General features: G+C 52.5%; 2 protein-coding genes across 5 annotated transcripts in view; both read right to left on the reverse strand.

Moving 5' to 3' along the window:
• Window positions 1-1837, reverse strand: part of LRRC32 (leucine rich repeat containing 32) — a 13715-nt gene extending 11878 nt beyond the window's left edge. The window contains exons 1-3 of one of the 4 annotated variants that reach the window (XM_004767991.3): window positions 1384-1837; window positions 909-1046; window positions 1-57 (exon numbers count right to left, since the gene is read on the reverse strand). The exon at window positions 1-57 is cut by the window's left edge and continues 147 nt beyond it. The gene's annotated coding sequence lies outside the window, so the exon portion shown is untranslated. The other 3 variants (XM_004767992.3, XM_013064371.2, XM_013064372.2) reach the window with 3 other exon arrangements.
• Window positions 1838-15456: 13619 nt separating this feature from the next.
• LOC101683029 (guanylate cyclase D-like) lies at window positions 15457-50213 on the reverse strand. Its single transcript, XM_004768213.3, has 18 exons — window positions 49511-50213; window positions 46685-46980; window positions 44298-44652; window positions 40516-40600; window positions 39744-39840; window positions 39531-39659; window positions 38066-38146; window positions 37357-37533; window positions 36967-37123; window positions 36538-36687; window positions 32989-33137; window positions 30113-30276; window positions 29496-29688; window positions 23111-23285; window positions 22021-22119; window positions 21088-21182; window positions 19672-19757; window positions 15457-15816 (listed from the first exon to the last, which is right to left on the reverse strand). The coding sequence occupies exons 1-18, from the start codon at window positions 50211-50213 to the stop codon at window positions 15708-15710; spliced, it is 3300 nt and encodes a 1099-aa protein (XP_004768270.1). The 3' UTR covers window positions 15457-15707.
• Window positions 50214-70369: the final 20156 nt, after the last annotated feature.

The raw sequence follows: 70369 nt of genomic DNA on the forward strand, positions 1-70369 counted from the left end.
CCGAGGGCTGAACGGCCCAGGTTGAGGAGGGAGGCCCCAGGCCTGCAGACTAGTAGCCTAGGCAAGAGAAGGCAAGAGACATTTTAGGACTCTCACTGGGAGGACAAACACCAGATACACACAGTGTGTGTGTGTGTGTGTGTGTGTGTGTGTGTGTGTGAGAGAGAGAGAGAGAGAGAGAGAGAGAGAGAGAAAGAGAAATAGATTGGGGGAGGGCAGTGCCTATTATATTATCTAATAAGCCTATCCCTACTATTTCAGGGCATTAGACATTGTTCTAAGCACTTGATCTGTATTATCTCATTGAAGCCACAACCCAATAAGGTGGTTACCATAATTTCCATTTTACAGATGAGAAAACTGAGGCTCATAAAGTGACTTAGCCCATAATTCATAAGCATTTGGGGAGGGTGGGGGTTAACCCAGGTCCATATAACCCAAATGCTGAGCTACCTGCTCTCTATAGAACTACTCTTACTTTCCCCAGAGGGGATTACAAGGCTCAGAGAGGTGACTTAAGACAAAGTCACACAGGCAGTAAATAGCAGATGGATTCAGAATCTGGTCTGTCTGCCTCCAAAGCAAATGTTTCCACTACACCAGGCCAAGATCTCCCCCTCTAATCACCTCCAGCGATGCCCACCCGCACCCCTATCACACACAGACAAGCTCACAGGGCTGGGGTCTGGGGTGCTCCTCTCCCTCCTCCCGGCCCCAGTCTCCAGCAGAGTAGGGTCCTGGGAGAGCTGCTGTGGATGTTCATACCAAGCAGTGAATCACTACGGGCCTGCCCCATTCTGGAGACATGTGCATCCCACGGGGGAATTAGACCTTAACCCAAAGGAATGTAGCTGTGATGGCGGAATTTCAGGCAGCTCGGGTGGGGGTGGGGGTCCCTCACATCTTACCACTTACGAAGAAGGCCAGCTTCAGAACCCTTCAGCAAGACGTGGGTGCCCTCCTCCCCGCCAATCCCCACCAGAGATGGGCAAGCTATTTGGTGCGTTTTTGATGCGATGGGATAGGAAGCGCGGATCCGTCTGAGTCTGAGGGCGGTAGGAGACTTGGATTCAAATCCTGATCTGCCCTTGACAAGCTGTGAGTTCCCGGGCAAAAGCGTGCCGGTCTTTCGGCCGCTTTTTTCCCATCTGTCAAATAAGAACGCTGGCCTCTCCCTTCTCGGGAAAGATCAGCTGAGACAGGAGCCTCGGGGCCGAAGGACGGTCAGGCTTGGCTCCGCGCGTGGAGTGGGAGCGGCGGCGGGAGGGGACTACTGGGGGGCGTGGAGGGCACCGGGACGGACCGGTCGCACCCCGCGCTCTCCAGGGGCACGGGACAGCCAGTTCCCCGAGGGGCTGGCAGCCTCGCCAGGGCGGCTCCTACCTGGCTCAGCGCGGCCGCCGCTCCTCTCCCGCGCAGCCCCGGCACATCTTGCGCAAACCTGTCCCCCCGCCCCACGGCCCCACCTCGCTCCACACCCCGGGGTCACGGCCCGCGGAGGCCCACGGCTGCTCCACTGCCCCACGGGAACCCGACCCGCGAGGGGGCGGCTCGAGCTCCAATTTAAATACCTCTCCCGCCGACCCGCCCCACCACGCCCCCCCCTCGGCCAAGCTGCGGGGTCCTAGCGCCCGGCCGGCGCGCCCCCGCGTGACTCGATTTCTCCGGAACGCGCGAGGGAGTGAAGCATCTTTCCGCTGGAACGCGGGCTGGGAAGGGGCGGGGTGGCAGGGGGCGGGATGAAAGGGCCGGGGAGGTGGGGTTGGCTAAGGAAGCACTGGGCGGGCGAGGCCGCCTGGACCGCCGCACGTGCAGCTTGTGGCCCCGCGGGGTCCGGAGAGGCGGGAGTCGTGGGGGGGCGGGGGACTCTAGGAACCGCAGGTCCGCAGAGGAAATCCGGCCTGGGCCCGTTTTCCCGTGGCCGGCGCCGCCGCACTTAGGGTGAGCAAACAGGAGAGCTGACGGCAGGGGCTGAAGGCGGAAGGAAATGACCCTTCTCTGGCCCTGGGGCAGCCACAGAGGGGGTTCCCCACAGCACGGCCATCCCCTCTGACGAGTCCAGACAGGTCACTTCCCCTCTCTCTGATTGTGCTCTCTCCTATCCGCGCTGGCTTTCCTCCATCTACGGGACCCTTAAGCAGTCCTGAGAGATGGTGCCGTCCAAGACCCCAGTCCCAAGTCCCAAATGGAGAAAGTGAGGCTAGGGATGGGACAGCGAATATAAATAAAAACCAATTGTCTGGGACTAGTAAGGTCCTCGTTTATGTTTGGGGAAACTGAGTCTCAGATTACATGAAGCATCCAAAGTCACGCAGCCTGTAAGAGCAGGAGTTTGAGGCTGATCTGAGTGCTCTTTTCCAGGCACCATCCTGCTCAGGTTGGTTTAAAGTATGAGGGAAGGGTGACTCAGTGGGTTAAGCTAAGCGTCTGCCCTGGGTTCCCATCATGATCCCAGGGTCCTGGGATTGAGCCCACACTGGGCTCCTTGCTCAGCGGGAAGCCTGTTTCTCCTTCTCCCACTCCCCCTGCTTGTGTTCCCCCTCTCGCTGTGTCACTCTCTGCCAAATAAATAAAGTCTTTAAAAAAAAAAAAAGTGCAAGGGAAAGTAGCATGGTGGTATTCTTGTCTTTTACATTACAGGTTGAGGTGCATCTTCCCCACAAAGCCACCTTCTCTCCCGGATACTTTGGCCCTCTCTAATACAGGTACTCTGCCCTGCTACGTGTTGACCCAAGCGTAGGGGTGCCTGGAAGAGAAAGGTCATGGCAGTCCTTCTGGCCCCCAGTTCCAAAGATAGAATGTTTCTCTTCCCAGCCTGGACAGTGACACAGGGTGCCCCACTTTGCAGATGGGAAAGTGACCACCCAAAGCCTCACAGTAAATCAGGGTAAAGCTGGGCTTAGAAGTCGGGATCCCTGAATCGCTAGGTGGCTGCCATCTTTGTTTCCTCCCATCTGGCTCACACTGGGGACAGGCCTGCACTGATGGAGACAGTCCAGAGAGGACAAACTGTGATAGCAGATGGCCCAGGGCCTTACCTAGCCTCAGCGGAGGAGATCGGGGAAGTCTTCCCTAAGGACGGGCCTCAACTGTGATGAAGGCATGGGTAGGAAAGGGTTTAGGAGCAGGGAAGGATGTCCAAACATCTCCTGTCCCTCGCAGCCACTGGAGGCCTTAGATTTATGCTCTTTAGCTGGTCACCCGAATCCTTTCTCTAAACTCTAGTGCTCTTCTGGTCACATGAAATCTCTGTTTCCCTGCCTCTACAGTGAAGAAGATAGTAGCTACTTCTTGGGGTTGGTGCCAGAATGAAATATAGTGAACCCAGCCAGGGGCCTGGGCCCAGCAGGTGTTAGGTAACTTCTTTTTATTGTTGATACCTCTGCTGTGCCTTGCTGGTTTCCTTGTCCAAATCGTCGTCCAAGGGGCCAGATGCCCAGAAAGTGCTTCGCGACATCCCTGCAGCATGGGCAAAGCGTGGCTGAGCCAGACTCTGGCATCTCCCAGGTTCTTTCTCACATGCAACCCGCTCCTGCCACACCCAGGCCCAGGCCAGCTATGTGCCAGCTCTTCTTTGCCTGAGTCACTGGCAAGCAGAGATCCCTGGGCTGGCACGGAGCTTTGGCTGGTGTTGGGGTAGGGCAGGGCTTGAGCTGTGACAGGCTGGGGGACAGCGGTCTGCCTCCCACACACCCCCCAAAGGCTGTGGTTGTGGTTAGTTAGTTCATGGGGTTCCACCTCACTTGGTGTCCGGATGGGGCTCCCCAAGAGTTGGAGATAGATGGGCAACCAAGTGTGCCTACCTGTGGAGGGTGCCCCATGGGACAGGGGGCTAAAAGCCAAGAACACTACGTGCTCAGCACCCCTTCTTTCGTCCCTTCGCTTCTTCAGCCGTCACATTGCTGTGGGACTTTTGGCAGGTTGCTTGAGCTCTCAGACCTCAGTTTGAGGTCTGCGAAGTGGGGCTAATAATATCATCTGACATCAGGGTCCTGGGCCGTGGTGCTTGCTCAGTAAACATGACCTCCTTTCCCTGATGGGCCCCAGAAAGCGGAGGAATAAAAGTGTCCAGGACCTACCCTTGTGGAGCTCCCAGACCAAATGGGAGGCAGATGAGAACATAGGATGATTGAGTCTAGAGGCCTTGAAGGCCGAGTCCAGGAGTCTGAGCTTGACCTGAGTGAGGGGGAGAGGTTGGAACTGAGCAGGGTCAGGGTTGCCTGGCAACCGTGTGTGTGTGTGTGTGTGTGTGTGTGTGTGTGTGTGTGTGTGTGTGTGTAGGAGGGGTGGTTTTCTTTAAAAGGTCACCAAGGCCAGCTTGCCATCCAGTATTGATTAAGTCCCAGCTTGAGCACCCCCACGAATATGGAGTTCTCCTGAACAGCCTATCGATGGGTGGCTTAGTCTGCAACATGTTGGTATTTTTGTGAAAATGCTTCCACTCCCTCATCCTCTTTGTGAAGAGAGTAAATGCGTCTTTTCCTGTGTCGTCAGACTATCACACTGAGCTAAGAGGGTTCTCTCAGTCACCAAGTTGGGCTCAAGGCTCCCTGGGAGACCTTCACCTTAAAGTCAAGATGAAATCCAAAAGTCTCAAGTAGGATCGAGTGGCCCCTGAGACCACACAGGACAGCCCAGGAGGGCGATGATGTGCATATCCTGTGTGACCTTGGGCAAGTCGCTTAAACCTCTGGGCCCTGCTGCCCCCATCTAACTGTGAAACTGAAGTGGAAAGGATCATGGCACCTTGGGCCCTCAGTTTGGTTTCCACTGCTCTTTGCTAAAGCCCCAGTGTGGGCCAGTTTTTCATCTCATGTGGCAAATCAGGATAAAAACAACCACAGAGAGCCTTACAGTGAGGTGTCTTTATTATCAGTTACTGACTAGGCAACAGGTTCAGCAAGATTAAGTAACTGGCCCAAGTCACACAGCTTTGGAGTAAGGAATTGAACCCCAGTCTTTGTACTCCCAAGCCAGATCTCATGGTAAGGATATGACTGTCCTCACTCCCTGCCCCTGCCTAGCACCTCTGTGGGCCCCTGGGAGTCAGGAAGTCCCTAAGCAGCCCCTCCTGGGGCCCTGCCTTCTGGGGCAGAAACCTGGGTTCCCCAGTTCTTTTACCACCAACCCCCCCTCTTTGCTCCCGAGGGCAACTGGGTTCAGACTGTGCTAGCTATCGACTGTCTCCTGGAGTCACAGTAGGAGAGGAAAACAAATGTTAGTGGATGTCAGCTGTAGGGAGTTTATGAGCCAAAAACCAATGTTGGGTACTGGAAAGTTAGCACTTATAAAGGGACAAGAGGTGTGTCCCTTGCTCTGAGGAAGCTGATGTATTAAATGGGAGTAAGGAGGCCTTGCAAGACCAGGCCTGGTGCTAGGTACCACACTTGAATTATCTCCTCCTTACAGCCTTCTGATGAGGTGGGGGTTACTGGTGCCGCCCCGCCTTTTACAGAAGAGACACCAAGGCTTAGAGGGATGGTGGGACTTGCCCACAGTCACACAGCAAACAGGACAGGGCCTACTACTACCATTTCCATCTGAGTCCTCAGACTCCACGGCCCTCACACATGGCCAGAAACTAGCTTGGCTGGTTTTCTATTCTCAGTGAGCACTGGCGGTGACCAATGCCAGGGAAGGCGAGGCCCCGTGTACCCCTCCACTGCCACACAAGAGGCTCCGGGCTCTGAGTCTGGTCATCGAAAACTGGTTCTGAGGAGTCTGGAGGCTCCGGGAGGCCCCAGGGGAGGGGGGGATGGTAGACAAGAAAATTCGAGACTACGTGAAGCACACAAGCAGGATCAGAAACGTCTCCAGAGCTTGACTGGGCTGGGCCGTGGACCATGAAACCACAGCTCTCTGCAGCACCCAGGCTGCTGGGAACTTCAGGGTTTGTCCCTTTGAGGCACATAACTTTCTCTTCCATTTTAACCATTTGAAGGTTAAACCCCATGTAGCTTTTTCCTGAAGATCTAGAGTTATTGGTGTCGGCTTGGGTTAGAGTCCACAATGTCGTGTCCTGGTTTCCAACAACAGTATCCCAGCCAAGCCCAGTGGGAGACAGACAGCAAGCACATGAATGCCCTGAGGACAGCATTAAGTAGAGGCCAGGCTGCCTTGGGGACAGCCCGCCACAGGCGAGCTGGACCACCTCATGCAAGTCATTCTTCCTGGTAGTCTCAGTTTCTCATCTGTGTACTGGGGACCGTCATTCTGCCACCTCAAGGGGGCATTGAGATGATACTATGGAAAGCTGAGTGAAGTAGGCGTTGTTGGGTCAGTATTGATGTTGTCTTCCTCACCTGAGAGGCTGTGACTCTGTGGTTGACTGAAGGGACCTGCTGCTGCCAGATGAAGCACCCAGCAATAGGAGACAATGACTGTGAGGGGCTGAGGTGGAGGGGCCTGAAGGCTGTAGGCTCAGGGCAGAGGTGGGCAGCAAGCCCAGCTCCCATGACAGGAGGGATGGCCCAGGGAGGACATCTCATGGTGGGCATACTCTGCATCCAGGGCCTCCTTGGAGGTCCCTTCCCAATGTCGGGTTCCCCACTATCCTGAGCTCCCAGCAGGCTCTGGGCTCCTGTCTTCCCATGGGGTGGGGGAAGCCCCAAGCTTCCAGAACCTGTCCTCAAACTGTGGAGACTATCGGAATCCTGGAGGGCTTGATAAAACTGACTGCTTTGTACCCTCAAGACTCTGGTTCTGTAGGTCTGAAGTAGGGCCCAGAAGATTCAGCTCGTGCCAAACCCCAGGGGCACTGGTGCTGCCCGTTCGCAGGCCGCCCCCTTGGAGAACCGCCACACCTGTGAGGGTGAGGGGCAGCCTTCATCCTCTGTGAGATGGAGTTGACCATAGGCCTTTCTCACTGAGTTGCCAAAAGGAAGGCACAGAGAGGGAAGCTATGGTTACCAGGATTATGAGTCTTTCTCACCATGTGTGAAATTCTGAGACCAGTGTGAGGCCTCTGTATACTTTCAAGTTGGGAAGGGGACAAGCTGGCCTAGGCAGCTTTCTGATGCAGCTTTTGTGTTGTAACCCATTCAATCCTATAACACCCAGTGAGGTAAATATTACTATTATTATTGTTATTGTCATTATTACCTCCATTTTATAAAGATGACATATGAGGAAACCCGGAGAGGTTAAGTGATTACCTCAAGCTTGCACAGCCAGCTTAGAAACATCTAGGCAGCAGGCCTCCATCCCAGACCCATTTCACACTATAATGTGTTGTCAATTGATGGAACATTAATTAGCTGAAAGAGCATGTGTTCTAAGCCTCTTTAAATACACCATGATACCCCTTGTGTGTAATGTCTTTTCTCCCCTCTTGGGTAGGAGGAGGAGTGGCCTGAGGAGGGCAAAGCCGAGGGAGACAAGCAGCCCAGATTTCAGAGGCAGACCCCCTGGCTTCCCATCCTCACTGCGCTGCCCACTGCTGTGTGGCTTTGGACTGGTGGCCTCCCCTCTCTGAACACATTCTGTCTCTGTGAAGTGGAGCAATAGTGGCCAACTAGGGCTGATTGAGGAGTGAGCTCCTTTGTGTCAGAGCCTGCCTGCCCATGGCATTCATCCAGTCGACAGCACCATTATGATTTCTGGCGGGTTATTGTTTGCTTTTTTTCCCTTGGCAGCAGTTCTATCTTCTTCATGCTGGTTTCATTCAGGGAAGGAGTGAAGTGGTCTGTGAAGCTTGCCCTGGCTCTACTTGGAAGATGTGGGGTGCCCGGGGCCTCTCTGACGAGTATCTGTGGTTGCCCCCAGGGGCGGGGAGAGCAGGCGGCGTTCCCATTCTGCAGGGGGCGTGTGGGGCTTCCAGAGCACGGCCTAGGGGGGCAGAGGGCTGGGCACACCCAGCTTTTACTGGGACCATCTTCTTTGGCACAAGCCTCTGTGACCCCTTCCTGTCCTACTCACACTGCCTTCCTCAAGACCAGTAGGCCTTCCTAGAATACACTAGCTCCCATCACACAGCCAGAACATGGCAGCAGGGAAGCTAGATATCTGTCCCTCCCAGCAGTGCTGGGCTGTCCCCCTCCCCTTGTAATAGCCCCTCACATGCACATGCTCCCCATGCCCCGACACACTGCACCTGCGAAAGCACACGCCCCACCCCCAACCCCCACACCTCTGTATATCCCCTCAAAGACCACACAGGACACACAGGGCCACAATTCATGAAAACAACAAGCACCAGGCTTACACAAACATTACAGAAAGGTACACACTGTCCACAAACATTCCACGGAGACATGCTTGAAAGTCACATAGTCACAACACACAGGTACACACACGCTCCCAAATCTGACTCCAGTGTTACACCACACAGGCAGCACATGGCACAAACAGACACCTTGAGCATACCTGATGTGCACCCTGGAGATATATATACATATCTATCCCGTGCAAACGCTGGTCACAAACGCACCACACACACTGCCCGCCAACATACTTCCTATCCCGTAATCACAGCAAAGACTTAAAATCCCCAGGCTCCCAGATCCAGGGCATGTACAAGGACCAGGGTGTGTGGGAACTACACTGTGACCTCACAGTGCTTGTGACTCTGATTTTCTCCAAAGTAGATCATACACGAGTCGAGTGGCTGATCTCCTGGGGCATGAAAGGGAAGAAGGGAAAGGACACAGCTTGACAGACTGGCGTGGCCTCCTAGCAAGCCTGTGCTCCATCCCAGCATCCTGTTGGGACACCAGGGACACCAGGAGCTTAAAGGCTGGGCTGAGGCTGCAGGACCCAGAGGATGCCTGGCCCTGTCCCCAAAGCCAGCCACTCTCACTAGGTCTGAAAGCTTGGGAATGAGTATTCAGCTTTATAAACTGCTGTTCTCTGGACTCTTCGGGGCTGTGTGACTTCTGCCCAGTTGCTCTCCCTCTCCTCTGCATGCTAGGGACAGGCCTGGGTTTGAGGCCCGATCCAGACCCCTGAAACCGTCCTCACCGCTGCTCTCCTGGTGTCCTGGGGGCCGGGCTGTGCTTCCCGCTGGCGGAGGCCACCTCTCAGGAGGACTGGGCAGCCCCTTTCCCTGCAGCCTCTCCCCTCAGCATGGACACTCCCCTATTTCCCAAACCCCATCCCAGTCCCAGCTGATCCATGGCCCCTCCAGCTACTGCTGCCTCCTTTTTTCTCCAGGTGAGACCTACCCTTGCTGTGTCCATTCCCACCCTTCTCCGACCCCCACCCGTATGCCTCCCTCCTTCCTCCAGTCATCTCCAGCCTCATGTTTCAACCAGTTCATCCCCAGCTCCCTCTGTCCCTTGGTCACTTAGCCGTCCCCTACCTCCTTCCTGAATCACCCTCTGCCCTTGGCACGCTGTGACGCCCTCTCCTGGCTCTCTTGCCACCTCTCCAGCATCCCTTCTTCCTCCTCCATCTGATCTTTAAGTGTGGAATCTCCTAGGTCACCCTCTGCCTTTGTGCCCTCCCTCCAGGAGACCTTCCTGCCCCAGGGTCTCCCTTTCCTATTCATCCATCCAGCCATTCATCCTCCACGTGGCAGCCAGATGGAGTCTTTCCTAAACAGATCTGACCAGGTCGCTCCCTGCTTAAAACCCTTTGATGGCCCTGGGGGTCCAAGCGCATGTCACATTTCCCATTTTCCTGTCTCTTTCACTACTCCCAGGGACCAGATATCACGCACCCACATACATCCTCCACCGTCTCCTTTCCTGCCATGTCCCGGCTGTGCTCAGTGATCTCTGCCACAACTCCCGCTCTACCTTCCCCCCACTCTCTCCTGCTCTTCCCCACCCCCACAGCCCCCTTCTGTCTCCGTCCCTCTCCGTGTTTAGTGTTGCCAGAGGACCACCCTTCCTAGCGCTGCCTGCCTTGAAGACAATCTGCCCAGTGCCTGGAAGGCCCCGTGAGGGCTTCTGGTTGGCCAGAGTCCACTGGCGCCCTTGTTATTTTGTTCTCCCACTGCCCCACTGACACTGCAGACACAGACCTTGACCTCTGACTGCAACACCCTCTGACGTCTGCCCATTCAGCATCTCCATCTGCCATCCGGACACCTGGCTGTTGGCCTTGGCTTCCCCCGGGGACCGGCCTCACCTGCCTGCTCCTCTGGGCCTCACCCCAGAGCTCACCCCATTTCCTTTGGCTGGTCCCACCCTGTAGCTGGCGGCTGAGGCCGTCACAATGTCTGTGTCAGCTTTTTCCATGTAGTGCATAGCTGTGGCCAACAAGGCTTTGGAGGCGAGGTCTGGCTCTGCCGCTGGCTTGCTGGGTAACCATGGACTGAGTCTCAAGAACTCCATGTTAAATGTGGGGACACTAATGTGTACTTGGCATGATCATAGTGGGGTGTAAAGCGCAGGTATGCTGTCCACATCAGTTCCTTCTTTTCAGCCTCTTGTGGGCTCCCCATAGGCAAGTGAGCCTGATTCAGCCCTTTAAAAGGTTCCCAGGCCTTTGACCAATCTTATAATTGCTCTTTGGGTAGCTACCAATGAAGCAGGACGCAGATGCTGGGTGCTGGTTGACTTGGGATGACAGGGGGATTGGAAAAAAGGGGAACAGGAGGGGAAGCTGGCCCTGCCGAAGAGGGGACTGGGGGAAGAACCGAGGGGCTGGGAGGGGTTCATGAAGCCCAGCTATATGATGCAGTGATGTGCTCTGGCTCCCAGGAGATGTCCAGCAAACTCTCTACTTCTCACGATGCACTGGGAAGTTGGGTCTGGTTTTAGGGCTAAATCAAAGGGCTGGGTGTGGGCTTCAGGTGGACGCACAGGGAGACCACAGACTGCCTCCACAGCCCATCTTTCCCCAGGCCATGTACCCGATGGCATTTGGGTCATGCGCCAAGTGGATATTGTGATGTTCCTAAGCTAGTATTTGGGACTTGGACACCACGGTCACCCAGCCTCCAGGAGACTGAGTCCAGATCTTGGGGATATGGGAAAGGGCTGGGCACCAGAGGGGACAATGGGGAGGACCCACTGGACGGAGCTCCCTGGCAAAAATGCCATCTGCAGTGGGGAACGTGCTCAGTGGGAAGGTGACCTGGCAAGGTCTGTGCTGCTGGTAGACTGGAGATGGCATGGGCCAATGGGGAGTGGCGACAAGAGAGTGGACCGGGGGTCGATGCCATCACCGAGTACCCTGATGGTGGAGCCTGAACAAAGGCAGAGGCCAGTGTAGTGGGTGGGACAGACCTGGGGATTGATTGTGGGGATATGGGTTGGGGAGAGAGTCATGGGAAGGACAGGGAAGAGAAGGTGGTCACTCCCAGTTCTGGCCAGGTGACCAGGCAGAGCACAGTCAGGGCCTAGAGCCCAAATGGAGGACTAAGTCAGTGATGGAAGAGAGCTGCCAGCAAGAACTTCATTCTCCTGTCCACGCATGGGGACCACTACACCTGCCTCCCGGGGCAAGGTATGGGGGCCTTGTGGACGTCCCCTAGGTGTTACTCAGTAGCACAAATGTCTGGAGACTGGACAAAAGTCTGACAGAGGCCAACTTGGGCCAGGCTTTTTGGATGGGGACAGGAAACTGAGATCTGTCCTCTCACTGTCCCTCACTCATCGGAGACAGTCCCCCAGCAGGACTCCTCTATGAGGCAGGGCCCCACCTGTCTCTCTATGCGCACAGTCAGTCCTCCCTTTCTGGCCTGGTAGCCCCTGAGCCTGCTGGCTGGGGAGGGACCGGGAATCCTGGGGTGGCCAGAGGGGCTCCTGCTCTTTTCTGGAACAGCTTGCCTGCCCCCTAGTGGACTTCTGAAGAGTCTCAAGGACTCCCAGAAACTGGAAAGCGACCTTGAAGATTTAGTAGACCCCTTCCCCGTCGTGATTGGGAGACTGAAGCCCCCGGCAGGAATGGCTTCTGCGAGGCCAGGGCTGGAGATGACATGGCTGGCCCTTGGGGAAGAGCCCAGGCTTTGGCATCCTGCGGACCCAGGTGAAAAACAGGGGCAGTGGGGATGACAGCACCCCGTGCCTAGGGCTACAAGGCTGGCTCCCTGACAACACACACACTACATGCTCAGTCATGTGTGGCCCTTTCCTCCTGCTCTATGTCCCTTCACCTCCCCCTGGAAGAGCATAGATTCAGCTCGAACAGTCTTTGTGCAAATCTGGATCTTCATGCAGGTGGATTTCCTCAAAGTGAAGTTCTCCTGCCACCACAGTAGCCTCCTCTAGCTCCCCTGCCCTATTATAGTTCTTCCCCCACTGGGGTCACAGAAAAGGGCCTTAGACCCTGCCCTGCCATTAGAAAGCCCCCAGTCTGCAGGGACAGGACATGACAGGGTGGCCAGGGGGTTGGGGGCCCAGAGGAGTGCCCCTCCGACAGTATGCAGGGGTGAAGGGAGGGCTTCAGGAAGGACTTCCTGGAGGCGGCGGCAGGGAAACAGAGGCATAGAGGGTGAGGAGGAGATGGCCAGAAGGGGTGGGAAGCACGGGGCTAGGGAAGGTCACTCAGGCTAGGGAGGTGACACCCTCCATAGTAGGAGACAGGTTGGTGGTGAGGAGAGACAGGGCAGCTAAGGGAAGACTTGGGCTGACACCCTACCCATATCTGGCGTACAGGGTCCTAGCTAAGCATTCAACTAGGCAGGAGAGCTCAGAAGCTGGCCATGTGAGGGGAGACTCCTTGTTGAGAGCCTTTGGGTGAGCTAGTTCTTTAGTGAGTTCATCCATTCAGTTTCCCACTGCACACTTCCCCCTGGGCATTGGTCTAAAGGAATGAACTAGATACAGATCCTGCCATCAAGGGAGGGTCAGGCAGTCCACTACTGATTACATATAGAAGGCAGATTGAGAAAGGGTTTCTGGAGGAGGTGGTTTCTAGATGGGTTATGAATGACATTTGGGAGTTCACCAAATGTGGACAAAGGGATAAAGACACGTGGGTGGAGAAAAGAACAAGATTAAGATGTGGCATCATTTGGGGTTTGGGGAAGAACAGTCTGTCATGACCAGAACATTGAGTGGAAGGGGGCAGTTGGGGTGAAGCCAGCATGAGTAGAAGAATGCCAGGCTAAAGCATTGGCTTTCCCAAGGAGTCTGTCCTGATCTGTGCCTTCCTGAAGAACCATATGCCAGACACTTCCAGACCACCAGGACTGGCATCCACCTTCTGGAACCCTGTGGTTCTGTCTGCCGTGGTGAGAACTCCACTCCTTAGATGTGCCAGGAGTGTTGCTGGAAACCGACCAAGGGATAGGATGGTGGCCCCGGGCTAATGGCAAAGGTGGGGGACTTCATGGGGACCAGCTAGCAGTGACTCACCATGAAAGTCATGACTTGGGGCCCCATCTCTGGGGTTCCACCGAAGCAGTTGCATGGAAGCCCCATGCAAATGCCAGGCCGGCTCCTCGTGAGAGGATGATGAAGTCCTCAAAGCCTCTTCAGCCTTCCCTCCTCAGAGGGAAGGTTATGTCCTCACCCACCTCATTCACAGGAAAGCCGTGTGCCCCCTGCGGATGCCCCCTCTAGAGCTTTCCAGGGACCACTGCTCTTTCTCTGGCCTTTTGTCACACTGTGTAACCATATCCAATCAGAAGGCAGAAAAAGGCTGGCATGGACGATCACTTCACCCCTCCGAGCCTCTGTTTCCTCATCTAGAAAGTGGGCCTTCGTCCTCCATGATCTTGTCTCCAGCTGATGAGGGAAGGTTGGGGAAAGGCAAGGGCCCGGTGTGGGGTCTGAGAGGGACCTCTGAGAACAGAGCTGCCTCTGCCCTTCTCAACATGGGCAGCTCAGGGGGTGGCTAGACGGACAACTCCTACTCTCCCTACACTGGAGGGTCCAAGAGCAGGAAGACCCATGGCTGGGTCCAGGCATAGTCTGACATACAACCCATATGTGTACAAGGCATGCACTTGGACACATACCACAAATGGACACAGACACGAATATATGGAGATCGGCCACTGCTCCCAGACACACACCTATGGACACATAATGTACACAGAGCCATATAGGTCTGTTCATACGCATGTGCGCCCTGAGGCCTCCCTCAGGTGACAGCATGCCTTCACAGCTGTTGCCACCTTTGACCCAACAGCAGCCCTATAAGGCAGGCAGGGCAGGGGCCTGGTTACTGCCCTATGGTGAGGAACCCGGGGCATGGAGAGACTGGGGTCTGGGATGCCATAGGAAAGCTGGCTCTTGCTTGGAATTCTGGTCTCCTGGGTCTGCCTCCCACAGGGGTCTCACAGAGACTCATGCCCAGAGGGACCTCGTAGTCACCTCGACCCCACATCCCTTCCACAGATGAGGAGAGAAGATCCACAGGCAGAATGTGGGCCATAGAGTTCAGTGGAGAAAACAGGGCCACGCTTTTGTCCCCATCACCCCCTTGGCTCTACCACGGGCACAGACATGGTCCCACCCAAAGCCATGGATATGTCCCACCGATGGGGATGTACAGGTCCTCCCTCCTCAGCACCTCCATGGCCTTGCTTGGCCTGATGTGCTGTGTCCACAGTGCTCTCTCTCAAGGGAGCAGAGGGTAAGCAGCCCCGTTCAGCATTTCCGGAAAGTCCGGAGTAAAAAGGTTAGGCCCAAAGTCATGCAAGGTCAGGAACGGCAGTGGCGTCTCGCAAAGCTAAGTCTAGCACTTTCCACCACACAGCTGTTCCTGGCTCCATACACACAACATCCATGGGCCTCTCACATTTCCTCTCTCTTGCTCCAGTGCAGGCACACATGCACACACGCACACACACGCCACCTAGCATCTGTGAGTGCACCCACCCACTGGGACATTTTTCCAATGACCCCCAGTTCCGTGTAGTGCCAGCTCTGTTTCCCAAGGGCTCTTTTGAAGAAGGACAAGTTTGTTTAGGGCTGAACCTGCCCCCTGGCCCTCTGCCCCCAGTCAGGGAAATGAATTCCACTTGCTTCTGTCTGCCCACTCTGAAATCAGCCCAGGGGCTTTGGTGAGTATGCTTTGATGTTAGAAGCCAGTTTAATGAGTGGGTTGTGGATTTGTTTGCTTTTTTTTTCCCCCCTGTAAGACAGAAGTCTCATTTTCCTAAGAACTAAGGAATTATCACTCCACTACTCTTCCTTCCCCGACATCCTGAGAGCCTGAGACCTGGACTCCCTGCACAGTGCTCACAGATACCCAGAGGGTGAGGCTGGTTAGGATGGGAGAGGCAGGGAAGGAAGCAGTGCACTTACAGGGTTTCATAAATAGGGCTTACATGGCCTCATCAACAGCCATTTTAGAGAGGACCAACAGTCTTGGAAACGTGAAGTGCCGTCAGGAGGCAGTCCCTCTCATTCGGGGGCTCTCATCTGCCTGGCTCTAACTCCATCGTGCTTTCCCCTGTGAAAGCTGTGCCCCTGGGGTACATGGCCTCCGGCCTCTGGACGCAGGCACTTCAGCCTTCCAGTGGGAACAGTGTTCTGGATGTGAGGAATAATGAGCCCTGTGATAACAAGCTCTCAGAGTCAAAACGATTAGTCAGGAACAAAGCACTGCCTGAAAGGGAGGGAATAATTCTATTTTTACTGTTTTTGTGTCAAGGGGCAAGTTTACCCACAGGATTCATACTGGAATGCATCAATTAATATCGCTCTAGGGCACTTAGTAACGAGGACCCTGATGGCTGCCCGGTTGCTCAGCGAGAGAATTCTAGATAATTCTTTGTGGAGACTAGAGCAGGGAGAGGATTGAGGGGTATCTAGACAAAGAGTTTCTGGACTGGCACAGGACCCTGCTCCACTCTGTCCTCCTACTTAGGGCCCAGCGAAGGCTTTCCCCGAGCTCCCGGGTCTGGCCATGCTCTGGCGTGCTTTGCCAAAGGCCACCCTGATTTCTTGGTTGATGAGGTCCTGCCAGGGATCTCTAGGAGAAAAGGAGAAACAAGAATAATAAGACCACCACCCAGAATAGGGGTGGACATTTTGAGCCCCCAGGTGCTCGCGAGGAGCCCCTTCTGCTTCTTGGGCTTGTTCTGCTTCTTGTGGCAGCCCCACCATGGGCATCCCCAGACCAGGCTCGGAGAGGGGCAATGTCATAGACTCATGTGCATGCACAGCTTCATGTCCAGCAGCCTCCCAGGAGGTGGGGAGCAGGCTCCACGTCCATCCCCTGCTCCAGATGGTTGCCAGGAAGTCAGAATGCTATGGGCTGAGGGGTTCTTGGAGTACGAGGCATATCTGGGATAGGGACCCTGGCCCCCCCGCCTGCACACACCTTCATTTTCTTATTTGCTTCCCTTATATGCCTGGAGGAGGGTGGGTTAGGGTTATGGCCTTTGCTTGGAGAAGAGAGCAAGGCTCTGAGTGACAGCCAGGGCCTCACATCAACCTGGCAGGGGACACTTTTGAGCCCGACTGGCAGGGGTAGAAGGAAGAGAAGGGAGCATTCCGTGGAGTGTTTCTGTGACATGAGATGGAAGGCACTTCTGCGAGCCCTGCTGTTTTGGTTGTGTCCCCTTCCCCTGATCTTCACCAGCTTCCCCAAACATCCCCAAATAAATAACGATTAATAACTTCCGCAGGTATGGTAAATACAGAAAGGGAGGATAAAAGCATCTTTAGAAAACTTGACTTAAAAGAAAATCATGTTATAGCATATACTGCAAGTAAAAACTTCAAATTTCATAACTGCCTTATAGCCACAACTCCAAGACAAGTCCCCCTAAGCTCTTCCTGTAGAGATTTTGGGTGTGCGTGTGCACACACGTGCGTGCGGGGGTGTGTGCGTATCTGCTGGTCTGTCTGTGATCTCATCTCCAGACAAGCAGAGGGGCACGTGGTGGCCTTTCCATGCATGCATGTATCTGATGCCCACGATGGAGGTAATGTGGGTGTGCACACATGTAGGCACACTTACGTTTGTGGGCCCACGTGTGTCCACGTGCTAGGACAGAGCCCGTGGGTGAGGTGGGTGTTGATTCCCCCCTGCCTGCCTGAAGGCCTGGGAGGCTCCCAAGTCAGGTAGAACTCCCTGCGACTCATCTCAGCTCTCTCTCCTCCCTGAGCCAAGAAGATGAAAACGTTTCTGGCACTTTCTAAAGTTTCCATCCGGGAGTGGAAAAGTCATCAGCTGACAAGCTCGGGATGACAAATGGTTGCCAGACCTGCTATTCCCGCTCCTCCGATGGGGTGGGCCAGGGCCTGATGGGAGCCAGCGGGAGCTTGCGAGCCCCCCTTCCCTGGGCTCCTGGCACTGAAAGACCTGTGGTGTATCCGCCAGCCAGATCTCCTGGAGCTTATGTAAGCAGGGAAAAGTTCCATAAAGAACTCAAAAAGAAGCGTCAGGAAGCAGCAAGTGCTGTGGGGATGCAATACTGGGAGATGGGAAGGAGGTGACAGCAGGGTTTCCTTTAGTGCATGGCATCAGAGCGGCCTGCCGAAAGAGCCGCATCAGAGCTGAGGCCCTGGGGACAGGACGGGAATGGGCCAGGGCGCCTGGATAGCAGGCACGGAGGCTCTGAGTCAGAAAGACGTTCAGGGTGTTTTAAGGTAACAGCAAGGAGGTCCCAAGCCGGTGGTGTGCAGTGGAAGGTGGCCAGTCCAGGGGCCGGCCCAGGCCCCAAGGAGCAGGCCTCCAGGGCACGAGGGAAGAGTTTGGGCTTGAGCCTCAGAGTAATAGGGAGACCCAGAGGGTGTTAACTGTGGGACTTTCCTATGGATCGTGTTCGTGTTGTCCTTCAGACCTCGCTGGGGCTGCCAGGTGCTGGGTGGAGAGGCACAGTGGATAGGGGAGTGGTGAGGCGCCCCTGCAGAGGGCAGGAGACAGGTGCCCAGGTGGAGCCCTCAGGGGGTAGGAGAGGAGCCGCTGGGGGACTCCTGGACGGCATCCTCCACCTTTCAGACGGAGGACGGTGAGGCCACCCACGAGGAGAGAGCGCTGGAGGAGGACCAGGCTGCCAAGTGGAGCTCCCGAAAGGATCTGTTGAGGGACAATGAGCGCTCCATAGCTCGGAGCTCTGGAGGGGAGGTCAGGCCGAGGCGCATGATAGACATCATCAGCGTCTGGGTGAGAAGGGAATCCCCGCATTTCAGGGGAGAGGCATGGGGCTGGCTGACGTGGAGCCTGAGGAGGGTGAGTTGGAGAGGAAGGAGCCCAGCTGGGAGGACTGGGGCATATTTCTGGGAAGAGGGAGGGCAAAGGGGAAATGCTGCTCCAGCTGTGGGTCGGGTTGAGAACCAAAACTGGCCCGCAGATCTAGAGACACGGATGGAGGTCATCAGTGACCTGCACGGAATCTTCTGCGTGCGTGAGGGTGAAAGTCAGACTGCGGGGGCTGGGCAGGGAGTGGTGGGTGAGGAAGTGAAGTCACCATGAGCTGACAGGCCTTCTGAGAAGTGCGGCTCCCTGTGGGGGTGGGACCTGGAAGGCTGGGAGACCGAGGCCTGCTCTTGGAGGGGCAACAGAGGCGGGCTGGAGCAGAGGACCTTGGTGGACAAGGAAGGGACACAAAGGGCCATAGCTGTTCTCCTGCAGATGGGTGAGCCAAGGTACTGTGGCTCTCAGCCCCGGGAAAGGCCCCGGGGCCACCTGTGTTCCTCACCCCACATGGCTGCCCCAGCAAAGTGTCCCCACAGACACTGTGAAGCAGGAGGACTCTGGGCTGCGTGGAGGCCTTTCTGAGAGCAGAAGCTGTTTCTGCACCCAGGAGGCTGGAGTGGCCTTATAAAAAGGGAGCCCTGTGTGTCCTACAACCTGGCCTGTACACTGGTGTGGGCCCGCCGCCCTTCACTGGCCCTGCTGGGCTGGACCCCACTCTGTGTCAGGGGGAGGCACTTGAGATGCCCTTGGAGCCCCCAGATGGCAGATGGAGAGGAAATGGCCTCTGTGAGCAGCTCCCTGCCCATAGTCCCTACCCCACCAGTCAGGCTAGTCTTTTCCCCAGAAGCCCATGTGTATCCTGCACACTTCCTGTCTTCAAGAGGGAGCAGCCTTTGGTGGGTGGTGGGGGGTGCCCTGGAAGAGTTGAGGAGAACCAGTCAGAAGTTCTGATGACAGAAAACTCTAGTGGAGCTCAGCCTCCACAACTGCAATGAGCCTGTGGACCCCAGGACCTTCTCATCTCTAGGAAACTGTCATTTTTGGCCACTGGCGACACCCGGCCACTCTGCTCTGGGCCCTCTGTGGACTGGACTGTCTGCTGCTTGAGAAGAACACATCGCAGCAGAACAGCTTTCCCTCCCTCCACCAGCCGGCCTGTATCCCTCGGGGAAGGACACAGGGTCACACAGGACAGACGACAAAGGGAAGAGCCAAACTACCAGGCAGGCACCAGCGCTCTAAAGCGTGCGTGTCCTTTGATCTATAAATTCCTCATCTGCAGAAATAGTCTGAACGGCGACAAACGCCCGGTCACTTGTTATCAGCACGTCACGGGGACCTGGCTCAGGAAGGGAAGACTGCGCATGCGCGGCCGCAAGAGCGAGGTTGCCCCAGCTCCGCAGGGCAGAATCGACGCCGTCGCGAGGGAGGTGTCTCTGTGACGTGCTCTGACCCAATGCAGAATGAAAGACCAGCCCAGGCAGAGACCTCAGCCACAACCCACGTGGCAGCAATAGGCCCTCTCTCAGCAGTGGGAACAGGGGACTCCTTCATCGCTAAAGAATTCTGTATTTTCCCAGTTTTCTACATTGGGCAGGTGATACTCTTATAATCAGAAAAAGAACAAACCCAACTTCAAACAAAAGAGGCTGAGCTTTGGGGGAAATTCCTCTTACTCACCCAGGTTTGATGTCCAGAGGTGTGGGGAGGACCCCGGGGAAGCCTGCCTTCCCCACCAGCCAGTAGGTCTCCTCTACGCCCTTCCCCTGGAGGAGAGAGGAAAGGGGATTGAGCACAGCTTCTCAGGCAAGGCCAGAGGAAAGGGCACAGCTGCGAACAGCTCCAGTGCAGAGCAGCCTCTGCCAGACTGTCTGGGTCCAAATCCTGGCTCCTTCCCCGGCTAGCTGTGTGACTTGGGCCAACTTACTTCACCTGTCTGTTCCTCAATACCTCATGAGTTGTTGTTCTGTTAGAGAAGTAACTGAATAAGAATAAATCATGAATTCTATGACCAGCAGATCTGGCATGCTAAGATCCCAAGATGCTACACTCTGTGATTTTCCCCAACTGTTGCAGGACCCCTTGACTGGGATAGGGGTATGGCTTCCTGGAACTTAGGAGTAGAGGAGGCATTAGGGACTCTGGGTCCAGGGATGGGTATTGCCCCGTGGAGCCCCCAGGCCATCTTGAAGAAGGTCTGATTGGTGGGCTGCCCTCCCCGACCCCTCTCTGCATTCCCCTCCAGCATCAGAATCCTCTGTTCCTCAGGACATCTCATGCTTACCCTGCAAACAAGCCTTATTCTAGTTCATGCTTCCAAACCTCCAGAGCAAAGGATTGCACACATGCCAGCCCTCACAGGCTGTGTGACCGTGGACAATTTGCTGCACCCTCCTGCTGTGACATTTCACAGTGGGATGAAGTCAATTCCACGGAGCACACAATTTCTGGGCTCCTGTCATGGTTCTGGGCCTTTAAATGTCTAGGCCGTCCTGGTCTTACCACCAGCCCCTGACTGTACCCAAGGAAGTAGGGTAGAAAGAAAAGTCACTCACTCGTGGGAAAACTAAAGCATTATATTTATTGAATGTTAACACTTCAAAAAAGAATGCAGAGGTGCTCGTGGGCAGGGATCCCCTGGTATCACCCCTGCAGCAGCAGAGGGCGGTCGTGGGAAGGGTGGGTGCACAGAGAAGGCAGGCTAGCCACAGCCGGGGAAAGGGAAGCTGGGTGTCCCCCGGTCGGGGCAGGCTTCCATGGGAGGTGAGATGTGCTCTAGGGTCCTGAGGGATGAGTAGGAACCTGAGGATATTATGGAGAAAGCATGGGCCTTAGAGCCATCAGCCGTGGGATGCCACCTACCTGACTGCAGACGCATCACTTCGCCAAATTTCATTTCCTCAACTATAAAATGGGAACATTGATCCTTCTTTCATGATTGCTGGGACAATGGTGATCAGCTCCATCCTCAACTACAGACAGGCATTTCCTTCTATGTCAGTCAAATGAGTAAGAATCTTGCCTGCTGCCCACAGAAACTGGAATGGTGGTGGTGGTGGTGGGGTCCATCAATTCCAGGAAAGAAAGTTCCCTTACCTTTAGCTCAGTCTGGCCTCTGATGTCAATTCTGTAGCCTTCGTCCAGGCTGAGCAGTGTCTGGACTGTGCTTCTGCTGACGTGAATTCTGTATGCTGACAAGAAAGGTCACAAGTCACCACCTGGAAGCAGCATCCCTAGTATTCGGGAATATCATCAAGACCAGTAACAGGCCCAGTTCCAGCCAGTAATGTAAAATTCTGATTTAGACGACACCCTTCACCTGACCTTTATGTCCCTCTGGTAGCCTGTTGGTCACTAAAATAGAGACCTTGAGGAAAAGCAAACTCCATAGACTGAGGGCTTAGAGGAACTTAAGATGAAGTCAGAACCCCTAGGAACATAATTTTCACTTACAGGGAAGTTTGTAAAAGCTGAGTCAGAGCAGATAAGCAGTTATTTTTATTTTAAGAGCAGGACTCCCCACTAGGGCCCACATATCTAGTCATTCAGGATGTGTACCAAATGACATTAGGGAACACGTGACTTCTACAGCCAAAGGCTGAGGTCCTAGGACTCCAACTTTTGCACCTGCTCTAACCAAGCCATCAGAGTGGCTTCTCCTGTCAACAAGGGCCTAAAATGGCATTTAAAAATTGAGAGGGATCTCCTCCTTGTAAAGACGTGGAAACCAAGACCTAGAGGAAGAGTATTTTCCTCGAGGATATCAAGCAAGGCAGTGACAGATTTGGGCTAGGACCCAGGCTTCCTGCCTCTCAAGTCATTGTCTTCTCTTATGAGATCATCACAAAATCCCCATGGAAAGTTAAAAGATCCAGTGAAATACATTATCTCCATAGAGTTGTTTCACTGACAACTAAGGTACGCTGCCACCAGGTGGTGGTTTGGTTACTAAGCTCTGTTTCAAACAGCCAGGCTGCAAAGGTTGTTCAGAGTCCTCACTCAGGCAAGACAGAAATATCCAACACTCACGCAGCCCTGTGGACTCCATCCGGGATGCAGTGTTAACAGTATCACCAAAGAGGCAGTACCGGGGCATGGTGAGACCGACGACCCCCGCCACACAGGGTCCTGAAACTCAAATGTACCCAGTGAATTCCTGGAAGTCCTAGACCCAAAAGAGGTTCCCATCACAGTCTTGCCCTTCCCCCCACCACCCCCAGCCCTACTGTCTCTACCCCACTTCCTGGGCTCCAGCTGGGGGTGAAGATGAAGCTCTATGGAATCTCCGACCATACCCAGAGAGGAGATGATATCTGTGCCAGGGGGTAGGGGAACACAGATAAGTCAGAGCCAGTTTTTGTTCCTGGGGAGCTCCCAGCCTGGTTGGGCGGGGTGGGGGGTTGTGTAAGCTGTGATCAGTATTGTCAGATGGAAGGATCAGAGCTGTGCCAGCCCAGAGAGAGTGGTCTGATCCAGCACAGAGGATCCAGCACAGGAGGTAGTGCGTGAGCTGTGTCTTGGAGGACAAGAGAATGAGTGGGCAGGGAATGGCAGATGCCAAGGCACAGAGACAGAGTCCACGTGTCTATGGGAAGCGGCAGCAGCTGGGTGTGGTTGGAGGGCCAAGTGGGAAATAATGGGAGTTGAGGTTGGACGGAATAGCAAAGGGCCTGGGAGACTATGGAGGGGGGTGTCAGGAATTTGGACTTTATCCTACAGGGGAAACCATAGAGGGAGGAAGGGGTGGGGGCCTGAGAAGTAGGTGTTAGAGACCCTGTGGTCTCTCCTAGATCCATCCGAGCGAACATTTTATTGCTTGCATAATCACAGAAGGTGTCTGTCCTGCCTCTTCCATCAGACTCTCAGCTCCTCTGGATGGCCTCAGATGACTCTGACAGAGGCTGAGACAATGTGTGTGTGTGTGTGTGTGTGTATTTATATATATGAATGAAATTGAGCATCACAGATTCTTTGACTTAAAACATCTCAGAACCTTCAAATAACAGAAGAAAAAGAGGAATGCCAAATTTTCTATCCCAGAACTTTAGAATCGCAGAATCCCAGAAGCACACCAGCCCATGCCCCCTAGCCCGTCACCCCCACGGCCCCCCATTTGTACCGGAGTGAAGGCCAGCGCGGATGTAAATGGGCACGTCGGGTGCATGCTTCATGCGGAAACCTCTCACAGAGCTGAGGATATCCAGGGACATGTTGGCAATCTCAGCCGCGTGCCGACTCCCGTTGCGCCGCGGCAGGCCTGAGGCCACCATGTAGGCATCCCCGATGGTCTCCACCTAGAAGCCACAGCCTTCACACCCCAGTGCAAGAGCCCGCCCTGCTGGACTGTCCCAGAGCCCGCACAAGACCCTTCTTGGGGAGCCCTGACCCACCCTTCAAGTCTCCAGCCCAACGGTGTTGTCTCTGTCAGGACCTCCATTCCAGGTGCCCTAGCAACAGTCAGATCTGCACACTTCATAATCACCTTGGTCTGAATTGCAGTTGATGGTGCCTCTGTGGTTCCTCCCCACCCACCCTCCTTAGCGGCAAGACCTGGGCACCCCTGTCTGCACAATGCAAGGTGACGTATCAGGACTTCATTTGGAGAGGAGCATGTGCATATTGGATGCACCCTGGAGGGCTTTGGAAAATAAGTACCCCTGGTCTGTCTTCCAAGGTGTACTAGAAAAAATGTAGGTTTGGGAATCATATAGATGTGGGTCCAATCCTGCTCTGCCATTTACCTTGGACGGACCACTTCACCTATGCAAGCCTCAGTTTCCTCTAAGGTGGAATGCACGTTAAAGATAGAGTATTGAAAGAACTAGGCTCTGGTTAGCAGAAGGGAGGTGGGGGAGGGATGGATGAGACAGGGGATGGGGAGCAAGGAGGGCACCTGTGATGAGCACCAAGTGTTGAACATAACTGTTGAATTACTAAATTCTACACCTGAAACTAATATTACACTGTATGGGACCTAAGATAATTTTTTTAAAAAGATTTTACTTATCTGAGAGAGAGAGAGCACAAGCTGTGGGGAGCTGCAAAGGAGAAGTGAGAAGCAGGTTCCCTGCTTGACAGGTGTGGGGCTCGATCCCAGACCCTGAGATCATGACCCGCACCAAAGGCAGACGCTTAATCAACTGAACCACCCAGGCACCCCGCCCCCCCAAAAAATTGTTTTAAAGGAACAAGGCTTATTAGAGCTGCTCAATGGATGGACATCTCTGTCTCTACCACCACCACCATCATCACTTCCTTGGCTGATGGTGTGGGAGATGAAAGAATCCCAGGATCCCAGAACTTGGAGGTGCTTTAAAGTCCACCCACCTTCTTCCTCGATGCCTGGCCTGGCCTACTTGTACCTCTTGATAGGAAAGTCCCTCTTCTAGAGGTGGCTGCTTCCTCCTCCAAGTAACTCTGATTTAGACACAGATGTGTACTGTGGCCTTCTGCTCTGCCCCTGGCTAGGCTGCCCCTCCACCAAGTCTTTCCCTCTCCAGCTCCTGCACTGCGTCTTCTGCAGTGAGCAAATGCTGGCACGTCGGGACCTGGGGAGCAGAGCTGTCCTTCTGGCCCCCCACATCTGCTCTCCCTCAGCACCTTGGTGGGCAATAATAATAATAATACGTCCCCTGCCCCTAGGGGGCGCTGTAATTCATTAAATCTCTCCCACATTTGCTATGGACCCTGCCCAACTACCTTTGTTTCTCCCTCACCCCAACACCAGGCAGTGGTCTGCCCTAATCATGCCACATTCTATTAGATACTTAAATTTGCTCCCAGTGGGCTGGCAGTTAGGGATTCCCATGATTTGCAGAATTTCCGGACAATTCCTAACCGTTGCTCCTGGTTGCCCATGCTTCCATCAATAGGAACCTTCCTGCGGTCTGCAGAGACCCTCAGTGCTTGCTTGATGGCCTGGCCTTTCTGCCTCAAATGTTCTCTCTCAGTCCCTGTTTGCTGAGATCCAAGCCCACCCTCAGCCCAGCTGCCACTTCGTCCAGTCCGTAAGATCTTCCAGGTCACCTGTTTCCCTGCTCGGGGCTGGGAGCTCCTCCTCCCCTCCACATCACCTGCTGACGTCCACCCAGCCCTGGTGGGCTGGCGGTGAATGTGGCAGGGGTCAAGGGCATGGCTACTCCCCTCTTCATACATTTCCAGAGACGAGAAAGACCTCCCACCTCATGCCCTGGGAGGGAAAGTTATGAGTGAGCCCTGGCTATCCCTCTGCCCACCCACTTCTTCCCACAGGAGAGAGGACCCTTGGTCTGCCTGGCAAGGTTGGAAGAAGGACTAAATGCTCGAGTCCTTGGAGAGCAGCTATGACATGCCAGATGCTATTCCAAACCCTTCAAAAATATCAATGCATTAGACCGTCCATGGCAAGAATTCTACCATTTTACAGGGGAACAGTGAGTCAGAGATTTAAGTCACTTGCCAACATCACATAGTACAGATTTGAACTTGGTCAGTCCAGCTCCAGAGCCTATATGCTGTGCTGCCTCTTGATACCCTGGGTTCGGGCCCTTTCCCTCTCTATTTCGGGGAGTGTGCCTGCTGTGTGGGGTTTTCCTCTGCTACTGCCCTGCACAGAGTCAGCATGTGCGTGTAGGTCAGACCGGCCTCCCAGAGGCAGCCCCAGAGACCTATAGCTCGTAGGCCCCACTTATAGCCACCAAACGTACAGCTGCAACTCAGGGACAGTACGCCTGCTCTGGGGACCCAGCACTGCCTCGGTTGTGTTGCCTAAGGTCCAGACTGGCGGAGAGGGGCATGGTGGTTTCTCTAAGCTGTTACACTGACCTCCAGCCTTCTGTCTGCCTTCCACCTGAGCTGGGAGAGTTTGGTGTCACTAATAATCACCCCTACAACTCCAGGGACAGAAAGGTCCCACTCTCTAGGACCTTGAACCCATGATGACGATCACTCAAAGACTCCTATGATCGTCGGCACTCAGCTGCAAGCAAGGGTATACATAGGTGCGGTCCTTTTGCAGATGGGAGGACGGAGCCAGAGGAGAAGTGAGGGCAAAGGATTCCACACTAGCAAACACGGACGTGAAATCCAACTCCACCACTGACTTGCTGTGTGACCTTAGGCTAGTTACTTACCTCTCTGAACTTGGGTTACATCTGAAGGGATAATGGCCTCTGCAGGCCATTACAAGGACTCATGAAATCCCCTGTGGTAGTCCCCAGGTTGGGCCAGTCCTCTGTAGATGTTTACCTAGCTCTGGGCCCCACCCCTGACCCTTGCCCTGTTCTGTGCTTATAGAGGGAGGCCTCAGCACCCCCTCGTGGTGGTGCTCAGCGGCATCGGCATCGAGCTGGTGAATAGAGGAACCATAGCACTTCCTCTCACATGGCTTGATGGGCAAAACCATCATAAGCCACATGCACTTCACCTCTGTTTTACAAATGGGAGTGCGAGACTCAGAGAGGTCAAGCGATTTGCCCAGGATCTCTTGGCAGCATGGCCAAGGCCAGTCTCACCCGCTGGGGCTGAGCGGCTGGAGTAAGTCCTCTCCACTCCGGCAGCCCACGTGGGCTCCACATTGGAGCCATGTCCACAAAGTGTTCATTCAGTGTGCGCTGGCAGGGAGTCTCAGACCCCCACGGAACCGGGAAATGATCGCCTGGCTGCCTCCCAACCCAGACTGGATTAAAGAGCAGTAACCAGATCCTGCTGGGGACGGAGGGGAAACCGAGGCGAATGGCGGGAGTGATGAGAGAAGCACTCGCACATCGTCAGGAACAGGCTGCCTGTTTCCCCACATCTGGAGGGGTGCGCGGGCCTTGTTTTATTTCATTTCATTCTGCCAGAAAGATGCAGACCTCTTGGCCAGAGTTCAGAGGAGACCAGAAAGCATGATTCAGAGCTGGGAGGGACACATGTGTGAGAAAAGATTAGCAGGAGAGGAAGAGACAAGCCAGGGGTGACTCAGGGCACATCAAAGCTGCGGGGCTCAGCAAGATGAGATGAGAGATGAGGAATCTTTTCCTGGGGCCCATGGGGCCAGCGCGGCTCTGGAAGCAAGAGGGAAACTCGGCCAGCATGAGAGACAAGACCTCCGAACCTGAGGCTGGGGAAGGAGTGCGGGCTCTTGAATGGGGAGCTGGAGGGACACTGCGTCCTTGGAATGTTGGTGGCTCAGTTGTCTGAGGCTCAGTGTGGACAGAGCCTGGAAGTGGTGGTAGGCATGGCAGATTCCTGGCTCTACCACCTGCCGGCTGTGTGACCTTGGGCAAGTCACTTTCCTCTCTGCGCTTCAGCGAGCTCCTCACTCAGTCCGTATCTATTTCCGAAGGATCTATGGTGTGCTGGACATTGCCAAGCACTGGAGACAGAGCAATTTAGAACCATGAAGTGTGGCTGTGCTGTCCGGGGGTAGTCATAAGAGCACCGCCCAGGAGCTCCTAACCATGTCTGGGAGGGGAAGGAGGCTAACCTGAAACGGGATGGAGGAGTAGGAGGGAGCCAGGTAAGGAGGAGGGAAAGCAGGGTCTGAGGAGGAGACAACCACATGTGCAAAGGCCTGGTGGCCCTGAGAGCAAAGCACATGTGAGGAATGCAGAGGTCTGTGTGGCATGGCCAGGGATACCATTAGGGAGGTAGGTAGGGCCAGTTCCTGGAGGGTTTTGTGGGCCACTATGAACCTGTGGCTTTTTCCTGAGGTTTTCCATGACATGAGGATGGTGAGCCCCCTGGAGGGGGTTCTTGGGATCAGAATGTCCAAGTTCAACTCTCAGCTCCACATCCCATTGGAAATTTGTAATTAGATACGTCCCTTAAACACCCATTTCCTCCTCTCTACATGAGGGCACCATTACCTACCTCACAGATTGTTAGGATAGTTAAATGGATTAGTACATAAAAAGCACTCAGACTAGAGTCCTGTAAAGAGTAAGCACTCAGTAAGTATTGGCAATTATTGCTCCTGGGATACAGTACATAGTGCTATCAGCAGACCGCTTCTGAAACTTCCTGCCCAGGCCTCTTGCCCATCCTGGTTTCTGCCCCAGGGCCTGGCCCTCCCCCTGTCCCTGCCTGTCTGGAGGGCTGTAGCTGGAAAAGGACTGGTGGGTCACAAAAGAAAACTGAAGTCTGAGTGTGGTGGTTTCTGGGGAGCTCCCTCCCCACCCTCCTCACTGTGTCTAAAGCATCTCAGAACCTCCAGCAACTGCATCAGAATAAGGGGCAGATTTGGGGTGGGGTCCCCACAGCAGGCAGGGAGGGAGAGGACGCTAGTCAATTCTACAATCTCGGTTTACACAGCACTTCCTCAAGGGGGATAGGATCCACCCATTATCTGTAACCCCCTGTAAAACAGGAGTCATCATTCCTGTTTTATAGGTGAGGACATGGAAGTCCAGAGAGGGGAAGCCATTTGCCTAAGCTACACTGATGCTGGTGGCCAACCTTGGACTCAAACCCAGGATGGAGAGATGCACAAGGACTAGATCATGTAAGGTCTTGACAGCTCTGTCCCTGCTCCTCTTTCTAGTGTCCCCCAGGCACCACCCACTCCATCACCAGCCCACTTCATGTCCAGCCATTACAACCCATTCAGCATTCCTTATACTCACTAGGCCCATCCTTTCAAGGCTCCAGCTTTGGCACATTATTCCCCCACGGCTTGCCTGGAGCCACCATACCCAGACTGCCCAACACTAGGAAAAGAGCACCTCCTCCAGGAAGCCTTTCTTGCTTTTTACTCTACACATCTATCCCTAGCTGGATTGGGGGCCCTCTCAGCCTCTGCTGCCTGCCTTGATCATCACTTTGACTGTGGGTTATCTTCATCTTTCATCTATAGCACTGAGAGGTCCCGGAGGGGAGGCATGGGAGATGACTCACCTCTTGGCCCTTGCCCAGCACAGGTGGGGTTTATCTTCCCCCTTCTTGAATCTGGGTTGGCCTCTTTTGTTAAGTAAACTCTATGTCCAATATGGCTCTCAAACTTATGACTCTGAGATCAAGAATTGTATGTTCTACTGATTGAGCCAGCCAGGTGCCCCTGGGTTGGCTTTTTGACTTGCTTTGACCAATAGGATATGTCAGAAATAGCCATGTGCCCAATCCTGGCTTAGACCTCCAGAGGCTTCTGTGCTTCTGCTTTCTCTCTCAGAACACTACCACACTATGGGAACAATACCAACGGGCCTGCTTGAGTCCGACAGACTATGTGGACCAGAGCTGTCCTATTCAAGGTTCCAGAAATGTGAGAAAGCCCAGCCAAGATCAGCAGAACTTCCTATCTCACCCACACTGCCCACAGATGTATGAGTGGTCCAGCTGAGCCCAGAGAACTTTCTAGCTGACCTATAGATCTGTGAGAAGTAACAAATGCTTATAATTTTACATCACTGGGCTTCAGTATTATTTGTTATGCAGCAATAGCTAACTGATAAAAACACACAAATAAATGACAGGAAGTAAACGCATGACACAAACACAATAGTAAAGGAAGGAGGGATGTGATACCAGCCTCCCAGTCTCCTCACCTTATACACATCGTGGCTGCCCAGAACAGCATCGAACAATGTGTAGAGGTCGTTGAGCAAGCCCACGACCTCAATGGGCTCACTCAGGGCTGAGATGATGGTGAAACCCACAATGTCACTGAAGTAGATGGTGACCTGGTCAAAGTACTCTGGCTCCACAGCTGCCCCCATTTTCAGAGCTTCTGCCACAGACCTAAAGGAATGGGAAGGACCAGAGTCACAAGGTGGGAGGACCCCCTTCCCACAGTTCAGAAGTGAGGGAGGGATTTTGGGGGGAAATTCTTCGGTTGAGCATCAGGGCATCTGGGTCAGGTCTGCTTGTGGCCTGGCTGCCCTCCACCAAAAACCTGTCCCTCTCTGGACTTTACTTCCTCTGAAGTCAGTTGGGGGACACTGCCCTCTCCTTGTTCTCAAGGGAGTGAGGTAGCAGGATTAATACTTAAATAGAGCCTGGCACATATAAGGGCTCTGTGAAAATGTGCTAGATAAATAAACAATGAACAAATTGAATGAGTTCATGGAACCCAGATTTAGTGAGCCTATGCAACTATGTTGTAGATGCCATGCTCAGAGCCACCAAAGTTAGAGATACAATTAAGTCCTAAGCGGCCACTCACGGAGGGAGCATCTGAGAGAGAAGCCTCTCTGTCTTCTGCCTCTCCAGCTCCAGTTCCTCAGTCCGCTCCTGGATCAGGTCCTCCAGGTTCTGGGAATACTTCTCCAGCATCCACAGCATAGAGTCAGCAACACTGGTCTTCTTGCCTTGATTGATGCTTTTGAACTGAAAATGGAACAAACATCCCAATTCATCCATGAAGGTCAGCGCACTTGCTCTCAGGTTGGAAACCTCAGCCACAGGAATGAAGTAGACACAGTCCCTGCCTGGAGGAGCTCCACTGGTGGGGAGCAGATGTAGAATAGTCAAGGAATGCAGCTCTGGCAAGGAAAAGCACAGACAGCTGGGAGGAAGCGTAAGTTAGTTCCCTATGAGGCAGGTAGTCAGGAAGAAGCCTATGCCCAGCATAGCATTACCTCTCACCCTCGTGCTCTGGTTCTCACAAAAATACTGTAGAAGAGAAATTCTTTGTTCTTCTCAAAGATAAATGGATGGATGGATAGACAGGTGGGTAGATATGATGGATGGAAGGATGGATGGATGGATGGATGGATGGATGGATGGATGGATGGATAGTTGGTTGGTTGGATGGATGGATGGATGGATGAATGGATGGATGGATAGTTGGTTGGTTGGATGGATGGATGGACAGATGGTTAAGTAGAAAAGATGTATGTAGATTATTTACATATATAACCATTTGTACCTATTTCTTTCCTTGTTCAAAAAAAAAAAAAACAACTTAAAAAAATGATAAATAGGTAAGGACACTGGGACCAAAGGAGAAAAATACATGCTATTTTGGTCTAGCAAAATGCATGCTAGACGTTGATCCCAATTTTGAATATTAGCTTCCTAGCAACAAAACAAAGAGGGAAACAGAGATTACAAAACCCACAGAGTCCATGAGACAGTGGAGCATTAAATTGGTTGCTCAATAGAAACACAGCTACAGCGAGTTGCTGAACAGAGGGAAATATCCCTCTTAGGTCTTCATAGGAGGACAGTCACATATGGTCATAAATCATATCTTCAATGACTATCTTGCAGGAAATATGGCAGTGTGCTCCCTAAGGAGATTTACTAGAACCTTCCCCAATCCAGTTTGCACCTTTCCAAAGTGCAGTCAGAGAAGAAGCAAATTAATGATGGTCAAAGTGAAGGAGTCCATTGCTGTCTAAGTCCAGCAGCTTACTGTGTGTGCGTGCATGTGTGTGGGTGTGCGTGTGTGGGGGTGTGCATATCCAACTCCATTAATACCACTTCTCTCAACCAAACATCTGTAAAGTGGAGAGTAGCAGCAGTCCCTAACACACACCTATTTTGTATTGCTCATTAAAAGCAGAGGTGTAAGCTTTAAAAAAAAATTTTTTTTTTAGATTTTATTTATTTATTTTCCAGAGATCACAAATAGTCAGAGAGGTATGCAGAGGTGGGGGGAAGCAGGCTCCCTGCTGAGCAGAGAGTCCAAGCGGGGCTCGATCCCAGGACCCTGAGATCATGACCTGAGCCGAAGGCAGAGGCTTAACCACTGAGCCACCCAGGTGCTCCTGTAAGCTTTAAAGGTCAGTCGGGGTGGGCTTGGCAGCTGCTGACCTTGAGACACCAAGGACACAAGGCTGACCAGAAGCTCACCTCCACAAGGAAGGCCCCCATTATACAAATGAAAAAACAAAGGGTCTGAGAGGTAAAATAACTTGCCAAGGATCTCATAATTGTGGAACTGAGATCGTTCATGTGTTCATTTTATCAGCAGCCACCCCACTGGATTATTTTAAAATTTGGGATGTGTTTTCCATTGTTTTCCCTCTGGTTGCCCAGGAACACTATCTTAGGATTTGCAAATAGCAATAATTTTCTTCTTCCTTTCTAATATTCATCTTGTTGTTTAATTGCATTAGCTGGCACTCCCAGAACAATGTTAAGCGAACATGAACCCAGGGCTTTTGACTTCGAGGTTATCGTTCTTTCTCAACACCTCACTCGCTTTCTTTCTCAGAGAACCACCACGCTCTTAACTTTGTTCTCTCACTTGATGGTCACTCAAGTATGACAAGTCGGGCCAGAGTTAGTCTTTCCAGGCAGCTTTTAGGGAGGTTGAAGCTCAATAGAGCAATCAACTTGGCCAAGGTCAAGGAGGTAAAGTGCTGTGTAGGTGTGAATGCAGGCATTCTGACCCTTAGCCCCCAAACAGCGTGGTAATCCTCACCTTCATGCTCTCTCTCACGTGCCCATCCCTGCCTTCTCTGCCCCAGAGCCCTGGGCAGCATTTGTCTTCCCAGTAACCCACTGCTGGTGACGGTGATCTCTGATCCCTGGATCAATTCCAGGCTGGTGTTAGGAATTGGCTGCTGGTCCTAGTTCTATTACCCGCCCTCACTGTGGTCCCCGAGAGCTCATTTTACTCTGAGACTCAGATTTCTCATCTGTGGAATGGGGACATTACCCCTGATGCCAGAGCTGAGGTGGGGAGAGGATGTGGGAAGTCAGGGGATGTGGAAAGGGCTCTCAGAGGACACCCGTGCATTTCTCCTGTCTGTCTTCCTGGCTCTCGCTCCCTCATCACCTGTCTGGATGCCCGTCTTGCTGGCTGAGCCTCTCCTTGGCGACATGCCACTGCGGCCAGGAAAGTGGGGGTGGAAAGGTGTGACATGAAGCTGTCACCTCAGGTTTGGTGGGTTGGCCCCATGGGAGCCATTAGCCAGCTCAGTCAGGCCCACACAGTCCACCTCTACCCTGCAAACTCGTAGGGACTTGCCTCACCCATCCTGTTGTAGTTCCCGAGGCCCCTCACAAATTCCAGCCCCACCTCTCATTCCCTGAGTCACCTTGGGGAAGCCCCTCACCTCTCAGAGCACTGGCCTGGGGAGCACTGACCTGGGTGTAGATCTGGTCTAGGCTGGGTCTGTCCTCCGGAGCCTCCTCCCAGCACTGCTCCATCAGCTGGATACACTCGGGTGGCCCATGGTCAGGAGACACCAGGGGCCGGCACAAGGGAGGGGGTGATACCACCTTCCTGATGATTTCTGCAATAAACAGCATGTGGATGATAGGTTCAAGGTCCCCAGCAAGGCTTGTGGGAAGGGGTTGGCCTGGGGTTCTGAGATGGAAGGCAGGGGAGGCCTCTGGGGGTACAGGGATCAGGCCCTAAGAGTACTCTTTGGCTCCCCTGCTCTGTACCCCAGGACATGCTGGCCACTGGACCCAGGAGAGTCCAGGATGTGATCAGGGAAAGGGTCTCACGCTAGTAGCTGGAAGGGCGGGTTTTGAATTCTGGGTCTGCTATGACCTCTCTAGAAGATGGTGGAAAAGACCAGAGATTGCTCCAAGCCTCAGTCTTCCCATCTGTGAAATTAGCTTAATAAACTGCCTTCTTGAAAGGGGTGTAGAGGGAAGAGAGCATGGATGTTAGGCGGCCAGCACCTACCAGTCTCTCCCTCACCCCCAAACCCAACTGCTGCTCCCTGCCCGTGATGACCACCCATGTGCTTGAAACCTTGATGCCGTGGTTCTTTCCACCAGCCCAGCCACCTGGAGACTTTCTGGTGCCAGTTCCCCGTGGAAGAACGAGACTGTCTGCTTTCATTATCGTCATCATTATTATTTTCCCAAGACAGCCCCTACCATGATCTTCCTATCCCCACTCCCTGTAATAAAGACCACCAGTCTAAGTCGAGGTCCAACAGATCAGTTCTAGTTCTGGCTCTGCCACTTGCCATCACTCCGTGCCTCAGTTTCCCCAGATAACAACTGCTTGAAATAGCTCTGCCTCAGAAAGCTGTTGGGAGCACTGGGGGGAGCTGAGAGATCACAAGGGCCCTGGGAAAAAGTGGGGCTAAAATCAGGAAAGGACTTCTAGATCACCCAGGCACATTCTAAGTTATGTCACCTCCCTGAGCCTCAGTTTACTCACATATAAAAAGAGCATGAAACAGTCCAGACTCCTTAGGGCTCTCAGAGGTATAGTCCCCCTGAGGAGGACTGGGATTCCCCTCTCTTGGCCCAGGAACTGGGAGCCCTTGGTGCCCATGAGGAGAAGGTTCTTTCTGGACTTCAATCCCCTCCCCCACTCCTTGTTGGCCCCCTTGCTGGGGAGAGAGCATGAGTCCCTGCCTCATTGTACAGATAGGGAAACTGAGGCTCCTGGGAGTGAAGTGGCTCCCCTACAGCTACAGGGCTAGTAAAAAGCAAACTCTTGATGTGAGCCTGACCTCTTCCGGCATGATTTTCTTTGCCCCGAGGCTTCCAGCCCGCAGTCCTCAGACTCTTGAGGGCCTCTGGGTACAGGGTCTAGAAAGCTGTACATGCTTACAAAGAAGTGTGCGCATACGGAATCAATAATACACAACACACCCATACAACTCATTTGCAGAAGTCTTTGGATGAGGCTGTGATGAATACATTTCAAAATACAAATGCCTTTCAAAGTGTTGCTGATTTCAGAGCAGATTCTGTCTTCGGGTATTGTCTCAGTCAGTGGATATTAAAAACCAAATAGCAGCATGTGAGGCTCCAAACGTTTTTGCCATTAAAATGGAGTCCTCGGACGTGAACGTGCTGAAAATTACCCCCCAGGCCAGGCCGGGTCCCATGTTCCCTTACCATTCCAGACCTGCTGTCCACACCCAAGGCCTCACCAGGATTTACCAGCCATGCCTAGCTCTGTTGGAATATGCTCCATGGGTGACTCCAGAAGATTTGAGGGCAAAAGCCCTGACCCACTGCTTTCCATTTAGAAGTTCCTTCCCTTCTCTGAGCCTCACTCAGTTTTGCCTGAAGAATGCACTTGCCCTCCCCAACTACGAGCTTGTCCAGGGGAATAATGCACATGACAGAGTTCTGGAAGCTGCTAGTGCCCCCCCCACACACACACACATACAGGATCTTGAGAAGATGTTATTTCTAAGAGCAAGGAGGATCTAAATTGGGAAGTCAGGTGAGAATGTGGGTTCTCCCTATCATCATATCCTTAAAACCATTTGGGCAAATATTTATGAAGGGCCTACAAGGTGTCAGGCCCTTTGTCTAAAGAATTTCACTGAACCCTCACAACCACTCTGAGAGGCAGGCAACATGGTCCCCCCATTTTACAGATGACAAAACTGAGGCTTAGAGCCTAAGAGCGATTTACTCAAAGTTATGAAGCAGATTGGCACAGAGCTGGGCTTAGGTCGGTTTCCTCCAGTGCCTGTGCTCTTTGCATTTTTCCTCCCTGAGCCCAGGGAAGTCACCCCCCCACCCCCCCCACACACACTGCCCCAGGAAGTAGCAGGGCCTGGGCTCGCAGCCCAATCCAGTGGTGACCGTCCAAGAGTTCCAGGCCTGGTTCCTTCCCCTAAAACCTCACAGAGTCCAGGCCCGAGGGGCCATGCCCTGGGTGCCAGGCTCACACACTCCAACTGGCTGGTCTCCCCTCTCCTGGTGGGTGAATGTGGAGGGCCGGACTGCTAGGGGTGTTGAACAAATGGCCTGACAAAGGCTCCTCTCCTTCCCACTCCTCCACCTCATAAATTTGGGGCCTGGAATGCTCATTACTCACTGAGCAGGGCTTTGGTGGAGAAAGGAAGGGAGCCAGGCCTTCCGTGAGTTAAAGATTACCCACTGGGGGTGAGAGAGGATGGCAGGGTCGGTTCCATCTCTGTCCTGCCCTGCGGCTGAGATGCCAGGCCATCTGTGGGGACAGGTCCCTGGGACTAGACACAGGCAGCAGGGGGACAGCTAGAAGAATAGCCCAGGATCTGGCTCACGCTGACAGGGAACACAGAAGTGGAAGAAATGATTCTGAAGTTGGACCCTGGCACTGGGGTCAGAGAAGAAAATGTCTAAGACCAGGGGATAATGGGGAAGGTGTGAGTGTGGGTCCTGCACACCTTGAAGGAGATGAGATGCTCTTGAAGGAGCCGCACGTGGGCAGAGAAGCAAGCCCAAATACTGAGCAGCCCAGCCCAGCCACATCTGACATGGGCCAGATGTCTGGCCCATTTTTTTTGTTTCACCCCATTTCAAAGATAAGAAAACTGAGGCTCAGAGAGGGGAGGTGATTTGTGGCAAGTCATGTAGTAAGTAAGTGAAGCAGCTAGGGAAAATTGAGGTCTGTAGAAGCACAAAGTCACCACTAAGCAAGGGGTTGGTTAGAGCATGAGCCCCCAAAGATGCAGCGATGACCCTGGAAGAGGTAGAAAGGGGTGGAGGTTTTCTCCCCAAAATCAGTGTCTTCAGCCCTGGAGCTGGTCACTGCCATTTTCGGCAGAGCTGCCAAAGGCTGCCTGCCTTAAGACAAAGAAACTCAATTCTCACTGTCAAACCAGGCAAGCATGTCTGTGTGGTTATTCCCAGGGCTGGATTTCCTGATGGCCACTGGGCTCCCCAACACCATGGGGACCCCAGCCAGGGGAAGGCCATGGAAGGAAAACAGGGATGCTGTACCTTCTGCAGAGAGGCCCGAGGAGCTGTATGGTGGGCCTCGAGTCAGCACCTCCTGCAGGACGATGCCAATGCTGAAGATGTCTGCTTTGAGGGTGCCCCGCCCAGGCGCCCCTGGCGCCCGCAGCAGCTCCGGAGCTGTCCACAGCAACTCTGCAGTCACAGGGCAGGGCCACACTGTCCTCACCCACTGACCTCCAAGCTGGGCAGGGATGGGTGGGCACTTGACACATATGGTGTCCTTGCCCAGGAGGATGTGGGTGCTTCTGTTCTCCCCATTCCCAGGCAAGGAGCCTAGGGCAACTCAAGGTCATACCAGGGGAAGTGCTGGAAGGTTGGACATTTTCCCACCCCCACACCTGCCCCATAAGCATCCGATGGAAACAGAGACCCCAGAACCTACTGGTGGCCCCTGCCTACCCGCAAGCTGACCTTCTGGGGCTGGCCGGGGCCGGGGAACCCGCTGAACATCCAGGAGCTCCGCATAACCGTGGTCAGTAACCTTGAGAACAAAGCGTCCATCCACCACACAGTTGCGGGACTTGAGGCGGCCGTGGGGAAAATGCCGATGGTGCAGATAGCGCATACCCTAGTTGGACGTAACGGTTGTCCGGTAGGCCTGTGATGAATGGAAGGGGCCCCTGGTCCTCTCCGAATCCCACAGACCCTAGAAACCCTTTCTGCCTCTTCTCACTGTTTCCCACACTGTTCAAGTTTTTCTTAGACAAAGTGGAAAGAGACCAGGTCTTGGAAATCTGAGCATCCCTTATTTCCTTGCCCTCTGCATGGCCCCCCAGCTCCAAACCCAGGGAGGGTTCTCACACGGATCAAATCCAGCAGCAGAGAGGCCTTAAATGTCCAGTCCAGCCGCAGAGCCTCATTCCGCAGCAGGTCCTCCAAGCTGCCCCGGGCACAGTGCTCTAGCACTAGAGCGCTGACCCCAGGGGCCACAAAGACGCCCAGACAAGCAGCCACATTCTCATGCCGCAGCTCCCGCATCTGTTGGGGCAAAGGGCACAGTACCAGCCCCCAAGTGCTTGTCAAAGGCTGGACCAGGTACAGTCCACATTTGGGCTTCCAGTATTTAGCACCCAGCACAGGGCAGAACACAGAGAGGCACCAGAAATGTTGGATGGATGGATAGATGGATGGATATGTGGATGGATGGATGGATGGATGGATGGATGGATGGATGATGGATGGATGATGGATGGACAAATGGATGGTTGGATGAATGGATGGTCGGATGGATGGATGGATGCATGGATGCATGATGGAAGATGGATGGATAGATGGATGATGGAGAGGTGGATGGGTGAATGATGGATGGATGGATGGATGGATGGATGGATGGATAGATGGATGGATGGATGGATAGACACATGGATGGATCAAGGAAGATGGATGGATAGATGGATGACGGATAGGTGGATGGATGATGGATGGATGGGTGGATGGATGGACAGATGATGGTTCAGTGAACAAGCAGATGAAAAGCCAAGTGGAAACATCATGGGTAAATAAGTCTTACCTTTCTTAGGAGGCTGAGGCAGCTGGGCCGCAGCTCAGGGCCAGTGCCCGTTTCAAACCTCTTCAGCCACACCCACTCTCCCTGTTTGAGGAAGAACAAGAGTTCACTGCTGCTGGTCCCCAGCTTTGTGACCTTGGGTAAATCTCTCCATGTCTATTGGCCTTGCTTCTTCCCCATAAATTTATTCTTTTCTGTGTGCTCCAAGCCAGGCAGAGTATGGCTGGTGGAAACCGAGGCTAGACTTTCACTTTGGTGGGCAAAGCCAGGGGCCAGGCTTTGGCTGACAGACCTGAGTTCAGTCCTAACCCTGCCACTGTCTAGTTCTGTGAACTTGGATGTGTGACTTTGGTTCTCTGAGCCTCATGTTACCCACTGGGGGTGGGAGAGGATGGCAGGTTCAGTTCCATCTCTGCCCTACCCTGCAGCTAAGATGCCAGGCCATCTGTGAGGACAGATGAGGGACACCTCAGAGGCTAACAATTGGTGTATATAAAGCATGTTAGTTCCCAATCTCAAGGTTAGCTTTACTCTACAGACCTCAGGTACCCACAACACCCCAAAGCTTGCAAAGTGAGTAGGGTGGGAGGTGCTTGACCCAGGGTCTGTAGGAGAGGGGAGGATGGAAGAGAAGGAAGCTTTGGCCCAGGGCTCTGTCCTCGCCTTGGCCTTGCCCAGAGCTGGCTGCAGCCTTGGCCCTTTGTCCTCTGTCATTGATGGGCTTCTGCCTCCTTAGCCTCACATGGCCCATCAGTTAACTCAAAGGAGCAGACAAAACATGCTGTGTACATCATTAAAGCCTCCTTTTAGCATAAAAGAAAAAAGGCGGGATTCTGCTGGAGAGAAGGTGGAAAAGAAGGAGCGTGAGCCTCATGTCACTCATTAGCCCAGCTCTTCGACCCTGAGTCACAGAATATGAGGATGGGAGCACCAGTGAATTGTCGATCTTGAAAACCCAGCTGCTGAGAAGCCACAGTGTCCTCAGCAACTTTAGAATCCTGCTGGTCTAATCTTTGACTTCGCAGCCTTCCTATCAGCTGGTGGCGAGGCTCTGCCTAGAGGCAGAGTCTGGGGCTGGGTGCTGGCCCACACCTCTGGACCTCAGGGACCTGGAATCTCACAGTCCCTTGCTGAAAGAGGCAGGAGGGTGGCCCAGGCTGGCCCCATGAGAGAAACCCTGGGGTGGGCCCATGTCCGGAGTGCTCAGGCCCACGTGGCCAGGATCTGGGTACTTCCCAAGGTCCAGTCACAAACCATGTAAACTGGGAGCTGGGAGACTTGCTTTTCACTCCTACCATGCCACTGATTTTCTGTAGGACCCAGGGAAGTCACTTGTCTTCTTCAAGCCTCAGTTTCCCGTTCCATAATGGACTAGGGCATACCAAGCCCCAAGAGGCTGTGGGTGCCCTCTCCTTCTCCCAGACTCCAGCTCCTCAGGCCTGGACGTTGGGGTGACAGAAGCCCTCACCTGGTAAACGGCCACACTGCTGGGTTCCTGGGGGGCTGGCAGGCTCCTCGCTGACCCCTGGGCCACCGACCTCAGGCTTCCGCCGTCCACCGCACTCCTTGATTCACTCAGGCTGTCCATGTTCAGCCTCTGCAGGGAGCAGGCATGGTCAAAGGCCTGGGCCAGACTTCCATCAGTGGCTTGCCCACCCAGCCCGGGGCCTGCCCCACCTACCCGTCTGCTCGGGGGCCGATGGATGAAGGTGAGCTCCTGGGCTGTCAGCAGGATCCGGTGGGGGCCCCGCACAAGCTGCAGCTGTTGGATGCCCAATCTGGAGGCCAGAGAAAGCACAGGGTGGACAAATGATACACATGTCACTCCCAATTTGATCCAGCCCCCTTGGACCTGCACTGCCAAGGAGCCCTCTCCCCAGCAGCCCCCGCTGGGCTGGGAGGGCACCGCTGAGCACTTCCTCCTAAAGAGGCCCTCAGCCCCAGCTCAGGGTTCGCCCCCTGGCCTAGTATGCCTGCTGGTCCCTAGTTCACAAGTTCCAAATTGCCTGGAGGCTTTCTGGGGTGATCAGAGCCTAGGGTGAGGGCTGGGGTGTGGAGCCCTAGCCCTCCTAGGTATGGCTAAGGCTCAGGGAGCACAGAGAACTTCAGACCCAGGAAGAATTGTCTTTAACGCTGAAGGGCCCAGGGAGCCATCCTGGTCAAGCCCTCATTGTCCATGTTCATAGCCTGAAGCTCAGCAAGGTACAGTCCTGGGGGAAGTCCCAGGCTTCTTCCCCAGCTTTCAAATGGACATTTCGGGAGGCACCCCAGCCTTGACAGGGTGCTGACCAAGGTTCTAGGACAGACAGGAGTTCTGGGTGGTCCTGAGGTCCTAGGAGGATAGGAACGTTTCCTGCGGATGGCCAGAACTGTGCCTAAGGAAGAGACACCTTGAGGGGGTGGGGGGGGGCACCAAGGGGTGGAGTGAGGCTCCAGGGTAGACAGAGTCTTACCTGATGAGACACGTGAGGGCCCCGCCAGCCAGGACCAGGAGACAGGCCAGGGCAAAAGCCAGGAGGCTGCCAGGGGACTGTGCATCTGTTGGGGGAGCAGGGCACATGTGAGTCCTAACAGTAACAACAGCGAAAGGAGAGTGGCCCCTTTCCCCCAGCTCCTGAGCCTCCCCCTTGACCTTTCTGGGAAATGGAAACACAAACCCCACCCCAGGCGCTCCCCAGGGGAAGAGGCTCAGAATGGCCTCCAAGTGGGAATGTCCTATCTGTGCGCTGGTCATCACACACAAATACTGATTCCTAGTGTTTTCTGTCCGGGTTCTTGGGCTCCCTGTACCCAGGTCCCCATGGACCCTGCTCAGATCCGATTATAGTCCTGATCATACTATGGTCTCTTGTCTCCTGGCATATTAGGTCCCTTCCCACTAGACAGAGTAGCTGGGTAGGAGGACCTGTGTCTTACTCATCTCACTGTCCCTGGCACTCAACACAGGGCCTGGATGGGGCTGCATACAAATTTTGTACCCCTCTCAATTGCTGTCTTACTTCTTACATTACCCTCTGGGATGGGCCACTCACTACCTGTTCTGGCCGCCGGTCTTATTGTCCTTCACTCTGACTGTTAGGAGAGCCCTCCTTAGGCTGAATCCAAATCTTCAGCCCTCATGTCAGGAGTTAGATATAAAGAGGCTGCTAAGGATCACTGGGCAAGGTTGGAAGGGCTATCTTGGGCAACCCTGGCATCAGCTTAGACTGGCAAGGAGGCTAAATGCCCAGCGCCGTTCTGGAGAAAGGACATTGGCCTCTGCTGCCACAGGAAGGGGCCGTCCCTTCCTCCTTCCTTGCCTCCTCCCTTCCTTCACTCACTGGAGGATGAGCACGGCTGTCTGCCCCCTGCAGAGGTCCCCAGTCTGAGTTAAGTCTGACATAATAACAGCAGCAAATAGCTTGCAAGGCCATTACACTATTGTATTGCATTCAGCACCTATTCTGAGACTATTCTGTAGCTCAGTTCGGTTATTCTGCACAGTGACTTCTGGAAGCAGGGATGGTCATGACCACAGCTTAGTAGGAGAGAAAACAGAGAGAAAGAATGGTCTGTGAGTAGCAGAGCCCAGGTTCAAAGCCAGGCAGTTTTGCTCTGGCATCTGGCCTCCCAACCACAGCTTCAACCTGACTCCCTCCCAGGCTCCCAGGGGCTGAGCTCTGAGTCTGAATCTGGAGGCAATGAGGGAGCAGGCATAGAGCCTGCAGCAGAAAAGCGTTCCAGGCCTAGGGGGCGGCAAGTGCCAAGTTTCTGAAGCAGGAGCAGAGGCGTGTGATCAAGGGAGGGCAGGGCAAAGGAGGAGGAAGGCAGGCCAAGGAGCTGAGGGGACCAGGGTGCTGTGAAGTCCAAGGCCAGGATTCCAACGACGTGACTCCGGTTAAGGCCAAGTTCTGCAGGTTCGGCTGGGGGCATGCCAGATCTGATCACGTTTCCAAAGGATCCTCCAGCCTGCCGGGTTGTACGAGGACAAGGGGGGAAGCAGGGTAGCAACGCAATGAGAGATGATGAGGGCCTGGGCCGGGCAGGGCCAGGGAGGGATGAACCGCTCTGCTTCTGGGCCACTTCTAAAGATGGACACCCGAGGGTTTGCTGACCGATCAGATGTGGGGTGTGAGGTTAGAGGTTCCTGCGCCTCTGGGAGGTTGGGGGGCCGTGACCTGCAATGGGGAAGATGATGGGAGGCAGGTTGGGGGCCAGATCAGGAGTTCAGGTTCAGAATACACCAAGTCTGAGATGCCAACTAGACCTCCAGGTAGCATCTTACTGGACATGTCCAGTAGGAGGTGGGACAGATACAGAGTTTGGGAGTCAACAAGTCTGTAGAGGTCAATCTGGGGGCCACAAGAATGGGTGAGATGCCAAGGGAGTGAGCGCAGAGGGAACACAGAAAGGCTCAAAGCACCGAGCCCACAGGTGTCGGTGGTAATAGGCCAGCTCTGCAGAAGAACAGAAAAGGTGACCAAGAAGTAGCACGAGCCAGGGAACCTGGAGAGTGATGGAGCAGCGGGGAGGAGGGAGAGGGGCTGACACGCCCTGGCCCAGCAAGGCACAGACTGACAACTAGCCCTGGGTCTCAGCCCTGCAGAAGCCATTGGTAGCCTCAGTATGACTGCTTCTGTTACAAGAGGGTACAAGAGGGGTGGAGAGAGTCAGTGGAGAGAATTCAAGAGAAGAGGGGAAGTGACATTTAGTTCACTTAGCATGGGTGCCATTTCAAGGAATCTTATTGCTGAAGAGAGTCAAGGAAGGCAGCGGAGCCTGAAAGGAGGGGTGAATGAATGAATGGCTCTCTAAGGTTAACATTTCAAGACAGATAATCAGAGAAAACAAAGAACATGGCACGTCCTCTTGCCAACAAGACCCCTGAGACTCAGGCGGTGGAGAAGCCAACAGTGGATGGGACAAGTCCAGCCAGTCCTAGGGTTCCTAGATGCCCCCTGGGGGAGTAGTTTTCACTGATGATCTGCGACCACGTAGCCCCTTCCCATCTCCTCAAAGCACAAGCCCTGCTCCTAGGCTCTGCCTTGCCCGTCATGCAAGGACAAGCAGTGGAGGGTGCTAGGTCTTTGTTCCTATTTCTACACAAGACATGGAGAACAAGAGAGGGTGTTTAACTTGCCCAAGTTCATATAGCTAGTCAGCAGCAGCCCTGAACACATTTGCCCCAAAGCCCCTGCATCTAGTTTCTCCATCCATGATGCCTGATTTGTTGTATTAGAGATGATCATGACAATCCTGGGCTAGAGAGTGAGCTGTCATTTTTGGATTCCTGGGAGAAGACCCATCCCTTGGCCGGTGCTGCTGTTCAGGCCCCCACCACTACCCCCTCGGAGCCCTGACTCAGAGCACCTGCCCCTCCCCTGCTCCCTTTATCAGAGAGCTTCGTCACGGTTGCTGGCCATGGGCAGGAGTCTTCTCTGCCGTCGCACCCTCGGTTCTCGGCACTGAGCATAGGACACAGCGGGTGCTGAATAAATGTTGGCTGATTGATTGGTTGAATGAATGAATTGAAACCTGTTAGATGGTGAGGTCTGTGAGCCAGGGCTGATGGAGCCCAAAGGAGAGAGATCCCCCTTCATCAGCCCCTGGCTTCCCCGCTCACAGCTCTGATCACACTGTGTTGTGTACTTTTCAGCTATCTCCATCTCTGCCACCAGACTGAAGTCCCTGAAAAGCAGGCCCTGGAGCTGGTCTTCAAGCACATCAGCTCTACAAGAACAGGGACATCATTTAGTTCACTCCTCTATCCCTGGGGCTGGGCATAGTTCCTGACACGTGGGAGGTCCTCCAGCAGCATTTGTGGAAGAGAAGGGGCAAAGAAGCAATTGGATGAAGGCAGCTTCATGAGCTACCTGCTAGTCTGGGGGATGGATGACACCAGTCCTCTCCAGCGTGGGACACACACCCTTTGAACATAAAGATACTGTGGGGATCACAGAGGAGAGGCCCCAGCCCTGACAGATAAGACAGGTGAGATTTAACCTGGCAAGGTGGCAAGCACTCCAGGAAGGAAAAAAAATGCATTGAACAGATGGACAGATGGATGGTTGGATGGATGGATGGATGGACAGATGGATGGATGGATGGATGGATGGATGGATGGATGGATGGTTGGACGGATGGAAGAATGGATAGATGGATAGATGGATGGATGGATGTTTGGATGGATGGATGGATGGTTGGATGGATGGACAGACAGACGGATGAATGGATGGATGGATGGGTGATGAATTACCTCTCACACATAGCATATCGGGGTCAAACCAGCAGCTGGAGTCACGTGCTGGAGGGGCCCCTCCTGGGAAGTGTATGGCCCTGTCCAGGGGCTGCACTCGCCATGTGCCTGTGTCCAGAATGTGGGTGGGGACCAGCTGGCTTCCCCGACCATCTGTGTCCAAAATGACATACTGAACCAGCCTTCTGCCCCTCTCATCCGTCCGGATCCTCTGGCTAAAGCCAGCCACGTTCAGATCCCCTGTATGGTCCCCCAGGTGGGCCCCAGAGAGCCCGGCCCCATGGCTCTGAGAGCGGTTCAGGGCATGGATCAGCAAGACAACTGCATCATAGATGGTCCCAAAGAGAGGGGACACCTGTGGAAGAGAAGGTCCCTCAACCACATAACCCCATGACACAGACTCCCAGACATCTCTAAGCCCTGCCAGCCACAATCTTGTGGATTATCACCCTGCCCCCCACACAGCCCTCTCTGTGGTCCCACTGGGATTTCAGTCCCCGCTCAGCCGTTTGACAGTCTCCATGGCCACCACCAACTCTGACATCTCACAGGCACCTCCAATCTGCCCGGTACGTCCAAAACGGAACTCCTGTTCTTCAAGGTTTCTGTCTGGTTCTGCGACACAAACATTCCTCCCACAATCTGGGAAATGAAACGACCACCTGCCTGCTGTCTCCAGTCTAGATCTGATTCCCGACTCCTCTCTTTCTCTCTTCCAGTTCGTCACTGAATCTCTTTGGTTCTATTTCAGAACTTACTCCCAGCTCAACTGACTCCTCCCTCACCTGCTCTGCTCCTGCCATCTGGGTCCAAGCCCCCTCACCCTCACCTGGCCTACACGGGAGCCTCCTAAAAGGCCCCCTTGCTTCATCTGGGTCTCTTCAGGCCACTCTTACAACCAAAGCAATTTTTTGTGAAAAACCATAAATCAAGGGACACCTGGGTGGGGCAGTCGTTGGACGGCCAACTCTTGGTTTCAGATCTCGGGGTCATGGGATCGAGCCCCGGGTCGGGCTATGGCTCAGCACAGAGCCCGCCCAGATTCTCTCTCCCTCTGCCCCTCCTGCTTGTTCTCTCTCTCTCTCTCTCTCTCGCTTGCTCTTTCTCTCTCTCACAAACAAATCTTAAAAAACAAAAACAAAAACAAAAAAACCTATGAATCAAATTATTTCTTACTTAAAACCTGCTGGTGTCTTCCCATTTCCCTTATAAGTTGAGACTCCTTGACTGGCATAAAATGCCCCACCTGGCCATGCCCCAAGCTTATCTCAGACTCCTGTTCCCATGTGACATGACAGTCCAGCCTGTCCACGCCCTCTGCCTGTTCCTCTAGCCTCCAAAGCTCACTCTGCCTCCGGGCCTTTACACCTGACACTGCCCCCGCCTGGGTGCTCCTCGCCCAGATCTGCATCCTGGCTGCCTCCTTCCCATTCAGGACTCCGATCAAGGGCTAACTCCTCACAGTGTGCTCCCCTGCTTGTCCTAACTCCTGTTACCCTCTTCTCCATCCCGGCCACTCTCTGTCACTTTATCCTGTTTCTGTTTTTTTTTTCTTGGCAACATTATCACGATTTGAATTCAGTTGTATGGTTGCTTGGCTATTATCTGTCTTGCCCTAATGGAAGCTGCCTGAACGCCAGGTCTGCCTTATCCATCGCTGTGTCCCTGACGCCTGGCCCAGGGGCAGAGCAGAGGGACCCCATTCACAATTGTCAGATGAATGGCTCCTGTTAAGGCCCTCCATCAGCCTCTACATTCCTGTCACCACCTCCAGACCCTGTTGTCTTCTTGTCACCAAGAAACAGACATCCCAAGGGGGACTCAAGCAGCAGAGTTCTTGTATGCCAAAGCCGAGCCAGCATTCACGCTCCCAGCTCTGCTGGCCCCCCTCAGATTCACAGCAGAGACTCCAGAAAACATTCCCATTCTCCCACACCCCGGCATCTCGCCTGCTGATCTGCACAACGTGCTAGGCGATGCAGAGGAAGAAGAGGGAGAATGTCTGTGAGAGGAAGAGCAGCTGGGCCAGAAAGAAAAATTGTAGGCACTGAGCTGGAGATAGAAAAATAGAAGCAAAAAGTCACAGGAGAGGGAGAATTGAGGAAGCAGGCCAAGAGAGTCTAATAGACACCCACACACAAGCAAGCACATGCGCACACATGCACAGGCACACACAGACAACAGAGAGACAGAGAAAACTGGAGATGGCACGAGTGCACCTAGGGACTAGGCAGGGACACTTTGTCCAGTAAGGGACAGGTCATGTGGGGCTGAATCGGGCAGGCGGCTGGCGGACCAAGACCAGGAAGGCCTAGAGTGCACGAAGAGTGCACATACCCGCCCACAGCCCCGCACTCCGGGCCCTGTGAGGGCTTGGACAGACCCACCTGCTCTGGTTCCAAGTGCGTGGCCGCCTCTCCACTGGCCACGGCAGCTTCAAAGGACTTGTCTGTGAGGCCAGACTCCAGGCTGACGGTGAGCACGGCGTCATAGACCTCCCGCAGGGGCCCGCTGTCGCTGAGGGCCAGGTAGGAGTGGTTGCGGTAGGGCAAGGCGAACAACATGGTATCGTAGGGCAGGAAGACCAGCCTTCCGTCTGCCAGGCCCCGGGCCCACGCTCGGCTCAGCAGGGCGGTCTGCTCCAGGCCCCCCAGGAGCGCCGAGTGCATACACAGCACCACAACTGGAGGCAGGGGGCGGGAGGGAGTAGTGATAGGCTTGCCTCTGCAGGCCTTCCCCGCAGCCCAGGGTCTGTGGCCCTAGAGAGCTGCTCTGAGCAATCAGGTCTGATCCCTACTGGGAGCACATTCCTCTTTGCCTTCACAAAGGAGATAGGACCTTGGCATCCAGGTTTGTCCCCAGGCCTCCAGGACAGAAGGGAGCCCTTGCCCAAGGCAAGTGTCTCACACACCTACCCAAGGTAAGTGGTCCCCTGTATATTTCCTCTCTTCTCCACTTGGGTCCCTGACCAGGGCTAGAACCTCAGCCAACAAAGGGCCACCCACTCAGGTTGCTGCAACAATCCCTTTTCTCTAGAAAATCCATGAAAACAGAGCCAATTAGGAAGGCTGGGGGTCTCCCTGCTGGCATCTGAGGCCCTCTGGTCATGTGGAAGTCAGAGCCTAGAGTCCTGGGCTCTGCTGAGCCCCTGGGCGGCCATGCTGTGTGGGCCATGGGGCACAAGCCACCTGCGCCCTGCCCCAGCAGAGTGGGGAGGACGCTCAGAGACTCACTCAGTAGGCCCAGGAAGAAATAGAACCAGGGATTCCTTTGCCCCATCTCTTTGGCCCTGTGTTTACTCTGGCTTCACACAAAAAAACCCTTTGTGTGATAAGTTGGGGGTGCTGTTCTGCAGTTGCCCACAGGGGAAAGCTGATACCCACAACTTGGGAGGAAGCATGCACTGGGCTGGAGAGGGTGTAGTAGCTTCATGTGGCTGATGAGGACACCGTAGCACAGAGAGGTTTAGTGAGTTGCCTGAGGTCACACAGCTCGTAAGAGGTGGGGCCAGCAGAGAGATTCTGGCAATCTGACCCCAAAGAATGTGCCCTGAACCCCTCTTGCCTTCTGGCTCCTGAAAGCCGGCGATTTGGTTGGAACTCAAAACTTGGCAACAAGGGTGGAGAAGGAGTCTAATGACATGGCCCCCACCACTGCCACTGTGTTCAGGCCATGCACAACGGAGCTGTCCATTCTCCTAGTCCCATCGTCCCGTTACTCCATTCCCTTGCACTGGAACACCTTCCTCCTCATTGCCGCCTTCCCTTCACTTCCTCTCAGGCCCAGTCCTGGTGTCACCTCCTCTGGGAAGCCCTCCCCAGCCCCAAACAAAGCACCTCCTACCAGACCATAGCTCCTCACTGCTGGGGCCTGGGTGCTCTCTCCCCACCACTGCACCCCGCCCCCCATCCCCCAAGCCCCGCCAGGCTCTGGTCCAGGGCAGCGCTTGGTGACTCTTGGCTGAATGACGTATTTTCAGAGCGCTCAGCCCCAAGCAGCTGCTGCTCATGATGTCATGAGGCTGTAATGATCCCCATTTCACCCACTGGAAAACTGGGGCTCAGAGAAGTGAGGTCCTGCTCCTAATGGGCAGTGGGCACCCCGGGGCCAGATCTTGCTGTCCACCTGGCGTGAACTCTCAGAGCGGCCACATGAGCTGGTGGGCTGCCCACCCTCCCCCCTCAGGCATGGGCTGCAGTTCCCTCAGGTGGGGGGCAGCAGTCACGAGTCTCTGAGAAAACAACACTTTCCCCTGCTGCCTGCAAAACATTCTCATACTTGCCACCTTTGTGCCATTCTCATTTCTCTCTTGTACTCAGTTCCGCTCTTCTCTCTTTCTGTTCCCTTCTTTCTTTCTTTTTTTGTACTGTTCGTCTTGATTCGCTAGTTTCTTGACACCCCACCCCCACGATGGGCCACATGCCACAGTTTGAAATAACCCCAATCTGGATTAACTTTGAAGTCCCTTCAATTTTCCAGGTGCCGCCTCTGCCCCACAGTCTACGCACCATACCTCTCCTTACCTGACTACTTCCTGAAACACAGGCATCTGCCACCTCCCCCAAGAAGCTTCAGACCCACAGGGCCCAGCCCCAACTCTCCTCTGATTTTCCAAGCTTCTGTTCCCTCAGATGGTCTTGAACTCTCTGTCATAATCCCAGGCTTATATACCTGTCTCTCCATCACATAGTCATGTCCGGAGCTCCCTGTCTGTCCTGTTCCCCTACGTGACCTAGCACTCAGCACAACAGGGGCTTGAGAAAGGCAAGAAGTGACTATCTCAGTCGGGGAAGCATGTGCCTCTTGATCTCAGGGCTATAAGTTCAAGCCCCACTTTGGGTGTAGAGGTCACTTAAAAATAAAATCTTAAAAAAAAAAAAAGTGATTCTGACTCTAGCTGCCTCCCTGGCTCAAGTACTGCTACCCTCTCATTTCCTTCAGGGTACTAGGCAAGAAGCAAGGAAACTTTGGGCTCTCATTCCACAACTAACGCTTGAATCAGAACTCAAAATCCAATGGCACGGCTTGCCAACTGTGTGACTCGGGCAAGTTACACACCTTCTCTGAGCTGCAAAGTGCAGAGCTCAACAGGACTCACTCACAGGGCTGCTGAGAGATTAAATGCAGGGCTGCCATCCAGGTCTCAGGCCAGTCTCTTCACAGCTACAGGAAGTCCGGCTGCCCACAGGAGAAAGGCACCCAGGTACACTTACTTTTCAGGCTGTCCATGCTGCAGAGCTGCTCCAGGACCTCCGTGGCCCCCTGCTCCCCGGGTCCTAGAGAAGTCACCAGCCCCACAGGCAGCCCATGTGTCCTGAGAGTCATGGCCACCTGCCGGGCTGTGGCCACCCAGATGTCCTGGTGGGAGGACACGATGGCCACGTGTGCCCAGCCGAAGTGTCTCATGATGGACAACAGCACATGGGCCGCTGAAGGCAAGGTGGCCACTAGCTCCCCTCCTCCTTCGGGAGCTCCGCACACCCAAGAGAAGAGGGTCTTGCCCCAGCCTTGGGCCAGCAGAGCAGCTGCTTGGCAGTAACCAGGATTGACGGGACCCACAAAAGCAGCTATGGTGTTCTTATGGGCCAGGAACGTGGCCAGGGCATGAGGGGTGTCACAGCCTGTGGGAAGGACCACAGAAACCAGCCTCGAGCCCAGCACCAGTGAGGAGTCCTGGCTGGCTTGGTCCACAGCCAACTGGGCAGCCACACTGGGGAGGGCCTTGGCAAAGATGGGGTCACAGTCCCAGGGGCCCAGCACTCCTAAGGTGAAGGTCCCTGCCCCCAGGGCCAGATCGGGGAGGGAGCCAGCCCACAGGAGGGCACTCCAAAGCACCACAGAGAGAAGAGGAGGGGGAAAGGCTGTCCTTGGATGATGGACAGTGACCCCCCACGGGCCCTGGGAGGGCAGGCACATCTTCCCACGTAGCCACGCCCAGCACCAATCTTCAGGGTACACGCCCCCCTGTGAGTCCTGGGAAAGGGGGACAAGAATAAAGTTTGCTTTCTGACACTTTCTGCCATTACTGCCTGCATGATTTTGAAGCAGACAGCACCTCTCCCCAGAACCTCGGCCTCCTCATTGGTAAAAGGAGGGATTTGGACCCATGATGTCTGAAGACTGCCCCCCCCCCTTTAGGGGCCCTACATCCTCCCCAAGACTGGCTCACAGCCTGGTGACGCCCGAGTAAGGTCCTGGGCTGAAGCTTGGTCCCTCAGTGGGGGCTCGGGAGTCAGAGCTGGCCAGCCCTGGCTCCTATTCTCCCCTTTCTTGGTGCCCTACCCCCATCTCTGAGTTTTCTAAGCCTCATTTTCCTCTTCTGTAAAAATGTGGGAAACAAAGACTACTTTATGGAGGGATTGTGACAGTTAAGTGGCATGACATGAAGCACTTAGCACAGTTCCTGGTACTTAGTTGTTCCATAAATCCTGCTTTTCTCCCCCTATTATTTGTTTGTTTCCTGCACTCATCCACCCAGGTAGGCCAGTCCCCCGGTCCCCCTCTGAGCCTCCCCTGCCCCCATCCCTTCAAGCCCAACACCATCCCCCAGCACTTGACTCTGCTGGACTCTGGGGTGCCTTACAATGCGTATGCACAGCCCCCTCTCTAATCTGCTCAGCCCTGTTCAGACAAAGGCCTTTCTGTCTCCATAGTACAGATGAGAAAACTAAGGGAGACTGGATAGAGTTGGCAGAGAGCCAGGATGAGGACAAGTCTCTCCCATTCATCCTCCAGCCCACACAGGATCTCCTTGACGAAGACATTTGGACTAAAGCACAACCCCCCACTCCATCCCACTGTCCCAGGACTTTGATGTCCACCCTCTGCCTACAGCCTGGTCATGGCCCATTCCCCAGTCACGGCCCTCAGCCAAGTCCTCCACCTGCTTCGTGCAGCCAGCAGCCTTCCACTCTGGGGGCCCCCTATGGATAAAATCCAATCTTACTCTTAAGAAACCGCTGGGCCGATAGGGAGGTGGGTTCCGGCGAAGAGAAGAGCTGACGGCAAGTGCTGGTAGTAGGCAGGACCTGTAGGGAGGTGCTGTGAGCTCATGGAGGGCTTCCCAGGGGAGACGAGATGGAAGCAGCCTACACTTGGAAGTGTAGGTCAGGAGAGTAAGGGATGCCTTCTCAATGCCAACAGCAATGGTCTTTGCAGAAGAGGTCCTAGAAATTATGTTCAGGGGCTCCTGGGTGGTACAGTTGCTTAAGTGTCTGACTCTTGGTTTTGGGACTCAGGTCATGATCTTAGGGTGGTAAGATCGAGCCCTGTGTGAGCACGGAACCTGCTTGAAAGCCTCTCTCCCTCTCCCTCTGCCCCTTCCATTCATGCTCTCTCTCTCTCAAATAAATATATTTAAATCTTAAAAAAAAAAAAAAAAAGAAATGATGTTCAGTGCAGAGGAATAAGAAGGTCCTTGGAATCACACAGCTGAATAAACCCTGATTTTTATCACTCATTTGTCCCTAACCCTGGGTGAGTCGCTTAAGTTCTCTGTCCTCCATCTTCCCATCTGTAAAGTGGAGATGAAAATAGCTATCCAGCAGATATTGTGACAAAAACTAAAATGCTTTTCGAGTGTCTACGATGGCGATATCACTGGGGTAGGGAGGTAAATAAGTAGTAAGTAGCATTTGCTAAGTGGAAGTAAGTGGGTACTTACTTGGAATAGTTTCTCATCATCGCCAGCACCGTCACTGTCACGACCATCACCATCTCGGGATCTTTGAGGAGCGGCAGGGGTACTGTGGTGTGAAAAGAGCTGGACAGGGACTTTCTGCCCCTGCTCTCCTTGAGGCCTCAACCTCCCTACCTGTGAGAGTCACCAGCTGGCAGTGCTGGCCAAACCTGAGCCCCTCAGGCCTGTGATACTACAGTTCTCCCAGCTCGGGGCTCAGGGACTTGGGGAGGGCTGCTCTCCTCCCAGCCTCTGAGGAGCACTCTGTGCCCTCCCTCCTCCTCTGTCATCATGTGCCAAGTGGTCTCCTAGCAATGCCACCACTTGGGATGAACCCCTCTGGAGTAGCTGGGCTTGCTCTGGGCTCAGAGAGAGCTAATTGTTTCCGGTTGGAAACATAAGCTTACGAGCCTGATACTAATGACAGCCACCTAGCCCCCTAGTTTGTACTTTCCAAAGCACCTGTGATCCACTACTTTGCCTTGTCCTCTCAGAGGCCCCAAGAAGAGGTCTTTTACCCTCTTCTTCAAAGGAGGAAACTGACTCTAGGGGAACAAGAGTGTGTCTGAACTCTCACCAAAAGTTAGGGTTGAGTTGAAACTGGAGCTTGACTTCCTACCTCCCAACCAAAGACAAAAATCACCATTTTATCAAACACCTAGAACATCACATCTTGAAGAGCTAAACATCTAAAACAGCCCTTCTGTGTATAGATGGAGAAACTGAGGTACAGAGGCATATGGGTTTCTTTCAGTCCCACAAAATAGCAGCAGGCTTCCCAGCCCCACAGTCCTTCTGACCACACTCAGCATCCCAGGAATCTTACAGCTGAATGCATGCAGGGGCTCAGAGAGGACTTGGGCCTGGAGCTCCTTTTAGCTCCAGCTCTGCTGCTGACTTGTGGAACAGAGCCCATGCCCATTTCTGTGCCTTGGTTTCCCCATCTGTACAGGGAGGGCTTAGTTTAGATGTAGGTCTCCAAAGATCCTTCAGCTCTAATGCTCTAGGTGTCAGTAAAAATCAGGAGATGGTTGATTTTTGTCTCTGAAGTTTTGTCCCATGTCCCAGCCCTTCCCCCAGTAGTGTGTGAGCTGCCGGCGCTCCCACCTCCAGCACAGTGGGTTAATTCAACATTCACCTGGGGAAAACCATTTGTATTTTTAAACTCTAGGAGATGGATGCCAGTGATTAGGAGCAGATCGTTTGGCTTATAGAGCAAGCCCATGGAATTAGTCAACTCATAGTAGAACCCAAAAAGATGACGATGCCTTTGGCTGCATTAAAAGACAAATGAGCAAAATAAAAAAGGTAATAGGAACCCAAGGAAGAAGGATGGAGGACTCCTGTTAGAGCAATGGCCCCTTCAGCTCCTGTAGCCAAGGGTCACCCTTCTGACATCGCCCCAAACCTGACCCTTCTTGCCTTCCTTGAGGGCAGCTCCCTAAAGACCCAACTGCCATGCTGTGCCATTGAAGCGGACTCACTGTATCTTTGTATCTTTGTGGATCCTAAGGTTGCTGCATCAGGGTCTCAGATGTTAAGCTCTCCAAGTAGGCTCTGATCGGGGGAACCCCCATTCCCACCACAGCTTCCATGGTTAACACTCTATCTCCAGCTGCCTGTCAGCTTCCCAGGGCTCTTGCCCAATGAGTGCCTCATATATGGCTCATTTCCTCCTTATCCCCCTCAGGGGCCTGAAGAAGCCACTTGGAAAATTCGATCTATTCAAACCCTAGGGCTCTGGGGAGCCAAGCAGAGAAAGGAAGGAGGGAATGAAGGACAAAGGAACAGAGGAAGAGAGGGAGGAGGTCTTCAGCACTCCGGACAGCTCCAGACCCGGCCTGAACTCCCGGGAGGAAGGAAGGATGGGCTGAGGTTAAAGTAATTAGCATTACTGAGCATCCAGTAATGTGCCAAGCCCTGTACTGGGCAGTATTTATACAATTCAGTGAGACAGATTTATTGTTATTCCCATTTAATAGATAAGGAAAATAGTACCAAGTTAGGTAATTTGACCAAGGGCACAGAGCTAGTAAGTGGCAGGGCCAGCTACATATCCAAGCTTCTGCTCATCATACCACATTGATTCTTTGGGATCATAATGGTGATTTTTCTTTCTTCTTTTTTGGGGGTGGACACTTTTATGGAACTAGATCCCACAGTCCAGTGGATTTTTAACTCTTCCTTCTCCACCTGTTCTCTCCTACTTAGGCGAAATTGACCTTTACTAAGTACACAAAGTGTTTACCATGTGCTAGTGATCCCAACTCATTTAATTCTTACAACAACCTTATAAGGTTGGGTGTTGTATTTTGCTTTCTTCACATCCCTCAATTCATACTAACAATATTTCCTGAGCAACTACTGTGTTTCAGGAACTGTTCACTTAAGATATATCCACAAACAAACAAACAAAGTAAAAAAATTTTCCCCCTTACTGAGCTAACTTTCTAGCAGGAGTAGGGCATCAACGAACAATACACATGATAAATAGTTAGGTTTATTTTTTATTTTACAAAGTCATAGGTGGTATAAAAAAAGAAAAAGTAAAGAAGGGTAATAAGGTTGTATTATAATTCAGTATAAGGATTTTCTATATTGCTACACAATCTTCATATTTGTAACCTCAATGGTCAAGGAACATACTGGGTGGGTGTGTCATAAGTTAGTAATTAACTTTTTGTTGGATATTTTTAGCCCTAATCTTTTTCTGGAAGGATTTTAGGGCCCTCGTTGCTGTGCCAGACTTATGCCTGTTTGCTCTCAGATCCATTCATTGACTTTCCCAAACCTGACTGGGCTCCCAATATGGAGATTAGACAGGGATTTCTGTCCCACAGAGGTCTGACCCTGAAAACTTAATTCCCAGCATCCCTTGTCTCTGGTTTCTGGCTGGATCTAGCCAATAGGAGATACTCACAGGGAACTGGAGGCAAGGAGAAAGAGAGAAACCGGAGATCACCCACTCCCACCCCTACATGTGGAAAGTATCCCAGCAATGGCTATGTCTCTCTGGTCCTGGCCTCTTCAAACACTGCTCCTGATGTGACTCCAATTTCTGGGCTCAGGTTCCACCACCTCCTTCCCCCCTTTTCCTTCCCCCAGTAGGAGTGGTAGAGATTTCCTGCTGTTGCCAATATCTAAACTGCTTCATATCCCAGCATCTTTGTAATCATTCTCTTACTCTAATTTCCTACTATTGATGTACTGATGAGAACTGTGTTTTCCAGAATGTACCATGACTCATATACTATACTATACTATACTATACTATATCTGAGTTGTTTGCAATTTCTCACCATTATGAATAATTCTTTAATAGGTATCATGCCTTTATCATCTTTTGCATTTTTCTTTATGATAAACCTTCAGGAATAGTCATATTAGATCAAAGAATAGGAACATTTTTAAGGTACTCATTATATACTGCTTCACATTGTAATGGATTAATGTCAAGATATTCTTTAGATAATTGGGGACATTTTTGAATATGGACTGAGCAATAGCTGATACATGGTTATTCTCAAGATTTTTTAGGTGTAATAATGGCAAGGTGGTTATGTAAAGAAATTTGCCATTTGTTTTCAACTCTGCATATTCTAATTATATAGAGGGAAATGACATGATGTCATTTCTGGGATTGGATTTGGATTATCATACAAAAGGGAGAGAGATAAATGAAGTATGAAAATATCTTAATTTTTGAATAGGTTGTGGTTGTACTTGAGTTAATTATAACTATTTTTCCTACTTTGCTTGTATTTGAGAAGTTGCATAATCAGAGAAAATAGTGTTCATACCAAATAACAATGTAGGTATACAAATTTCACCAAATCCTCTTCAGCATTCAGTATATTTTTTAAAGATTTATTTATTTTATTTAAGAGAAAAAGCATGCACAAGAGCTAGTGTGGGAAGGAGGGAGGTGCAGAGGAAGAGTGAGAGAGAGAATCCCAAGCAGACTCCCCTTTGAGTAGAGAGCCCAACTCGGGGTTTGATCCTACAACCCTGAGATCATGACCTGAGCTGGAACCAAAAGTCAGACACCTAACTGACAGAACCACCCAGGCACCCCTATTTTTTTTTAATTTAACCAGCATTTTTAAAAATCATGCCTTGTACTAATTTCTCATGTTGTCTGACAAATAACCACAAACTTAGTGACTTAAAACAACACATGTGTTTTGTCAGTTTCTGTGGATCATAGGTATGGGTGCAGCTTAGCCAGACTTCAGCTTAGGGTCTTAAGGCCACAATCAGGACACTGGTCATGGCTGAGTTCTCATCCAGAGGCTCAGCTAGGAAAGGATCTGCTTCTAGACTCCCTAGCGTTGTCGTCTAGAGGATTCATGGGAACTTGCTTCTTCAAAGCCAGAAACAGAGAGAATCTGCTAGCAAGATAGTCTTAGAAAACATAACGTAATCCAATGCAACAAAATCATCAGCGTAGAATCCTACCACATCCTTTACCCGGTTCTATTGGTTCCAAGCAAGTCACAGGTTCCACCCACACTCAAAGGGAAGGCTGATACAAGGCCACAAATACCACAAATACCACAAAGAGGCAGGAGTTGTGAAGACCACCTTAGAATCTGTCCACCACAGGCATATAATAGTGGAAGAAACTGACAGCCTGGAGGAGTTCATTCCACAGCAATCTGAGTCAAGACTAGAACCTGAACTCAAGCTTCCCTGTGAAAATCATCACCACCTGCTTTATGACTTTGCTAAAGGGAGAGCCAGAACCATCTTCTTTCCTTCCCTTCATTCTCCTCCCCTAACTTCTATCATCTCCCTCTCACCTCCAGGCAGGATCCTGTTCTCTCTTCTAAAAGTGCCTCATAAGACGGTCACTTAAAGGTCATTCTTGCACTAAAGGACTGATGGTAGATATAAACTTACTAGGATTTCCAAACCTGGCTATCTGCTGGGCTGACACAAGACAATAAGGCAACAAGAGGATTTGCTCCAAGAGGATGAGGGTTGACTCTGAGACACTTGGGCCATGAACAATCACTGGGGACAGTTTTTGGATGGAAGGAATAATCAGTTACTATCTCAGAGTGGGTAAACCCATCCTGGCACAGTAACCAGGAGGGAACTCTGAGGTCTACAGACCTCGGTTAAAATCCTGAACCCATCATCCATTCTCTGCGTGACCCTAAGCTAGTCACTTAGCCTCTCTGAACTTCAGTTTCCTTATCTACAAACACAGTGATACTACTGTATCTATCTCACAGGGTGGCTGTGTTAAAGCATTCCATAAGTGATGGGAAATAATAATGACAATAATCACCACCCTCACCATTATCAAGCACTTACTAGTTGCAGATACAGATTACATGGTTTGGAAAAGAACGTGCTCCATGCCCTTGAGTCATATAGGAAAAGGGGATGTTTAAAGAAGGAAAAGTTTATACAGGTCAGGGTCCCAGCTAGAAGCAGAGGCACATGAAAGGATAATTCAAGGTGGATTAATTACCAAGGAATTGTTAACAAAATAATAAGAAGCTTGTGCTATCACCTGTGGTTAGCAGTAGCGGAGCTGCTACCATTCCTGGCCCCAAAAAGGCAGGGGGCACAGTTACTAGACCCTGCGAGGATGAAGTCATGAGAGAAGGCGCCTTGATGGAGGCAATGACCTCTGGTTGAGGGATACGGCCAGCTGGAGACAACCCTGCAGGCAACAGCAGTGGAAACAAATCTCTTGACTTTGCTTCTTTTGATCTCCCAGGTCTCGCCTTGGTTAAACTCAAGCAGAAGTCCCCAGACATGGAGATTTGATGTTGTTTCCCACACAAGCCAGCCTCCCATGTCAGAGTGAGGGAGAGGGATAGCTCTTCTGGCAGGCAAAGGGAAAGTATATGGCACAGTCTCTACCTGGTATAGCGATCCAAACCCTCATTCCTGAACAAACTGAGTCCTCAGTGGCCTGCTCTTTCCTGGGGTCCCCATTAACTATTAGCCAGGACCCAGTGACAAAGGAAGGTTAACAGCAGGCTCCCCAGTTAATGTCCTGGGTGACAGTCCTCCCTGCCCCATTGTGAGGCAACAATGACACCTCCCATAGCAATTAGGACCCATCCTTTGGCTTATATAATCATGCTTCCCTTCTTTGCCTGTTGATTCAAAGTCATGAGGATCCCAAAATGGTCAAGGGACAGTTTCAGCTTCCAGTTCCTAAGATGAATTACTGTGTCCTCTGGTGAAACTATTCCTCTCCTAGAAATTAGGTGCTCCAAACTGCCAAGTCCAAGATCAGGCACAGGTGGTAGCAAACATTCTTCCAGTGAGTTTGTGGGTTAGGAGTGAGAGATGCCACTACTCTTCATTTTTTGGTTTCCAGCCTGTGCATTCTGTTTGCACACTTGGGCACTAGTATCAGGCATAAATTGCATCTTGTGAGTACGAACTAGAGTCTCCAGCTCATTCTATAACTGAGCTCCAGCAGACCGGTCCACGGTTCCATCAGGCCAGATGCTTTGGGATGATGCAAGATGAAGCTAAACCAGGGAGCCCAATGCTGCCGCTCCTTCATGGTCAGATGCACCCCTAGTCGGATCACTGCTGTGGAAGACACTGTGGTAAAGCCAGGAATAACAGAAGAAGATGACGGACAGCCCAGCTCATCTCATCCTCAGAAGTGTTGAAGGCTTCCTCTGCGGCAGACGCTCTCTGGTGGGGCCTTCACGTGCGATGGAGATCTGCACACCTTGTGACTGTTCTGAGAGATCCACGCACAGAGCTCATCGGCTCCCATTTTCCTATCATTTATACTAAGGCCTTGGTCATCCCAATGACCCATTTTCAACCACCCATGAGTCAAAGCGAATAACGCCCTCAGGACATCTCTCCTTCTGCACAAAGTGGACAATGAATGGGAACCCCCTGAAGTTCTGCTCCCTGGGACTATTTCCCTTCATCCTTTGTGTTTCAGAACCAGCTTTCACTGGGGGTTGTAACACAGCTGCCATCCACTCCTGGCTGGGGCCAGTGTAATGATCCTGGGATGGAGCCCAGCATCTGGCTTCCTGCTCAGCAGACAGCCTGCTTCTCCCTCTGCTTCTGCCCCCTCTCCTGTTGGGCGCTCATGCGCTCTCTCGCTCTCTGATAAATAAATAAATAAATAAATTCATAAATAAATAAAACCACTCTTAAGTGGTCAAACGAAAAATTTAAACCCCAAATCCCAGGCTAGGGCATTTGCCAGTGAATCTGGTCCCATCAAGTCTTATAATTCTTCCCTTTTTTCTGACATCCTTGAAATCTACTCCCACAGGCTCCTTGCAATATAGACCGACAAAGTCTTCTAAGAATTTCACCATGTAGACAATCTTGTTGTGGTGGAGGTTGTATATTTCTCCTCCGTGCTCCAGTAGTGGGCTTGGAGGCCGCGAAGAATGATGAGAGTATGTTCTGACGAGTGTAAGGATCCGCTTCTGGAAGGACTGCTGCTGGTGAGACCACTGAAAAGCTTTTATGCAGAGAAAGGAGGTACATTCTGACAGGTAGGGAGGGGCTGCCTCTGCTGGCCAAGGAAGTTCAGGGAAATTTGCAGGCGGCAGCTCTCAGCCCCAAACTATGTCTCCCCAACGCCCCCTCCTTCCTTGTTACTACCCCTCATTTAATGTAAGACACCTGGGCTGGGGATGCCATGACTCTGCAGACTTTGCCATTAGAACCTGGGTTTGGTCCTGCTACCCCTTTGCCCTCAGGCCCAGGACATAAGGGAAGTCTTCAAGCTTTGGGGGGAACCTTCTACAGTTCATGCATCTTCTCAATGATGACATAATTTCCCATTGATTTCTTCATTTTCTCTTGGGCTATAGGAAGAAGCCAGGTGCCTCCACTCTTTATAATGAGTATTGTTGCCACAGGGCCACGTGCCCCAGCCCCCTGATACACCGTTCCAGCTGACTGGCATTCCAGTTGCACGACCTCCCGTGCAACCACTAATGATCACCGAAGTCGTGGCGATCCCACCAGACGCCGTGAGTTGCACCCTCTTTGCCTCGGAGAGGAGATTATCCCCGCATTGCTTGAAAACAAGACCGACCCAATTCCAAAGTCCTGTTGGAAGGGTCTGTCTTCTAAAGCAGCTCCCGGTACTCAGTCAGGGTCCCAGCAGGAAACCAAAGGCACACTCAAATTCGGATAATTCTAGGAGGGCTCCTTCATAAGGGTCTCTTATCAAGGAGGAGATGAGGGTACCATAAAAAATATTGCAAAAACTTGAGGCTAGTGGTAGCAGAACGGCTGCTTTCCCAGGCCCAAAGAAATGAGAGGAAAGAGTTTTCTGGAGCCCAGAAGACAGCGGGCTGCCGGGAAAGGCGGAAGGGCACAGCGAGATTGCAGCCTCCCTGCAGGGAGGAATCCACGGAGTGAGAGGCCCTGTGATGTCGTCCGTACAGGCCAGCCCCCGGCAACTCCAAGGGATGGAGAAGGGTAGAGTGTTGATCTGGGTAGGCAAATAAGAGGCCCCGGTATAGCCACTTTTCCCCCTGAGGTAGTCAGGGGCTGGCCGGCCATCCAGGCCTTGTAGAAGGGGAGGTCTTTCCAGACCTTGCACAAAGGCGCCTAGGAAGAAAGGGGTAACACCAGCAACAGGCAGAGACCAGAGAGTGCCAGGTATATCCAGATGTTGGCTGTGTATCTAGAAAGAGGGTCGGAGGCAAGACACACAACTCACGGGCAGGCCTGGACTCAAACCTGGACCCTAGTCTCCAACCATTTGGAAGACTCCCTATTCTGGAGTCTGTCCATCTTCCTGCACTAAGTATCCAGAGACTGCCGAGAGCTGATGGCTCTGGCTGAGACTCTTCTGCTCACCCAAGATCCACAGCCTTTCGGCCCTGATCTCACCTGGGCTCATCTGACCAACTGAGTTTTTAACCATTTGCCCCAAACACCGGGTGCTGCAATCAGACACGGCCTCCTTGCCTGATGGGGCCATAGCCTGGCGTCTGCCTCCGGAGAGCAAGTCCTGCGGCAAACACGGCCCTGACAGAAGGAAGTGCAAGGTGCACACAGAGCCCAGGGGAGGGGGGCAACCTACCTGGGCAGAGGCAGGGAAGTCCCCGGGAGGAGGTGTCCCCCAACCAGACCCCAGGTGTCTGTAGCAAGCAGTTCTCCACGTGGAAGGAGAGGAAAGCAGGTGAGGCGTTGGGACCAGCAGCGACACGTGTCTGGAAGTAAGGGAGCAAGGAGAACAGTAGGCTTCCTGTGGCTGGGGACAAGGCAAGGAACAAGCCTGGAGGAACCAAATGAAAAAAGGCCTCAAGTACAGGCTCAGAAGTTTAGATTTTATCCCGAAGACAAAGGCAGGTAGAGGGGGAGGCACATAGACTGCATTTTCAAGCCCTTCCTAAAGAAAATACATTTGCACTTTCAAGATGTTTGTATTGTTGTCCCCATTTTACAGATGAGGAAACTGACACTCAGGGAAGATATGTAACCTGTGCAAAGTCACTTGGCTTGTGCAAGACACATCCATATGTTCTATGAGCATATTGTCTCTGAATTCTGGGGGAGACCAGCAGAGTGTGGTCTAATACCAGGAAACAGCCTCAAAATTAAACAGCCATTCCTTTCGCCCATGGATCTGCAAACTAAAGCAGAGGCTGGCACGGGAAGTTTATCTCTGTGTCACACAGCATCAGCTGGGCGGCTTGCCCGAAGCAAGTCCCAGGGTGGAGGCCTGTCTGGGAGCAGGAGGAGGGTTCTGGGAGGGCCAGTCAGGTGTCCACTGGTGTCCCAAGTCCTGACAGAGATGGAGTCACAAGCAGAGGGTGGTTACCTGGCATCAAGGTTGAGACTAGGAGGTGGCTGTTCTGCTCCATCTTGGGGGGCTCTCCACACGGGTGTTAAGAGTCCACGCCATCTGGCGTGTGGAGAAATGGAAACCTGTAGCTGAGGAAGGAGTTTTACATGTCCCCTGTGCCACCTCTCAGGCAGTATCTCTACCCATGCTTGCACACCTCCACTGTGAACCCCTCACTCCCCCTTGGCCAGCTGCCCCGCTGTGGGCTGCTGGGCTGTTAGGGCTTCTGTCCTGCCTCCCTCTGGCCTCAATACTCAGGTGCTGTTCTACACTTTGCCAATAGAACAAGCCTGCCCCCCCCCCCCGTCACCTTCGTCAACCCCAGGTAGTCAAGAAGCGTCACCAAACAGTCACCAGTCAGGATAATCACGATAGCAAACACACAGTGCCCGTTACATTTCAGGCTATTCTACGTGCTTGGCATATGCAATATTCATTTAATTGTCATACTCCTATGAGAGAGGACAGACCTCCTCTGTCTTGTTCATTTCTGGGTCCCCAAGACCCTGTCCATCCCTTACTAGCTAGATCATAAGTGTATGTTGAATTATTACGCGCATTCGGTGATGAGAAAACCAAAGCCCAGAGAAGTTATTACTCACAGCAGGTCACACAGCTTTTAAGGGTAATTCTGGGATTTCAATTTAGCAGTCCAGCTCCAGACTTCATGGGTGCCCTCAATTCCCATGGGTGCCGTCTTTTTTTTTTTTTTTTGTGAATCATGTCAACTATTCCCTCACCTTTTCTCTTCCCAGCAAATCATCCCCAAATCCTTTCCTCATAGAGGTAATGACAATGATGTGACATGAATGGCACTTAGATGACATGTGATATATTCTCGTCTCCTAGAAGCCTTTTTATAGCCTCGTGTAGTGAGGTTCAGAGGAACAGGGGCTCAGGGCTATCTCCCCCAAAGCAATGCCTGGCACATAGCATATGCCTAAAAAAATAGAAGTTGCGTGAGATAATTTTACAGATGAGGGACTGAGGTTCGTACAGCTTAAGAACCTTGCCTGAGGTGGTCAGGGGTACCTGGGTGGGGCAGTCGGTTGAGCATCCAACTCCTGGTTCCAGCTCAGGTCATGATCTCAGGGTTGTGAGATCGAGCTCCGAGTCAGGCTCTGTGCTCTGCAGGAAGGTTGCTTGAGAGTCTCCCTCTCCCGGGGCGCCTGGGTGGCTCAGTGGGTTAAAGCCTCTGCCTTTGGCTCAGGTCATGATCCCAGGGTCCTGGGATTGAGTCCTGCATCGGGCTCTCTGCTCAGTGGGGAGCCTGCTTCCCCCTCTCTCTCTCTGGCTGCCTCTCTGCCTACTTGCGATCTCTGCCTGTCAGACAGATGAATAAAATCTTTAAAAAGAGAGAGAGAAAGAGAGATTTTCTCTCTCTCCCCCTCTCCATCAGTCACTGCTCACTCACTCTCTCTCATAAATAAATATCTTTAAAAAAAAAAAAAAAAAAAGCTTGCCTGAGATGGCAGAATTAGTAAATGACCGAGCACTGTCTTGAAACAGTCTCTGTCCCTAAAAACTGTTTTCTCCAGCACCATGCTGCCCTGCCTCTCTGAGGCTCGGTTTCCTCATCAGTTGAATGGGAATGGGATTCTAAGCCTCCTCGGGGTTGGGGTGGGGACAAAAGATACAATGGGTGTGAAGGTGTTCTGCAAACAAGAAAGGGGTACACCCGTGGGGCTTCCTGGTTTCTTTCTCTTCCTCACTGCAGCCCTGGTGTAGAGCAGGACCTGGGGGTTTCAGGGGGCCCCCAGAGAGTGAGAGTGATGCTACAGGGCGTTTGCAAATCTGGGATGGGTGGATGGATGGGTGAGCACGTGGGTGGAGGAATGGAAGTCTGGACACACGGATGGATGAAGAAATAAGTGTCCTTCTAAAGAAGACATTAATGTTGGCAGTGTGGACTCGGCCTAGTATTTTAGTCTTTCTCCAGCAGAGGGCAGCAAGACTCCAATTACTGGCCCGGAGGAGCTTTGCTTGGCGGGGCAGGAGGGCGTTGTAATCCTCAGGAGGCCTGCTCCGTAGCGTGCTGGGCTCTGGGAGGCAAAAGGAATGAACACGTAGGGGTCCACACCAGAGTCCACGGGGTAAAGGGCTAGAGACAGCCCTGGGTGTCCACCTCCACTAATGGGGACTTTGGGGAGTACTTCACACCCAGCGCCGTTCCCTTTTGTAAAAGGGGAAAATAAGTGTCCTTTCAGTATCAGGAGGATTAGATGAGATACAGGGAGTGCGCATTCTCCGCTGCGAGAGGTGTGTCGACCTACCGGAGGCCACCCAGCAAGCACGAGGATTATAAGACGACGTCTACGAGAATAGAGTTTTATTGGGGTAAAAGGGGTTCTGGGGAATGAAGTGAGCTCTAGGTGAGTGAGGCAGTTTTGGGGGAGGAAAGCTGCTCAGAGGCTGGAGAAGTTTCTTGGAGACTGAGTTAAGAAAGTTCCCATCCTGTCCCCAACCCCCACCCTCCCCCCTACCACCCCCCCACCCCCACCCCGCACTGGATACCAAACAACACCCACCCCCGCCCCCTGCCAGGCACACACGGCCTAGGAGCTCCAGATGCATCTCGCTAGTGTGGGAAATTACGATTTTAACGTGGAACTTGACTCACACGTCCTCTGGCAGCGGGTGTGAATTTGCCATCTTAGCGGGTGTTTCAGGAGTTTTTCCGTTGGCATTTATTTTTCCGTGTTGCTGTCACTCCTGCGCCCTGCCAGGGATTTACGGCAGGGACCAGTCCTGGCTTGAGCTGCCTCAGAGTGAGACTGACGACAAGCGGCCCCCTGCAGAAGGCCAGGCCCTGTTCTAGATGGCTTCAAAAGCATAAACAGAAACCTGCGGCCATGTTTCCCTGGAGGAGCAAGCAGCCTTGCCAGGCTGAGAAACTGTCCAGGCCAGAACAAGACAGCCAGCGGGCTCCCAGGGCTTAGCTGGTCCCCCGGCCGGGACCTTGGCCCTGACCCTGAGCAAGAATATCATCCATATTGCCATGCTCCTATTTCTGAAAGTGGCTTGCACAGGATCGTTCCCCCCTTTTGGGAGAGGACCCAAAAGTGGAGCCATGATGCTTTGTTTTGCCCTTTTTCCTCCACAACATGCCAGGTGCTGCGGACAATGTAGAGTTGGGTGGGATCCAGGCCAGCCTGGTCTAAACCTGCTGCCTCCCCCCACCCCCACCAGAGCAGCACAGGTTTCAGCAGCCCCCACTTCTGCTCAGCAGGGCTGAGCCCACAGCCTCCACCACCTGGAGCATTTGTCTGTTCCCTGGCCCCAGGACTCCCTGTCCCCAGCTCAAGCAGGATCTTTGTGTTCATTCTTGATAAAGTTCCTCTGGGCGCATCCCATTCATGAATCCAGCCTGTCGGGCTTCACATCTTCATTTGTCTGGGATGCCAACATTTTCCGATGTCCTACTCTGGGCCAGCTCTGTCTTTGGTATCAAGAGAGTCCCCTGTGAAAATCTCACCTCACAAGGGATGCAGAAGGTCGCACCCGTGGAGGGCAGAGCCCAGAAGGAGGTGGAAAGGAGGCTGTGGAAGGAATCCTGCGGTCTGGTGAATCTCGCCCGCCCCACCCACCTCATGAGTGTGCAGGTCAAGGAGCCCGTCCACGGCTCCTTTGCCCCAATCTCCAGCACACTGAGCTGGGCAGAAGCAACAGAGGGCAAGAACAGCATATGGTGAGGAGTAGATGGGAGAAGGGAGAAGACTGAGAGCAAGAGCGTGATGGGCAGGTGAGTCCCCCTTGTCCCATGGGCCCCTGCTGGTGTCCTGGAAGGCATGGGGTGGGGAGTTTGCAGTACCCAGACTGGGCAGGCCTGGCACAGTATCTGTAGGACTGCCCAGGGCTGGGGGCATGATCTCTTGGCTTCTCACCCCACTGCCACATTCACCTCCTTGGCCTTTCCCAGTTGGCAGAGGTGTAGAGTAGGACAGAGCCAGGTCAGACTTTGTGGGGCTGAGAATTCTGTCCGATGGGCCTGTGACCAGGGGAGCCTAAGCGTCTTCACCTGTGAAATGGAAGACATTTGCACAGGCCTCCCAAGGCTGCTGTGAGGCTTCCAGAGGGTGACAGGCATGCCTGATGCTAGTCGGGAGACGTCCAGTAGATGTCTGTGAGTCCTGGGTTCTGGAAAGCCTGGGTCCAGACTGCAAGGTGCAAAACGTGTGGGTTTGATGGGAATGAAGCCCAATCCTTACCCTTGGATGGGTCAGTTCTCTCTCCTGACTCAGTTTTGATCCATGTCTATGGGGCGAACATTCCAAAGGCTGGAAGCTTACAGTTAAGGCCAGAATAGACTTCAAAGAGAAGAAAACTGTTTCTGTGAACCTGAGTGCCAGTGGCAGTTCCTGATGAGAAATGACTGCCAGAGCTAAGGTCCAGCCCTGTGTGTGTGTGTGCATGCAGACACACACACACACACACACACACAGTTTGGGATTGCTGTGCAGCCAAGGTCAGCTCTCTGGGTTTGGGCTGTGATAGGATTGGACATCCTCTCTGAGTGCTGCATGTGACTTCCTGAGGCTTCTCTGAGACAGAAGCAGCCAACAGGGTCCAACATGCCTACCAGAGACCGCCTTACAGCTGTTGCTTCCATTCCAGGGAGAAGCCTGGCTCTGGCAGGGACCGCATGGCAGCGGCCCCCAGCTCCTAGCCCTGGACCAGGGCACGCATGGGAAAGAGGACTCTGGGCAGGGACCAGGAAGAGGTGGGGGCCCAGAAACATTGGTTCAGGAATAGGCTGAGAAAGCAATGTGGGGCAAGGAGCTGGGGGGCACAGGGAGGGCAGTGATCAGAAGGAGAAACAGAATTCAGAACAAAGTTGTCGTGGACAGGGACGTGGTAGAATGCCAGACAGCAGGGCGGAGAGACACAGAGACTAGAGAGTCAGAAACAATAGAAACACAGAACGGGAGAGGGAGAAAGAATGGATTCAAGAAAGAAAAATTAAGATAGAAAGTCTATTTTAGAGTTACAGAAGAGAATGAAGTCACAGAAACAGGAAAGAGAGAGACTTCCAGAGAATCAGAGGCAGAGAGGAACGAGTATATGATAAGTAGACAGGAAGCAAGAAGAGAGGTGGCAGAGAAAGGAGGGAGGAGAGGGCAGAGCCAGGAGCGGTCTACATTCAACCCTCCCCCCATTTTCTGGATGAGAAAACTGAGGCCCAACAAACCAGTGGCAGAATCAAGCTTAGCACACAGGAGACAAAGACAGTGAAAAGAGAAAACCTGAAGGAAAGATGAGAGCCTGAAAGAAAGCCCTGAAGGGGAGAGTACAAGAAAAGATGGGGAGGCAGGGTTAGGGTCCCCAGGGTGCCCACAACAGTGAACACCCACCTCTCTCTCAGTTGACATTCTGGCAGTGGTCCCACAGAGCCAAGGACCTCCTGCCTGATCTGGGTCCCAGGTACATGCAGAGAAACTGGGGGTATGGTTTGGGTTGAAGAAACACCAGTATGAGGATACCCACTTTCACACACTTATTGGAAGGGAGCACGTGTCGGTGGGCCCCTGGCAGGTCTAAGTAATGTCAGCTGACGGCAAGTAGGAGATGGTATAATCCCAAGCAACAGATGCCAGAAGTTACCACGTTTCTCGAGGTGGGACCATGCAGAGCAGGAGCATCAGAACTATAACAGGGAGTGTGATTCCCAGTGATTCATGGTTATCAGGAATGGGTAACCCCCCTCAGCAAACAGCGATGTGGAAGTATTGTACCCATGTGAGGAAGAGGGTCTCAAACCAGGAGTCCAGCAATGTATTCTGAGGATACAATATCTATTATTTTTAAGATTTTATTTATTTATTTTTAGAGAGAGAATCCGAAGCAGACTCCATGCTGAGCTTGGAGCCCAATGCGGGGCTCAATTCCATAACCCCGAGATCATGACCCGAGCCGAAAGCAAGAGTTGAATGCTTAACAGACTGTGCCCCCCACGCCCCCCACCCTGAGGATATAAGAGTTCTAATGAGATTTTTAACTGTGCATTTTCCTTATTTTGTATTATTTTAAAAATTCTCCTCCCTGTTGATCAAAAGTACACTTACCATGATGAGCAATGAATAATGTATAGAATTGTTGAATCACTGTATTGTATACCTGAAACTAATACAACTGCATATTGACTCTACTGGAATGAAAAGAAAAAGGAAAAAACAAAAACAAACAAAAATGATCTCCCCAGTTATGAAAACCAGTGGTCTCTTTTTACTGACAAAAGAGATTTTTGTAGAACAAAGCTTGAATTTCTTGGTGAGGTTACTCAAGAAAGACTGAGCTTTAAGAGGATCAATTCAACAAATGTTGACCATGTGGGGGACTGGCCCAGCATGGGGTAAGAGAGCACAGAAAGGGTGAAAAAGGCATCCACACACAGGAGGGGACAGGAGCCATGACAGGATATTGGAGATATATGTATCAAATACGTAAATATATTCAGGATAATGGGAGCCAAGTTGCTCATCGTTGGACAAGAAAGTCACAAATATGGAAAGAAATATAGAATGAGCTGTTTGGTGTTGGAGTGGCATTGGAGGGAGTGGGGTGATTTCAATAATTTTGCAGATAGATATCTTTTAGCTCTCTCCACTGAGAAGACCTGGAAGACATAACACCCCAATAACAATGAGCACCTCAAATACCTCGATCTTGGCTTCTAAAAGAATCCAGGGCTCATTGTAGAAATAACTTATTTCTGAGGCCCAGAAAGAATAAGATGAGCCTGTTGTTCTGGAAAGTGAGGAAGTACTTAAAAATGGAGATATATCCAAGAGACACAGAAGTCACTGTGTCTGACCTGGAACACTCTGAGCATCAAAATAAATAAGGATAGTAACAGATTATGGTGTATGGAAGAAAAGGAGAAATCATGAGTCCAACCAGGGAGGAAGGGAAAGAAGGAGGAGGAAGGGAGAAATTGATGGGGAACAGGATATTTATATCATTTCAAAATACCTCCCCACAAAAATACTCTATTACTGCAGATGGAAAAGGAATAATTTCCTGAGTAACGTTCCTGCGCAGAAGCTTGGTGAACATAATCAAGGTGATCAGACAGCACCAGTAATGAGACAAATTGAAATCATGGGCCGCCTGATAGCGTGCACAGAGAACACAGCGTCGCTTCTGTGATATTCCTGCTAAAGACTCGAAACCTGAATCTAATCACGAGAGAAGATCAGACAAACCAAAATTGAAGGGCATTCTACCAGCGCAAGGCAAGAATCACTGGCTTATAATCTTCCAAAGTATCAAGATCATGAAAGTCAAGGAAGGACTGGGAAACTATTTCAGTCTGAAGGAGACTAAAAGACAAACACAACAGGATCCTTCAGCTATAAAGGACAGGACTGGGACAACTGGAGAAACTCGAATGGGGCCGAAGGGGTAGATTATGGTAATGTACACACGTTCATTTCCTGACTTTGATGGTTCTGGTGTGGTTATGTAAGAAGATGACCTTGTTTGTAGGAAACACTAAAATATTCACTCAGGAAAAAAATGCTTTACATGGACTACAATATTCACTCGGGGAAAAAAATATATTATGTAAAAAAATACGTGATGTGTAAATGCAAAACCTGTTTTAAAGATTTTTAATAAAGGGGCCCCTGGGTGGCTCAGTTAAGGGTCCTGAGATCCAGCCCCGCTTCAGGCTCTGCATTTATCAGGGAATCTGCTTGGAATTCTCTCTCCCCCGCTTCCCTGCTCATTCTCTCTCAAATAAATCTTTTTAAATTTTTTAATAAAAAATTTTAATAAGACTCAAGATAAAGAATTTTTCATATGGGCAATGCCAAACCTTCAAGGAATTAATAGCCTGAATTCATACAACACTTGGGTTTTTTTTTTTTTTTAAGATTTTATTTATTTGACAGAGAGAGAGATCACAAGAAGGCAGAGAGGCGGGGGGGGTGGGGGGTAGGGGGAACAGGTTCCCTGCTGAGCAGAGAGCCCGATGCCGGGCTCAATCCCAGGACCCTGAGATCATGACCTGAGCTGAAGGCAGAGACTTAACCCACTGAGCCACCCAGGCACCCCCATACAACATTTCTGTACCCAAATCCAAGTCAGTGTGGTAAAGGAAAATTGTAGGCCTATGAGACCTATGAACGCGTTTGTAAAAAATCCCCAATAGGGGGCGCCTCAGCAACTGAGTCAGTTAAGTGTCAGACTCCTGATTTAGGCTTAGGTCATGATCTCAGGGTCATTAAGATTGAGCCCCACATCAGGTTCCACACCCAGTGTGGAACCTGCTTAAGATTCTTCCTCTCCCTCTGCCCCTGCCCTGCATTCTCTCTCTTTCTCTCAAATAAATAAATAAATCTTTTTTAAAAATCCCAAACAAGACACAAGCAAAGTCTAGGGCACCATACTCCAGAAGCCTTTCCTGGGAGTCAGTTGGCTCGTCCCTGGCTGCTGAGTAGGAGCCTGTGCAGCAGGGGCGCCATCTTGGGTCACAGGGGTCAGCCTCGTTGACAGGTGACAGGGGGCAAAATGGGAGAGCGTGGGGCATTGAGGCCTTCCTGGAGTACAGTTGCCCAGCTACACCCAAACAAC

This window comes from Mustela putorius, unplaced genomic scaffold (genome assembly GCF_011764305.1).
Source record: "Mustela putorius furo isolate JIRA1106 unplaced genomic scaffold, ASM1176430v1.1 tig00003987_pilon_pilon_pilon, whole genome shotgun sequence".
Lineage (NCBI taxonomy): Eukaryota > Metazoa > Chordata > Mammalia > Carnivora > Mustelidae > Mustela > Mustela putorius.

What these genes read in the sequence shown, in the direction of transcription:
- LOC101683029 (XM_004768213.3), bottom strand. Translation starts at nt 50,213, where the DNA reads ATGTGCCTGCCCTCCCAGGGCCCGTGGGGGGTCACTGTCCATCATCCA. An exon ending in GCCTCAGCCTCCTAAGAAAG is followed by an intron (nt 37,534 to 38,065) that starts GTAAGACTTATT and finishes TTGCCCCAACAG; the next exon opens with ATGCGGGAGCTGCGGCATGA. An exon ending in CTCTCTCAGATGCTCCCTCC is followed by an intron (nt 29,689 to 30,112) that starts GTGAGTGGCCGC and finishes CCATTCCTTTAG; the next exon opens with GTCTGTGGCAGAAGCTCTGA.